The following is a 72,089-nucleotide window of genomic DNA, read 5'->3' as shown; positions in this document are numbered from 1 at the left end:
CTGCGTGGAGTTCTCCCCGTGTTTGCGTGGGTTTCCTCTGGGTGCTCCGGTTTCCTCCCACAGTCCAAAGACATGTAAGTTAGGTGCATTGGCGATTCTAAATTGTCCCTAGTGTGTGCTTCGTGTGTGCCCTGCCTGGGGTTTCTATCTGCCTTGCACCCTGTGCTGGCTGGGATTGGCTCCAGCAGACCCCCGTGACCCTGTAGTTAGGATATAGCGGGTTGGATAATGGACGGATGAATGTTGCTCTGTTAGTTGTGCAAATAGAAATAACCACTAAACAATTATATTGCTGTAAGGCAATTTTTTTTAGCTGTATTAAGATTATAGATTAGATATTTGACACACTCAAACTCACGTAACAGGGAATGGGCAAAATTAAGAAAGCTGGCAATGAAATTATTAGTTAAAGGGTGCTGCCACTCATTGACAATTCTAAATGTAAGAAACATGCCGATCATAGACCTTGTCTTACTGCTACCTGCAAGTCTGTTATCGACAGCAGAAGCTCTCTCTGTTATCTGAGCCAGAAGATTTTATGTGGGTTGTGGGGAGTGGGGTTGTTGTTTATTTTTTATTTTTATTTATTTTTGGGAGCGTATGTAAAATTTTAATTTCCATTTAGGGACAATATAGTACAATCTATCTATCTATCTATCTATCTATCTATCTATCTATCTATCTATCTATCTATCATACCAATGGACACCTTTCAATTGTTAATTACTTTTAAAATAAAATTTACTATGTTAAAGTGGGGCGGCATGGTGGCGCAGTGGGTAGTGCTGCTGCCTTGCAGTTAGGAGATCTGGATTCGCTTCCCGGGTTCTCCCGGCGTGGAGTTTGCATGTTCTCCCTGTCTGCGTGGGTTTCCTCCGGGTGCTACAGTTTCCTCTCACAGTCCAAAGACATTCTAAATTGTCCCTAGTGTGTTCTTGGTGTGTGGGTGTGTGTATGTGTGTGCCCCCTGTGGGTGGCTGGCGTCCTGCCCGGGGTTTGTTTCCTGCCTTCCACCCTGTGTTGGCTGGGATTGGCTCCAGCAGACCCCCGTGACCCTGTAGTTAGGATATAGCGGGTTGGATAATGGATGGATGGATTTTAAACTCTCTGTGAAGATCTAATTTTCAGTCTTTATTACAATATTAAGTAATTCTGTAGTTTTGGTGTCTTTTCCCCATGTTAGTTAAGATATTCAACTATTTGACTTAATTGGACCTTTATTACTTCTAGGATTTGTAATGCCTCATTAAACCCATTAAATAAATGTCTATTATAATACATACTATTATCTATGAAAAAATTACACTTAGTGATTAAAACTAGACAGATGTTTCTTTGTAGTTCATGTCTCATTTAGCCTCCATTTGAGTCCATCAGATCCTAATAGTATGCTTAACACATAGACCTCTCTATAATGTCTCCATGATTGTGTGAATCCTTCCTGCCAGGAGTCTGATCAGATACTAGGGACTAATGTGCACCAACATCATTACTGGTAACAAGATGAGATGTAGGATATTTGACATAAGGACATATGACAACACAACAAACAGTATATTAAGAGCCCACCAAGTGTGTGTTCTCTAGTGTAACTGACCCGAAGGCTCACATGACAGGATTCTCTTCTACACAAGCATCTAAACCAACTGTAAATGACTCTGCTGCACTGGACATTTTTATTATATATAATATTATATTATATAATATTTGTGGGCGGAGTGGTGGCTCTAAAGCTAAGGATCTGTACTGGTATCCAGAAGGTTGCCGGTTCGAATCCCCATCACTGCCAAAAGAGATCCTACTCTGCTGGGCCCTTGAGCAAGACCCTTAACCTGTAATTGCTCCAGGAGCGCTGTACAATGGCTGACCCTGCACTCTGACCCCAAGGGGTATGCGAAAACTAACAAATTCCTAATACAAGAAATTGTATAAGGCAAAATAAAGAACAAAAAAAAAAAAATAGTAGTTCCTGTCTACTGTTAACCTTTAAGTACTTCAATTTGAACAGCTGGAAATTTATTCTGGTAATATTTCTGGTGAGTTTTTTTATTATTATTATTATTCTTGTTTGTCCTATGTTTATACAATAAGCATTAATCCTTTCTTTCTTTAATTTTGTTCCCATGCTTTTAAACTGTATTTATAGTATATACTTTACATTTACATATAGTTAGTTTATATTCTGATCTAAATTCTCTATAATTAAAGGGTGTTCTGATTAACATAATTATGCTGAAACATACGTGACATACGGTGTATACTGGACCATCCTTAAACATGTCCTTTGAGGAATCCTCTCAACGTTTTCCAGAGCCTTAATAAGAGCCTGTCACAAACACAGAAAAAGAGAGGACTTTGTTCATACGGGCAATTTATATACTCATTAAAAGATTTACTATAGAAAAATGAACCCCTGGCATGCTACAGACTCTGTCCAACCTTTCAAAAGTGCCTACAGCTCTTGAAAGCTATCCATCCAGGTAGGTGTGGAGGACATCTATTAGTTCTTCATCCTCTGTGTAGGACATTACCCGCTGACCTTTAGGATCTTCGTATTTGTCATACCATTTTGATGAAACATTTCTACATACAACAGCCTGAAGAAAATACAACATGTTGGTACTCTAAAGCCATCATAGCTCTCTGCTACTAGATGAATTGAAATAACAAAGTTTAATAGTTGTTACCAGCAAGTGATCATGTGCCCCAGGGTCCTTCATTATGAAGTCTATCAGTTTTTTATGTTGAACTCTCCTCGAAGCCCTGCTTGTCTCCACAGCTCCAAAAACCTGAGCCATTTGCTGTGCAGTCAAGTCAGCAGCCCTACTGCATGCACACAGTCATTACTCTCTGCCATACTGTGAACACACACACACACATATGATACATTCAGTTATCACATGTAGTGTTGGTCTTGTGCAAGCTATCAAGTTCAGAACCAAACTATTCTGTTTCCTGTAGAAAAGTGAACACATTGCAATACAATTAAAAATGGGAGAACTGACTCTGTGGCTCACCACAAAAACACCACTTGGAGGTTATCTCTGTACTTTACTGGTACACATCGATTATTTCAATTGAGGATTAAGATTACACCAATCTGGATAAAAACACTAGCTAATGAAATATGTAAGCTTCAGAAAAGCTTCTATTCTAATCAACAAAATAACCAATGTGACACTTCCCCTGGTGGCAATTGTTCCTTGACAAAGCTTAGCTTATGATAACCCTTCCGACCATGCTGAATTTTTAAAAGTCAAACCAAGTATCAAATTATAATGTGTGACCACTAGAGGGCGCCAGAGAGCCTGGAACCACAGGCCCAGTGTAAGACTTGCATTTGAACCCTGGTCCAGTGTGCGTCTAGCATGTGTCCGAGTCTCATATCCTTCTGAGCTTATGACTAAAAGCTGACGCTGTTATTTTATTATTCAATATGCTAAATGTATTTTTATTATTTTATATAACCCCTTAAGAGAAAATGGTATATTTTATGGCGTAATTATTTTTCTATATTTTTACTTAGTACTAAGTTTCTTTTTTGTATCCAGCTGGATCATAAACAATTAGGTCTTTTGTCTTATTGTTCCAAACTGAATAAACCTGTAGGGGAATTCACACATCTCCTAAAATAAGAATAAAAGTAATACATTTAAAAAGTCACGCACACCCTAAGCTAACAGGACTATCGATCAACCTAGTGGACAGGGTTACATTGTGGTCATTTAAGGTATCAACGTTTGTCATGTCCTTTTACCAACTGGGTGTAACCAATCAGTTTAAAAGTGTTCTGATTATTAAATGAATTCCTTTTTGAGTAGTGGCCTAATCAATGAATTGTGTAAATAATAGCGTAGAGGATGCTCTTTCCTTGGCAAACACTTACTAATATGTTGTTTGCCTCTTGCAAGATTTAGAGAGAGAGGTTAGGACCATGCACTGATACCGCGCATTCCTGCACCCACCACACGACAAACCAACTCAGGATCCCAGATTAGGACCCGAGTGCAGCCGTGCAACGGGTGACACCCCAGCACCACACTAGTTCAGATGGAGTGGAACCAGTGTGAGGTTTTTCCCCAAGTTTTTCCCTGCAGGTCATACCTAGGATGGAGTAATTGCAGGTTAAGGTCCCTGCTCAAGGGCCCAACAAACCAGAGTCCCTTTTGGCGTTTACGGGATTCGAACTGACAACCTTCTGATTGCCAGTTCAGATCCCTATCCTCAGAACCACCACTCCGCCCATGCAAGATTTAGATAAAGAATAATGATTAATGCTTTCTCCTGCCTGTGTTGTAGCAGTAGGGGGCGCTAGAGCTCCCTTGAACCCTCAGGTACCACTCCAAACACCGGGTAAAATTATAATTATTGTTTATTTTATAATAACCATGTGCACAAAGCACCCTCCACTCCACACTACACATACAAGTACTCTACAATAATCAATAATCACCAATCCTCCTCTCCCAGACACTTCGCCACCCTACCTCCCAGCTCAGCTCAGCATCTGGGCTTTCCCACAGTCCTTTTATATTCCCTGACCCGGAAGTGTTTCCCATCCTACAGTCCATGTGATTTCTTATCACTTCCGGGTCAGATAAAAAGTCCTTTTTTTCAACCTGGAAACACGTCGTTCCTTCTGGTCATATGATCATGACGTGTTTCCAGGTTATAGGGCACGTACAAGTCCTTGAGACTCCCTGCAGCGTCCTCTGGTGGGCCCCACGGTGTCCAGCAGGGTTGGGAATAAAAACTCCATTGTCCATAATTCCCTGCTGGTCTTCGGGGCACTTCCATGCTACAGGGAGGGCTCCAACTAGCGGCTTGGGGGTATTGGCCGGGATGAACAGCCGGCCATCTCCAACAGTGTTTTATTGCTTAAATCTAGGCATTCCAGTGGGGGGTGTCTGTTTCAAATAAATTATCTTCCACACCAGTAATATACCACACATTATTAAAATAAAATAAAGGATTCTTCTTCTTCTCCTAGGAACCTTTCAACAGTCCTTTCCCAATAAGCCAAAAATTACACAGTAAATTATCAATAATCAATAATCCTATTCTTCCTCCTTCTTCACCTCCGCTGAGTTTTGCCCGCTGCTTCCCAACTCTGACTCTCCCATACGTGACAGCAGGATTCGTTTTATGCCAGACCCTGCAATGCTTACGGTGCCATTCTGCCTCCTCTCGGAAGCACTTGTGGGTTATAGACAAAGTAGAGTGTCTCTCTATTGATGCCTACAGCGCTGACTCCATTTCCCTAGGACCCCTGCAGGTGTCCCAACCGGATTCTCATATGAGGACCACTGCCACCTAGTGCATGGAGGATGAACCCACTCCCAAGTTCCAGCTTCTGCTGGTCTCCCCATTATTTTATACCGGCTGGGCACAGAGTTCTCTTTCTACACAGCTGGCCAATCCATACAACGTTCCTCTCGGGCCTCCCATCAAAGGTAATAACCTGTGACCCTGCCTGAACGGGATGTACATTCTTATCCCACGATTGATTAGACTAGGTTTACAATAACCTTGGTGTGGTTGTATCAGTATATTCCTAAAGGATTTCACTGCTGTCTTGTGCCTCCTGGTCCTGATGTTTAGACCTTAAAATATTGGTTATGTCATTCATTTAACCAAAAAAAAACAAAAAAAGCAAATTAGAGCACATAGTGAAACGGTGCCTGTACATAGCAAAATACATGCTAGTGTATTTAAAGTTACATTATTTGGCCTCATTCAAACACCTGAGTATTTACAATTCCAAGTTTATTTGAACTGGCTGTTTTCCCTGTTTGGATGTGAGGAATCATCTTAGATTGTCCAAACGTCCCAAAAGGAGCAGCTCCAAAAGTAGGGTACTTGCACCAGCAGTCAGCAATGGTACACATGGAATAGGTGTGTTCAGATAGGCCAAACTAGCAACAGTTGTATTCTGAAAAGGCACATGTCATATGGCTTACCTAGCGGATGCCAAAAGAGCTAGGCATATACAAATACATGAACAACTGTGTATATAAAAAAAAGGAAATATGAATGTTTACCATGCATTAGTGCAGTCCTCCCATCACTTTCTAATGATTGATATGTCATGCTAAGATAAAATGGATACATAAATGAATTTCATAGTCAAAGTATGCCACATATAGAGAAAATAATATATATATATATATATATATATTCACAGCATTCGAAGTCTGTGTCACAATCTGATTATATGGGTGGTTACCTACCAGGTAACGCTTGTGGTTGGCCAGCAATCTGCTAACATCTGCCACGGTGCCCTCAGTTTGTGAGGAGCAGATCATAGAATGGTTGAAATAGTTTACTGTCAAATAAATGCAAAGAGTACACGACACGTGTTTCGCCCTCATTCTGGGCTCATCAGGCGTACACACTCCACTGCACTCCCTCTCGGGAATCGAACCTCGGATGTCAGCGGCGATGCCCCTAACGTTGCGCCACGGCGTGTATATAATATACAGTATATATATATATATGTACAGTGGTGTGAAAAACTATTTGCCCCCCTTCCTGATTTCTTATTCTTTTGCATGTTTGTCACACAAAATGTTTCTGATCATCAAACACATTTAACCATTAGTCAAATATAACACAAGTAAACACAAAATGCAGTTTGTAAATGGTGGTTTTTATTATTTAGGGAGAAAAAAAAAATCCAAACCTACATGGCCCTGTGTGAAAAAGTAATTGCCCCCTGTACCTAATAACTGGTTGGGCCACCCTTAGCAGCAATAACTGCAATCAAGCGTTTGCGATAACTTGCAATGAGTCTTTTACAGCGCTCTGGAGGAATTTTGGCCCACTCATCTTTGCAAAATTGTTGTAATTCAGCTTTATTTGAGGGTTTTCTAGCATGAACCGCCTTTTTAAGGTCATGCCATAGCATCTCAATTGGATTCAGGTCAGGACTTTGACTAGGCCACTCCAAAAGTCTTCATTTTGTTTTTCTTCAGCCATTCAGAGGTGGATTTGCTGGTGTGTTTTGGGTCATTGTCCTATTGCAGCACCCAAGATCGCTTCAGCTTGAGTTGACGAACAGATGGCCGGACATTCCTCCTTCAGGATTTTTTGGAGACAGTAGAATTCATGGTTCCATCTATCACAGCAAGCCTTCCAGGTCCTGAAGCAGCAAAACAACCTCAGACCATCACACTACCACCACCATATTTTACTGTTGGTATGATGTTCTTTTTCTGAAATGCTGTGTTCCTTTTACGCCAGATGTAACGGGACATTTGCCTTCCAAAAAGTTCAACTTTTGACTCATCAGTCCACAAGGTATTTTCCCAAAAGTCTTGGCAATCATTGAGATGGGAAGGTTCACCACTGTTCCATGTTTTTGCCATTTGTGGATAATGGCTCTCACCGTGGTTCGCTGGAGTCCCAAAGCTTTAGAAATGGCTTTATAACCTTTACCAGACTGATAGATCTCAATTACTTCTGTTCTCATTTGTTCCTGAATTTCTTTGGATCTTGGCATGATGTCTAGCTTTTGAGGTGGTTTTGGTCTACTTCTCTGTGTCAGGCAGCTCCTATTTAAGTGATTTCTTGATTGAAACAGGTGTGGCAGTAATCAGGCCTGGGGGTGGCTACGGAAATTGAACTCAGGTGTGATACACCACAGTTAGGTTATTTTTTAACAAGGGGGCAATTACTTTTTCACACAGGGCCATGTAGGTTTGGATTTTTTTTCTCCCTAAATAATAAAAAGCACCATTTACAAACTGCATTTTGTTTTTACTTGTGTTATATTTGACTAATGGTTAAATGTGTTTGATGATCAGAAACATTTTGTGTGACAAACATGCAAAAGAATAAGAAATCAGGAAGGGGGCAAATAGTTTTTCACACCACTGTATATATATATATATATAAATGTATGTACAACAGTAAAATCAAAGGGCTCCTCCATTGTTAGATATAGCATACACCGAAATAACAATTAACATAAACTACTCAAAAAAATTAAAGGGACAGTTTAAAATCACATCAGATCGCAATGGGAAAAAAAATCCTGCTGGCTATCTCTACTGCTATGGACTGATATGGTAATGTGTTAGGAACGAAAGGATGCCACATCATTTGATGGAAATGAAAATCAACAACCTACAGAGGGCTGAATTTAAAGACTCCCCGAAAATCAAAGAGGAAAAAATGATGCAGCAGGCAGGCAGGCGAGTCCATTTGGCCGAAATTTCATTGCAGCAACTCCAAATCGTACTCAGTAGTTTGTATGGCCCCCACGTGCTTGTATGCATGCCTGACAGCATCAGGGCAGATATGCTCCTCATGAGACGACAGATGGTGTCCTGGGGGATCTCCTCCCAGATCTGGAATAGGGTGTCACTGAGCTCCTGGACAGTCTGAGGTGCAACCTGGCGGAATTGGATGGACTAAAACATAATGTCCCACCCAGAGCTGTTCTATTGGATTTAGGTCAGGTGACATGGGGGTCAGTCAATGGTATCAATTCCTTCATCCTCCAGGGACTGCCTGCATACTCTCACCACATGAGGCCGGGCATTGTCGTGCACCAGGAGGAACCCAGGAGCCACTGCACCAGCATAGGGTCTGACAATGGGTCCAAGGATTTCATCCCAATGCCTAATGGCAGTCAAGGTGCCATTGTCTAGCCTGTAGAGGTCTGTGGGTCCCTCCATGGATATGCCTCTCCTGATTGACCATCACTGACCCCCCCCCCCCCCCCCCCCCCCCCCCACCAAACCGGTCATGCTAAACGATGTTACAGGCAGCATAACATTCTCCACGGCTTCACTAGACCCTTTCACATCTGTCACATGTGCTCTTGGTGAACCTGCTCTCTTCTGTGAAAAGGACAGGGTGCCAGTGGTGGACCTGCCAATTATGGTATTCTACACCAAATGCCAATCGAGCTCCATGGTGCCGGGCAGGAAGTGAGCACAGTGCCCACTAGAGGATGTCAGGCCCTCAGGCCACCCTCATGAAGTCTGATTCTGATTGTTTTGTCAGAGACATTCACACCAGTGGCCTGCCTGCTGGAGGTAATTTTGTAGGCTCTTGCAGTGCTCATCCTGTTCCTCCTTGTCCAAAGGAGCACATACTCCTGTCCTGTCTAGCTCTCCTAGAGTAACTGTTTGTCTCCTGGAATCTCCTTCATGCCCTTGAGACTGTGCTGGGAGGCACAGCAAACCTTCTGGCAATGGCACATGCCATCCTGGAAAAGTTGGACTACCTGTGCAGCCTCTGTAGGGTCCATGGTAAATGTTCCTTTCATTTTGTTTAAGCAGTATATTGTATAACCACATTTGAGGTAATTAACAAACCTATGTTTAAAAGCACTTTATTACTATTTTAACAGTCTACTGAAAATAGAACGAAAATCTTCAACTTTTGTCCCCTCTAAGCTGCCTTCAAAAAGTTAAAAGGTTTTTGCAAACTGTCCTATTGGTAAAGCTAACTTGGTTCATGCCCAGACATAAATACTGTAATAACTTTTACATTTTTACCAGCAATCTTATATATTAAAATTAAAATACAAGTGTATATGGTGGAGTGGTGGCTCTGAGGCTAAGGATCTGCGCTGGTATCCTGAAGGTTGCCGGTTTGAATCCCCGTCAGTGCCAAAAGAGATCCTACTCTGCTGGGCCCTTGAGCAAGGCCCTTAACCTGTAATTACTCCAGGGGGCGCTGTACAATGGCTGACCCTGCGCTCTGACCCCAAGGGGTATGCGAAAAAAACTAACAAACACTGTTGTAAGTCGCTCTGGATAAGAGCGTCTACTAAATGATGTAAATGTAAATATGGAACTGATGTTAGGTTTCAGGTTTACTAGCCTGATCTTGCCTGTTGTCAATAATAACAAAGCAAACTACATCAAACACTGCAGTATTTTACATAAGTAGAAAAATATGACCAGTGCACTGGTATATGAAAAATATATAAAACTCAGTTTTTCGGTGATCTTGGAAATTTTCATTGGCTCGTAATGACAAGCATGAGGAATAGTCAGGGATGACGGAAAGGGCAGAAGATGACATGTTAAGTTTGTACTGCAGATGTAGTGTCTGTAATATTTTTGACCATGATATGATCCTTTTTAAAAATAAGAATGTAAAATAGCATTACAGTTTATCTAATTAAACATCGCGCCAATGAAAATATGCTTCAATTATTACTGTGAAAATGATGATAAAAAAACAAATGTTTGCAACAAAAAAATTCATATACAAAATCAAACCAAAGTACAAACAAAATCCTGCAATGCAAAATTATAAAAACCCACTGAAAACTTCAATGGAAGATTTTAGTACTTTTACTTTTGAAGCAAACATTAGCTGAATTTTGTAAAGAGACGAAACAAACCTCTAAAAGAACAAAACAAACCTCTAGGTAGGTGGAATATGTGAAGCAATTAGGAATGCAAAGGGAGACACACAAAGACATTGGCTGAAGTTAACTTTGATAGACATCCGCAGGTCGTTAATAACTGGACAAATTAACGCTTGATTGATGTGTACTGGCAGCAATTTGATTCACTGAAGTACCACTCTAGTAACACTAGTAAGTCGAATTTGATTGACATTTATCTCGTCCCCTCAGGAATGGGTCTAACTGCAGCCTACAATACATATGACGTAGATCAGGTAATGCCCATAAATGTCAGTCACTAAACGCCCTCCCACAAGTCTAATCTTTATGATACATTGAGGGTGTTTCGTGATGTTGAGGCGTTATGTGACTGACCACATAGGTGCCACAGTCTGCAATTAAATTCTATTGGGCTGCGACAATCCCTGTGATGCAGGCAGCCACTAAATATGGGCACACCCACCTCTATAGATACTGTAGATACCTCCAAGTAGATATTGCATCAAATGGGCGTGACAAATCATTTTCGACTTCAGCCAATCATATATTAAATTTGTGTATGTCAGGCACTTCTCAGCCAATCGCAAATTTAACATTGCGGTCAATCACCTTTTTCTTTAGCAAATCGTCCATCAGTGTTATTTGTCATTCACGTTCCACTTTAGCCAATTGCCTTATGGATATGTAAAAAGAAAGGTGGGAGTATATTCATAAAGTACATCTGCGACGGTAGTCTACTAGTGCCAATATCTTACACTATAGCACTCTGTTGAGTGAATTATTAAGACTGCAGTGTATTTTTACCACCATCAATTATGATTAGCAGTTTTGAAAAATAATGATCATAAAAGTTTGGATATGAGATATTTATCGTTACTAAACAACATCTAAAGAAAATTTCAATGAACATATGAATACAAATTTGTGTCCGCCTAATTTTAATGGATTGATGTTGACTTCAGTGTGGGCTCTACTTGATTAAGTCAGTCAGATTAAAACAAATGTTTAACTGTTGTTGTTTACTCGATTGTCCAAATGAAATAGCCGCCTACATTTAACAAGTCACACTAAAGACAGGCTATGAACGTATTACAATTTTAAACTTTGAATAAATTGTTAAAGTTATATCTTTACCTCTATAATACACAGCCCTAAAAATGTGTTTTATTACTTTCATTACTGTTTATCAACATTTATTTATTTATGTATTCCTAATATTCCATTGTACCCCCTTCTGCCCACAGATCAGCCTCTGTTCTTTGTTTGCTGATGTCTGTTAAATATTCTGTGTTCTTCATGTCTGTTCTCAACATACCAGCAGCTCTAGTGAGTTTGTGGCCTGTGGATCTCGTATTCAAGTTTGTTTTTTATCTGTATTATGATTATAGAATATTACAAATCACATACTTGACACTCTCACGTTCATGTATCAGGAAACAGACAACATTAAGAAAGCTGGCAATAACATTTTGAACTGAAACATTCTTTGGCTGTCTCTGCATGTTATCAATGTTAAATGTAAGAAACACAATAATCACAGAGCTAATAGTCACCTTTCAATCATTATTTTTATAATGAAATTTATAAAAATTTCATTATAATAATTTCATCATTGTTAAACGATCTGTGATGAGCAAATATTATGCCTTAAAAAGAGAAATAATTTTACAGTTTTTGTGACTGTGCACCTGTTAATCAGGCTATTCAGTTATTTGACTTAATTATATCTTTATTCCTTTTGAGATTTTAAATACCTCTTTAAGACCATCAAATATATGTTTCTTATAATACATATAACTTATGCAAAAGTTACATTTAGAGATTGAAACTTGACAGGTATGTTTGTTTGTAGTTCATATCTCATTTAGCCTCCATTTGACTCCATCAGGTCCTAGTGATGTGCTAAATATGTCAGCCTGTCTTTAGGGTCTCTGAGATTGGAGGAGGCCAGGAGTCCAGCTGTACAGCAGACACTGGTGTGCTTCAGCATCACGACTATTAACAAGATAGAGATGGCAGATAGTTCAGCTGGGCATAATCCTATATGACTACACAAGCAAACAGCACCAGCATGCTGCCCTAACTGCAGAGCAAATGTCATTATTTTTTATACTGTGGATGGTGGTCCAGTCTGCAAAGCTTTGCCAAAGTGTGTGGTAGGTATAAGTTGGGCCAAAGACTCTGAATGGCTGAGACAGTGAGATGTAAATCCACACTGGTAATGAAAGTGCATATCAATAAACAGATGAGCCAAGAACAGCTCTGTTCTCAGTGCTGGGTCATTTATTTTAAAATAGCAAAGAGACAGCAAGACAAAAAGCTTTCTCTTCCATACAGAGCAGAGCATATGGTAGCTTAGGAAAGCTGGGAGCCATGCTGTTCTTCTATGACTAAGGTTAGGGCAGAAAGTCAGGAGGCAAGAACACTTCACCCACCCATCTTGTGGCAGAACTTTGAGGGCAGTCAGATTAGTACTTAGTACTTTAATCATTCTGGAAAAAGCAGAGTAAACCAGAACTGGTTCAGGCTTGCTTGCTAATTTCCCCAAGTAAGGAGTTTCAAGCTGCAAGAGGTGAGACTGAAAATCAGTATGGAGTCAAGAGGAGAGCTAAGCAAAAAGGTCAGCGTTGGGAGGAATAAAGAGCAGAGCTGAAAGAGACTGTGGTACTTCTGAAGTGATGGAACCATCAAATTGTGCAGACAGACCAACTACCTGTGAAAGCAGCTCCTACAGGTTCTTGTTCCAATCCACTTGCTTCATTAAAAGACGATTCTTTCCAGTAACAGAATCTGTTAAAAAATGATTGACTTTTCAGAGTTTTCATTCTGCTTCATCATTTCATTCATTTATCGGTGAATTTTACTCTTTGAGGATATTGCAACATTTGTTTAGAACAATCTCGACACAAGCAGACCATTCAGCCCAACAAAGCTTATTTTTCTAAAATAATATCAATTTGAGTTCTGAAAGTCCCTGAATTCCTCCTGTCTACCACATTACTTGGTCATCAAGCGTCTGTGCTTCTCTGTGTTAAGAAAAACTCCCTAAGTTTGTGTTACCCTTAACAAGTTTCCAACTGTGTCGATGAACTCATTTTAAAGTAACAGACCTGTCCTTGTGCTACGGTCGGAATCACTCCAGCTCATTGAGCTTACTGTACCATGGGAGAATGCAGTGGAGGAGGCCTAGAAGCGCAAGAAGCTGAGATACACCGATCTTGCAACCGATGTGCAACAACGGAAAGCTAAAGTCCGACCAGTTGAGGTAAGCTGTAGAGGGTTTATTGCCACCTCTACATCAAGGCTACTCTGAGAGTTGGGAGTGAAGGGACAGACTCACCGGCAGGCATTGAAGGACCTCTCTAGAGCTGCTGAAAAGGGCAGTCAGTGGCTCTGGATCACATGGAAGAATTCCAGCTGGGCCTCAACTGGGTAGAAGGCATCTTGGATTTGAGCCTGGGACACAGGGATTCACTGTTGAACCCTCTGGAGATATCGTGGACCTATCAGTGAAACATAGAGGAATGGGGGTGCATACTTGATAACCCAGAAAGGCGCCGTCACTCATTTGACAATTCCACTGTCTCATGTATGCAATTAGGGATGTAAACACCTAGTCCTATGAAACAGAACTTTAAAGTAACAATATTATCCAAATGGTTCATGGCCTGGACCTGATTACTAATTTCACTGCACAACAAAGTTTTTGCTTCTTGAACACTGTTGGGTGTTTCTTATAGATTTTTGGGTGCTGATCACGAATATCACATCAACATTTACCCATCACGTACCGTTTCAGTTTTGTCATGATTTTTTCTTATATTTGTATCCAAACATTTTCGCTCCCGTAAGTGACTTATCAACAACGGTTTGTGTAGCCTGGGCATATCCAGGTATGGAATCAGGCCAGGTTGGAAGCTGTTCTGTGGAAGTTGATATCCTGGGCATGCCTGGGTAGGTCTGAACGAGCTTGACGCTGTCTCAGCATGCTATAAAGGTGGCTTGTACACACCGATCCTGCTCAATATAACAGTAAATAAGCTTAATGCTATAGACGTTTTGGTGTCAGGCAATATGTCTCGTCAATGTCGTAACAGCCGCAATACATTCTGCTATATCTGTGGTGAATATTCACTAGCGCCTCAGAGATGTTGGATGACTGCTCTTGTGAAGAAAGCTTATCATCTGTATTTCGGCTGCAAAATTGGTGATCAAGACCAGGAATGGGTGCCTCACATTTGCTGTGTGACATGTGCTGTCAGTCTGAGAGCCTGGCTCAGAGGCACTCAAAAGACGATGCTGTTTGGTTTTCCGATGATATGGCGAGAACAGAAAGACCATGTGATGGACTGTTACTTCTGTTTGATTAATGTGTCTGGTTTTTCTGCCAAAAACAAGAAGTCAATTGAATATCCTAATCTGCCTTCAGCAATGAGACCTGTGCCACATGACGACAGTCTTCCAATTCCGAAACCACAAGAGGACTGGACCTTAGACGAACCAGATGAGGAAACTGCAATGCAGGGTACTGACAGTGACATTGACCCGGATTTTGAACCGTGCTCATCAGGCAATCCACATCTGATAACACAGTCGGAATTGAACGATTTGGTCAGAGATTTGGGTCTGCCAAAAGCAAAAGCTGAGCTGCTGGGTTCGAGACTGCAGGAATGGTGTTTGCTGTCACCAGGTACGAAAATGTCTATGTTTCGAGGCTGACATCATGATATAACCAAATTTTTTGCACAAGTTGACAGTCTCTGTTTCTGTTGTGACACTGAAGGATTGTTCTCGGCCTTGGGTCTTCACAACCCAGAAGAGTGGCGTCTCTTCATTGATTCGTCAACGTTAAGCCTGAAAGCTGTTCTGCTACACAATATTTATCCTTCAGTACCTGTTGGCTATGCAGCACACATAAAAGAAACATATGAGAATATGGAACTGTTGCTGAAGCACATCCAGTATAGCAGGTACAACTGGAATATCTGTGGAGATCTTAAAGTCGTTGCTCTGTTACTAGGACTGCAGCTCAGCTATACAAAGTACTGTGGTTTCATCTGTGAATGGGACAGCCATGCCAAAGAGTCGCACTATTCTCAACAGAACTGGCCACTTCGTAAAAAGTTAGTTCCAGGACAGAAAAATGTGGCACATGAATCTCTTGTTGACCCGGCAAAAATATTTTTGCCTCCTCTTCACACAAAACTGGGACTCATGAATAATTTCATGAAAGCACTGAACAAGGAACATGAAGGTTTTCGTAATTTAAGACAGATGTTCCCAAGAATAACTGATGCCAAGATCAAAGAGGGCATTTTTGTTGGCCCCCAGATCAGACATGTTATGAGTGACAAGCGTTTTGAAGATCTGTTAGTTGGGTCGGAAAAAACTGCCTGGAAAGCCTTCAAAGATGTTGACAATTTTCTGGGCAATTACAAAGCCCCAAACTACATTCAGCTGGTAGACAAACTTCTCAAAGCATACAAGACAATGAAGTACAACATGTCACTCAAGATTCATTTCCTCCACTCACACTTGGACTTCTTCCCCGCAAATCTCGGTGCTGTCAGTAACGAACACGGTGAAAGGTTTCACCAGGACATTGCTACGATGGAGAAACGATACCAGGGCAATTGGAATCCGTCAATGCTTGCTGACTACTGTTGGACACTGCAACATGATGCACCAGACATTGAATACAAAAGAAAATCAGGAGCAAAACACTTTTAATTCTGTTGAATTCAATAGCTTATGTGAAACATATACGTGACTAAATATGTTATTGTCAGTAAACATATAAATGTCTATATCTCAGAGTTCCTACGTGATGCAGTAAAACCAAAACTATATTTGTGCATACCCAGTAGGTACCTGTCACAATCAGCAAAACCTTTTCAGGAAGCAAGACTTTTCAAAAAAAATGTTGTGCAGTGTTTCAGTCATCCTCTTTTTTTCTGTTACACTTCTTTCCAGTTTTTTTATTAAAACTGATAACTCATGAGAAACACAAACAACTGTACCAAAGGACCAAGTTAGATTGCAACCTGCTGGTTCCTTAGTCAATTGAATCCCATTGTTAACTGGGAACTGATTGCAGCTCTGTGAGATTTAATGAAGTGATTAAGAACTGGGAGCCCTGAACAATCAAGTCACCTTGAAATAAAGTATAGAACCACGGCTTCATCCATAAACTGCTTTATCATCAGTAAAAAAACAAAGCAGGCTGCTAATGCTAATCATTTAGTTGATACAATTTATTGTAAAGCTCTTTTAAAAATAGCTTCTTCTTTTATTCCCATATGTTAATGTTGCATATAATTTACAACAATGCTAATATTTAAAAACTCTTGGGACACAAACAGACAGATATTTCAGAAAGAAATTTTTATTTAAGTTAACAGTTGCATTTATTTTGCTAACATGAAGAATGAGTATTGGGAAATTATATCAGCTCAAATTTCTGACTTGTTAAGGATTAATTACTACAATATTCTTGTAAAACTGGCTGGTCTACTCAACTGACACAGAACTACAAAATAATCCCTACACACAAATTTCATTTCATCTCTAATTAGCCATCATTATACTTGACATTCTGTCTAGTCCTCCATGACAATGTGTGTGTTTAGCAGCCTGTTTTCACTTTTTCCTCCCATTATTGCTGGTCACATTCCACCACATCCCACACTTGAGATTTCTCATTCAACAAAACTCCAATGATCAGAGTCTGGCTTATGACTGCACTCGAATCAGTGTAACACAAAGGTAGCCAGCTGGGGGTTTCAAACAAAAGGGACAGCACCATACTGGCTGATTCCACAGGCGTTGTTCTTGTCCTTGGCCAGCATCAGGTAACCATTGACACCCCATAGGGTTCCCCAGCTGAAACAAACAATGAAAGATAAAGTTAGAAAGAAAGTCTTGAGTAGGCTGAGTGTTTAGTTTAGCACTTATTACTGGAAATTATAAAAAGAAAATATATTTTGTTAAGAAAATACAAATTCTAATCTAATAATATTAAGCAGTACTTTGTCTGGGACATGGACGGCCTTTTATCCCAGCCAATACCCCCAGGCCGCCAGGTGGAGCCCTGCCTGCAACATAGAGGTGCCCCGAGTTCCAGCAGGGCATCATGGACAGTGGAGTTTTTCATCACAGCCCTGCTGGATACCATGGGTACCTCCAGAGGACGCTGCAGGAAGGCCCAGAGACTATTATGTGCCCTATAACCCGGAAGTACGTCGTAGTCATAGCGACAGGAATGACGTGCTTCCAGGGTGAAGAAGAGTTTTTATCTGACCCGGAAGTGTTCCAGGTCACGTGGACAGAGAGGGTGAAACACTTCCAGGTCAAGGACTATAAAAGGACTATGGGAAATCCCAGACGGCAAGCTGAGCTGGGTGGTAGGGTGGCTAAGTGTCTGGGAGTGTGGAGGATTGTTTATTGATTGGATTATTGTGTTTATGAGTATTGTGGAGAGGAGGGTGCTTTGTGCACGTTATTGTTCAAATAAATATAATATTTGGACTTTTACCTGGTGTCTGGAGTCAAGTCAGAGGGTTCAAGAGGACGACAGCGCCCTCTATCTGTCACATTTGTAGAATTCATTTGTAATCTGCATGCAGGGCTTGATGTGTTATGTTGTGCCAAAGAGGAACTGGAGGAGATGCAAGGTGCTATAAAGTGTCTAGTAGACTGATACATTTCAGTGTGGGCAACTTTCTATACCTCAACTTATTAGAACATGTCAAGCGATTTTCTGCTTCTCTTTAAATTGATTGATTTTATAAATCACTTAACAATGAATGAGACGGAGATCAACTCAGAATATGTCTAATAGACCAGCGTTTCTCAACCTCTAAGTATTTGCAACACGAGTTTTCATAACAGTTTTAATCGAGCCCCCCTAAGGTTTTTTTTAATACCAATTTGTTCTTTTTTAATTAATTATATATCATAGATGCATATTTTATTATACCTACTTAACTTTTATCAACATTTATCTAACTATTTTATTTATTATTCTAGTATCAGAATGTAGTTTAAGTTAATTTGTTTTGGTTTCAATAGATGTATTTTTCATATTTTCGATTCTTGTTTTCTTTTTTTCACATCTTCGCGCCCACCTTTTTGTTACTTCGTGCCCCCCTAGGGGGGCCAACCCACAGATTGAGAACCACTGTAATAGACAATCCCACATATTTATAGTTTCTATTAATCTCAATAACACCATTTAGGAGCACTATGTAGTCACAAGATCCAACTCATGGTATTCCCCCATATGCAGCATATGTTGTATATATTAATAATAATAATAATAATAATAATTCATTACAATATTAAGAGCATCAAAAACATCTGAGACCTTCATGATCAGTTTGTGGAGAAATGTTTCAGCTGTACAAGGTTGAAGGTTTAAAGTCATATTCAACATGACTGCTTTGTGTCCTTAGAAGTTACATCTCTTTGAAGCTGTGGACTACATATCAGATATTTATATTATCGACAACAAATGCATAGGCTCTACTTGTGTGATACACTACAGATCTAGATGGGACTCTTGTGAAAAGCCTGATTTGTGCCTCCAGCTAAACAATGATCCCATTTTCTAGGGGCCTTTACCTGTTTTTGATAATCCAGTAATTGTTACTTCCTTGGAATCCATAGCCAACTGCCAACATGGCATGACTTAGGTTAAGTACAGAGCATTTTGGATCATTGTAGATTCCTGAGAGAAACAATGAGAAAGAAACACACATGATGAATAGAGAATTTCAAGTGGAGGTTTAGGTTATCCTAAATTTTGTTCTTCCTTGGGAGCAACTCAAGTCTTCCCTGTTGTAAACTGGAAGGAGGTAATTCCAGGTTGCAAGAATAACGTAAGGATATATGGAGAGTCCATGTTTTATATTAAGCTGTAGTCATTACACAACAACAAGTACACAAAGTACACCACTAGGTAAATCCCACTTGAAGAACACTGTTCTTCTTGAAAGGGCTCCTTCATCCTCAAGTTCTACAGTATAGGGTACAAGTACTGATGCCTAACTCTTGGTAAATACCCCTTGTTGGACCCTCATCTTTACCAGCTCCAAAAAACTCATACAGCTCCCTTTCTCATATTCCATTTTTGACTAGATGTCTGCCCTGCCTGGCACTTCAGTATTAGCACAAAGATCACAATATGGCCACAAGTAGTCCATTGCACATTCTGTTTCTTTGAAACTGGAAAATTCAAGGTCAACCTTAAATGTAACGAGTCCATCCAGCTCTGTTTTGAGATGGTTGCTCCATTACTTTATTCTTTTTGAAAGCTGAAAATGAAAAGTGTGACTCACCAGACAGGTAGAACTGGAAGCTGATCTGACTGGCATCAATGACCACTGAGATTGGCCCAATGGTTGCCAGGGCATCTGCCAAAGCCTGCTCATCGCCAATTGGGAGGTACTTGTAATTTGCCACGGTGGCGGCAACCTTGCTGCTGTTGAAACGACAGGTCCTCACCTGAGAAGATAAAAATGGGCCGGAGAGTGGTAGGAAGAGAGGAGCTTAGGATTTTAACATCACTCAGTAAGATTTGAATAAGGAACTGATGGGGTGTTTAATGCAATAGCAAAAAGCTACAGAGCTGCCACTATCCAGTGCAACATTTTAAGGCTGAAGAACATCCATCCATCCAGTATCCAGCCCCGCTATATCCTAACTACATGGTCACGGGGGTCTGCTGGAGCCAATCCAAGCCAAAACAAGGCGCAAGGCATGAAACAAACCCCGGGCAGGGCACCAGCCCACCGCAAGGCTGAAGATCATAATTTAGAAAAATATTATTGTTGAGAAATGAGGAACATTTTGTACTCCAAGATTATGTACAGCATATTAAAGTAAGGTGCATCTTGTTCATCTGCTTTAGTACACTTTTGCTTCACAAGAATTTACAGTTACGTTAAGAGATGGCTCCACAACAGTGATGTCAATAGCTTTTGTCTTTTCAAGTTTAAAACTGCAATCCATGACAACACACAAAATGAACTACTACTACTACTATTAATAATAATAATAATAATAGCACATTTTATTTAATAGGTGCCTTTCTTAACATTCAATGTCACCTTACAAAGAATTAAACAAGAGTAATAAAGATAAAAGCAAACAGGGCAATAAAATCCAATAGCAATAAGGGTACAGAAGTAGTAATAAACATCAAAGATAACTGGCTGTAACAGTGGCAAAATCATAGTTGGTATACCAGTTTAAAAAGTTATGTTTTGAAGGCAGTTCTAAATTGTGTTATTGAATCGAGCTGACAGATTTGAGAGGGAAGAGAATTCCAGAGTTGAGGGGTACAATGATAGAATGCTCGAGCGCCCATAGAACAGAGTTTGATGTGTGGTACATACAGTAAAGCTACAGATGAGGATCTGAGTAAGCAAGAGGGAAGTCTGCAGGAGATTGGTGAGGTTAAACACATTACCTTAACATGGCTTTCTAATAACTTCATTTAGTTTAATCCTGATATTCTGTATTTGTATTTAATTATCATTATTATCCATGGTAGCTCCAAAATTTGTACTAACCCCTACTTTCTCTTCTGTTCTTTTTCTGGTTTTCTGTGGTGTCGATCTGCACCACCACCACCTGATCAAAGCCCAGTGATGTCCCTACATTGATGGATTAAAGGCCAGAAGTCCACATGACCATCATCATCAAGTTCTTCCATGTGAACCCTGAATACAATGAGGACTAATTGTGAGGTCATTTATGTTAGGTAGAATACCTAGATGGGGCTGGGTGGTCTTGCGGCCATCTGGAGTTTTTTTTTTTTGTTTGTTTTCTGTCCTCCCTGGCCATCGGACTTTACTTTTATTCTATATTAATTAGTGTTCCCTAATTTTATTTTCTTATTTATTTTGTCTTTTTTCTCCTTCTTCATCATGTAAAGCACTTTGAGCTACATCATTTGTATGAAAATGTGCTATAGAAATAAATGCTGTCGCTGTTGTTGATGTAAGGTGAAGTAAGATTGTGGAGAGCTTTAAATGTTAAGAGCAGTATTTTGTATTGTATACAGTAGTAAACAGGGAGCCAGTGAAGTTGGGAGAGAATAGGTGTAATATGTTCAGTGGATTTAGAACAGGTCCTAGCAGCAGAATTTAATATAAAATGTAAGTGATGGATCAGTTTTTTAGGGGTGCCAAATAGATTAGCATTACAGTAATCTATACATGAAGTGACTAAGGTATTAACCAATACTTCAGTACGGTGCTGCGTAAGGAAACAGGACGAAGTCTAGAAATGTTGTGGAGATGGAAGAAGGCAGTCATTACTTATATGGGAAGAAAAAGAGAGGGTACTGTCCAGAATGACGCCCAGGCTCTTAACCTGGGAAGAGATGTTTGTGATAGTGTCGTTAATTAAAATGGAAGAACGGTTAACCTTGGCGAGTGCAGATTTAGAACCAATGAGGAGCACCTCAGTTTTTGTGCTATTTCATTGTGACTTTATGTCTTGGAGACATGCCATAAGAGTACTTGGAGGGAAAACAGAAGTGGACATAGTGGATAGATAAAGCTGTGTGTCATCAGCATAACAATGCAATTCAATGCCATGGTGTCGAAAGATATTACCTATTGGGAGATGTAGATGAGGAAAAAAAGTGGCTCCAAAACAGAGCCCTGCAGAACTCCTTGCATACTCTGCCTCCTGTCAGTGAGATATGAAGAAAACCAATGATGGACAAGGCCACAGACTCCAAAAATAGCTAGATGGTTCAAACGTATCTGATGTGATATGGTGTCAAATGCGGAACTGAGATCAAAAAGTACAAGAATGGATAAGAGTCCCATGTCATCTGCCTGGAGAAGATCATTTGTGATTTTCACCAGGGCCATGTCTGTACTGTGTTTAGGACAAAACCTAGATTGCAACTGTTCAGAAAGGTTATATTTTGAAAGATGGGACTGAAGTTGGGAGGCAACTATTTTTTTGAGAATTTTGATATGAATGGAACATTTGAAATAGGCCGATAATTATTAAGGATTTTAGGGTCCAAGCCAGGTTCTTGCATAATTGGTGTAATTGAGGCCATTTGTAATTAGAGGGGGACCGTGCCAGTAGTAAGGGAAGAGTTAATTATGGTAGTTATCATGGGGGAGCATGGGGGGAGATATGTGATAAACAGAACTTAACAAAGCTTGTAGGTGATGGATTCAATTGCAAGTGGAAGAATTACATTTTGTTATAAGCTCTGAGATATCATCTGAACTAAGAATAAGGTGGTTGGTAAGGAAATATGAGTGACAGTGGAAAGTATGTCATCTTCTACAGAGATAGAAGAAGCAAGTTGCTGGTGGATTTTTTCAATTTTTGAGTTGAAGAAATACAAAAAAGTATAGCAGTGCACAACAGTGAAGTTATGGTGAATAACATTTTCTGTTGGTGTAATTAGCCTATTCGTTGTGAGAAAAAAGAGCTCTAGTGTTTTTCCCTCATGTATTGATAATATTAGAGTAGAATTCAGTTTTGCCAGCAGAGAGAACATTTTTGTATTTTAATATTTGATCTGAATACATGTACAACAAGATCCTTCTTCTTAGTTAGACGCTCCAACCGTCAGCCCATGGCATTGAGCTGGCAGAGTTCAGGTATGAACCAGGGAGCAGTGCGAATAAATGAAATAGTCAGTGTTTTTAATGGAGCCAGTGGATCGAAGGCAGCAGACAGAGCAATAGTGTAATGGTCTACTATTTCTGATGGTGTGGTAGCAGAAGAAATAAGCATAATAATAATAATTTATATAGCACCTTTCCCATGCTCAACAGGCTTCACAGAGTCCATGAGCCAGACCCTTCCTAACATCATTAATAGGGTTACACAAGTTGATCACACTGAACATTTTTCCATTAACAGTAGTTTTCATGTTGAAGCCAGTGTGGTCATTGTTTATGCAGGTACCCTCACAAACCTGACCTACCAGAAACCGTTATTTACAACAGAGGTCACATTTTGACATCCTTAAGAACAGGTCAATGAGAATGAGCCCTTCAGCTCATCTTTGTCATTTCCTGTGACCCTAGAATTTCCAAGAATCACTGAAATCAGATTCAATAACATTTCTAACAGCCTTACATAATTATGAAGTGTCATTACAGTTCTCTGTGAGAAGACATCAGACGTGCCACTTCAGTACTTACTGCCATTGTGTAGGGATAGGTCGCCTCAGCCTGAATTCCTCCATTGTCGATCACGTACTGGAAGGCCAGAGAGGGCCTACCGCCTGTGCAGCCCTGGTTCCCCAGATACTCTGAACAATCGAGCAGATTTTGCTTGCTCAATGCTCTCAGCTTGCCCGTTTTATTGAAGGTTTGCCCCTCTATTGCTCCAGCAGCACTGAATGCCCAACAGCAGCCACAAAATCCCTATGGAAAAAACAGAAGTAAGCTCAGCTGAGTCTGTCTTGGGAAAAAGTACATATTAGTAAATTGCGCTAAATGAATCTAACTTCTATGAATTCATCTCCTACATATCTGATGATGGGAGCACAGCCTGCATTCATTTTCCATTAGGGTATCTCCAGTGACATAGCTAGCTTGCTGAAGGCCCCTGTGCAGTGCCCTGAGGTGAGCCCCTCCTGTCTAGCATAACTGTTAGTAACTGATCTGCAACTAGATCCTAGGGGCCAGCTGGGCAGTGGTGTCCATGACTGGGTCACTATCAGATCACACGCTGGTGGTGATCAGATCACAAAACGGCTCTACCTAAATGGAATTTGTAATAACTTTTTTTAATCACTTTATTACAGCAGCTGTAAGTTAGCAAAAATAAAATAAATTGTGGGAATGGAATGTGGGAGGTGTGGGTATTAGCAGTAGTACATAAATATTTGTAAGTTATGGACCCACTTGCTTTTTCAAGACAACTTTGTGAAGGAAGATGATTAAAATGTAATGTAAGGTAGAAAGTAGAAACAGTTCTGTGCTATAAAATGAAGCAATTTCAATTTGTGACAACTTAAAACACCAGCTGACAGGATACTACTACACAATCGACCTGTTTTACACAAGTTCTGAGAAAAAGGATATCATAAAGTGATGTGTCAATGCTTCTACAAAAAGGGTAGAAATCTCAGTAAACTTATCGTTTTTCAATTCCTGTTGCAGGCTTGCTTTACGTTTAGCAGCCCCACTCTTATCATTTTTGCTGGATCCACTGCTACTGGCCGACATGGTGTTGCATGGCGAAAGTATAAAAAGCGTCAAATTGTTTTAATATCCGCTGTTTGCCGACTAATGGGACCCATAACTTAACAACTGAATTGCTATGATTACAGTTTACGAGTTTGAATTTTGAAAACGGTTGACATCAAATTAAAGTACAAAAGTAACAATTATTTATGATAATAATGCATTTTTACATTATTCATGTGACGTCCTTCAAAACTTCTTCCCTTCGCTATGGCATGTCAAAGGTCGCCAAATTTTGGAATGTGCACTTCTCTGTAAGGCGGACTAGGATGTGTTGTGCCTCTGATTAGGCTCTGAGCTTCTGAACTCCATCCATTATCCAACCCGCTGAATCCGAACACAGGGTCACGGGGGTCTGCTGGAGCCAATCCCAGCCAACACAGGGCACAAGGCAGGAACCAATCCTGGGCAGGGTGCCAACCCACCGCAGGACACACACAAACACCAAGCACACACTAGGGCCAATTTAGAATCGCCAATCCACCTAACCTGCATGTCTTTGGACTTTGGGAGGAAACCGGAGCGCCCGGAGGAAACCCACGCGGACACAGGGAGAACATGCAAACTCCACGCAGGGAGGACCCGGGAAGTGAACCCAGGTCCCCAGGTCTCCCAACTGCAAGGCAGCAGCGCTACCCACTGCGCCACTCGCTTCTGAACTCCCAAAGTCTAAATTCGTGTAAACTGTAGGCCTGCTAAATACGTAATATCATCATGGATTGAATTGGACTTGCCTGACGATGGTGTAAACATGGCACTGAAACTGTGAATCCAACTCACTAATACTTTACGATGAACTTTACAGGCGGATTCATTTACTGAAGCTCACTGACAGTAGAAGCACCGAAGGATTATTTTTCATTTTCAGCCATCAGGCAAAGTCTACAGATACAGCCATAAAAAAGAGTTGAATAGAGTAAAAGAAAAGCCTGTCGGTCTCTTTATGCTTCTACTACAGAATCACTGGAACCTCTGTAACCTGCTGATATTTGAAACATTTACAGCCTTCCTGTGAAGATGAAGTTTTAAGAACTGATTGATATTCATTATTACTTTCAGTTTATTTATGCTTGCATTTATTTTATGAAATGTTAAACAGAACGAGAATTCAGAGTAAATGGAGCTGAAAGTGTACTAATGCTATCCTTGTTATTTCTTTCTGCTCGACTGAATGCAGACATTTATCTTTTTGTTGCATCACTGGCTCGCTGTCCATGTTCTTTGCACCATTCTGCTCTTAATACTCCTTTCCTCTGCCGCATGCTACCATTACTGCTATTCACGAAACCAGTGTTTTTTTCTTCAAAATAATACCTAATGTTGAATTTTGGCATTAGATATCAAGAAGCAATTGAGGTTAGGTCAACATTAAGAAAAGCAAGACAAAATAAAAAAAAGAACATTTCTTTTATAGTCTTCTCAAAAGAGTCCAGGCACTATATGTTATTCTCACTTGAGATCCTGTTTTTATCCATCCAGCCATCAACCAATTTTCCTCTCCCACTTATAGGGGGCATTTTACCACTGATTCTTTTTCCCCCAATTTCCACAATTTCCATCACTAGTACCAAAAATAACATGTAATAACAACACCAAATAAATAATCATGCAATATTTCTAAAAACAGTATTTGATCCCGAGGTTGTTTCTTGCAGTAATACAAGGGCTGTGTCTTTATCCTCTCCTTAGTGCCCCTTATCTGAAGGCTTTCTTACCTCAGCCCTGAAAAGCCCACAGGTGACACTAGAGAAGAGAACTGCCATAGATGAGAAAGACACCACACACTGTGACACTTTAGGAAGAGACATTCATGAACTCAGATACTTCTGTGCTCACCTGGTCTTGGACGGGTGTGACGTACCCCAGTTTCCTATAATCAATACTGGTGAGGTTCAGCTGACTGGCAGCACTTCGCAGGTCAGTGGCAGACAGTGTGATATCTCTTACATGCTTCACAGAATAGGAACTCAGCATACTGGCAAACTCTGAAGAGGTCTTTCAGAAAATTAAAAAAGGATTTTGAAATATGATTAAAGAAATTAGTCTGGTGTCTGGCTTTGAATGCTAACTTGTAATACCAAATCTCCTTACTAGATCTCCAAACTGGTTCATTCCTAACTTAAAGGTCGTTTTTCCTCTCTTGTACTGCAAGTTGTGGGCATTAATTTTCCTCAAGTTCTCTTCCCATATTGTTCTTTTTTGCAGCTCACTTGCCTAAAACACAGAAATCTCTTCAGAAAAGACAAGCTGAACGTCACGGAAATCAGAACAGAACAAGCATCTCAGGGTCATTCAGACACCTCTAGTTTTGCCCCTCGTCTCTCCCTTACCTTCTTGTACTGTTTGCCGTGGGTCTTCTTCCAAACTTGCCACTTGAAGTCCAGACGACTGTCAATACACACGATGAGGTAAAGGCAAAGAGCCTGACACACCATAAAAAAGATGGCCTTCATGGTCAACTGTCGAAAGCCAGCATCAGAAATTAAATTAACAGGTTAGAATCACTTTGTGTAGCATTCAGTTTCTCATGATATAATCAATCATTCATTTATTCATCCATTTTCAGAATCTTTAATTCCAATGCAGGATAGTTGGGCAATATACAGTATGCCAAGATCTAACGTTTCTGACAAGTGAAACATTCCCTTCTACACTGAGATATTTGAGAATAAACCGATCAACTCAAGTTGCACAGCTTCAGTAAGGGTGAAGAAGTCAGAGCACCAGAGAATTTCTGAGTGGACATGTTGGAAATGTAGAAACTCGACACAGACAGTAAGTGGGCAGTGCAATAAAATGTCCATTGGTAAATAAAGAGTTGAAGAGTGTTGTATAAAAGAACATAATGTGTACAAAGAGATACACGTTCACGTTAAGGGCTAATTTAATTCTGTTAAGATTTGAACCCGGCAGTCTGATGATGTGAGACAGCAGGATAAATCATTCAAGGATTTTATGTCAGTGACCATTAAAACAAATGTGTCTCAGACACTATACACGAATAAGGCTTCAACAATAAATAAACCAAAGAATTCAAATGAAGAAAATGCATCAAACCACAGAAACAGTTGAGAATAAGTCCTTCATGTAATAGTGTAGAACATAATAAACAAATTAAGAAAAAGATGTAAATATCATTTAAAAATTTTGGAAAAATTATAAAGATGCTATAATAAATAAGTAAATCTTTAATTGAGATTTCAATAAGTCAAATGGTCATGGTATCGTGCTGTATCATTTCTTTGAATTTAAAAAAAAAATACTGTTATGAAGCAGTTAGAATCATGTAGAATGAAAAAACAAAGAAAATGACCTTTGTGTTTAAATTAGGTTCTTACCTTACAAGTTATTAAAGTAAAATAAAGTGTGACATGAGAAGCATTACCTGTTAGTGTGACGCCGAGCTGTGCAGAGGTGGCACAAACGCAGAAGAGGCCTGACTGTGACTTGTGACTCTCGACACGTCCACAGCGACTTCTTTATACTCACGAGAAGGCGGGGGGCCCACTGTGAGCAAATAACATCAGAGGAAGAGTAAATGAGGAGCTCAGGGTGGGACGTGCACTCTGGGCTATTAAGGTAAGGCCTGCTGGTGGATGAAGGGACTTTACTGGGCTTTGAGTTTGTGTTTCAACCGCACAATGAAAACAAACCACCTGTCCTGTCAACATGAGGGTCTGCTTAGGACTCACTTAAGAGTCTGCAAGGGCTGGGAGGTGTGGAAGTCACTAATTCAGATGAGAATCAGAACATGGCTATCAAAAAATGAAATGGTAAGGTGACAAACCCAAGGGGTTATCCATAAGGCATGGATAAAGAGGATTTTTATTTTAATTAATCTGTGTACAGCAATGTTGATACATATGCTTTTCTTTTGGCTAAATTTATACTTTAACTTTGATTACAAAGATGATCTGACATTAGAAATTTTTTCATTTTACTTGCAATTGCACTACAGCTTTACTATAGTTGTTTAGTGGTTATTTCTATTTGCACAATTAACAATCAATTATAAAAAGCAACGTACAGTTTTTTGTTTCTTTCCAACCTGAAATCGAAAAGGACATTTTGTGCTATTCTACCTTCTATCAAAGATCTGCTCCTCACCACCACTGGTTCTGTTTAATCATAAGGAGACATTGTGGATGTGATCGTGGTGGTGACTTTTTATTAAGGGGGTTTGAGTTTCTGCTGCCAACTCACTGCATTGTAGCACATTGTGTTTTAATTCATTTTCTTCTTGTAAAATAATAAATACTATTGATTTTACAGAGCAGTATGTAAAAGGAACAGTTAATCACTTATTTTTAAAAGTTAACGCTAAAAAATAGCGCAAATGGGTAACACTTGTCATCCACATTTTTAACTCCAAAAGGTAGGAAGATACTGATGCGGGATGTGCCACCTGACATCTCCATACATTTAGAATAATACCAAAGATTTCAAAAGTAATATCAACAATGCTTCATTAAAATCAAAAAGCTATGCAGAATAATGATGAGGAACAAAAGTAAAGTAACAAACACGGGAAGAACTCTGGTGTGCAGCCAGTCCGTCAGCGTGTGCACTCAAGTGGACGATTAGCCTAACAGGAGAGGAACCTGAGATATTTGGGAAAGTCCACATGAATCAAATATCCTCGCTGACTGAGCCACAGTGCCGCACAAGAAGGGCATCATCAGCTTGTTCTGTTTGAATAAAACTTTGCTTGAGGATCTAAAAACACTTAAAATGGAAAACAATGAAATGTAATTGGAGACTTTGCTAACTTTATGTCATTCAATGGTGGGAAGTAACAATTATGAACTTTTAGAAAGAAAAACCCAAGGTGCTTTTTTGATTTAGGCATCCTAAAATAACGTGGAAGATTAAATTCATTTTATTTTTTTTCATTGGACATGAAGTATCTGCTGAAGTGAATGATCTTTTATGTCACTGCATGACTCATATTTAGCACTGTATGAAGTCCTCAAAAGACATATTTGAGTAAAAGTAAAGATTCCATTTTCTGAAAAATGACTCAAGTAAAAGTAAAATTAGTCCATGAGCAAAATACTCAAATTGATGGTTTAAAATATCTGATATCAAAAGTACTTCAACACAAAGAAATGTAGGATCTTTCCCCATTTTTACATCCATCCATTTGTGAACACCTGCTGATCTGGAGCAGAAGCCTATCCCAGAACAATCTCTATATAGGGGACCAGTCCATCCCAGGGTCAAGACACACACACACATAGATCAGAGGCCAATTTAGCATCACCTGTCCATCTTGCCCTCATGTCCTTGGAAAAAACTCACGTGGACACAGGGAGAGCCGTCGATTTAGGATTGAATCATTAAGATGTCTGCTCACCCTAAATGTCATTGCCTTAAGTTTCAGTTACTTGGCTCATACCTTAGTAGTTGTAATACAAAGCACACACAAAAAGTAGGCAGTCTGAATTACGTTTAAGTTTATAAGAACATTTTATATATTTAAAAAAATGGGAGCAGGCACAGAGGCACAGTGAGAACAATCCAGACAAGAACAGGCCATTCAGCCCAACTAAGCCTACCAGTCCTATCCACTTAATTCAGGGGTCCTCAAACACAGTCCTGGAGGGCCGCAGTGGCTGCAGGTTTTTTGTTCTAACCCGGTTGCTTAATTAGAAAGAAATTATTGCCAATAATTTAATTTAATGGCTTATTAGTGCTTTAACTGTGCTATGTTAGGTTATTTCTCATATCTGAGATTTTCTTCCCCTTTCTAAGGAATGGAGGAGTAATTCTCAGTCCTTCACTTTTTTCTCTTCACTTTCCTTCCAAGTATTTAATTAAAGCCAATAGTGCATGATACATACACACAGAGGTGTAAACGGAAGCAAGCTAAATGGAGAAATGCTGGTCTCTTTTGTCATTTGCATGTTATTGTTCATTAGGAGCCATTAAAAACAAAGAATACAGCTGTTTAATACTAAACTCATCAATAAGGGTTCAAAATCTTAATGAGCAAGACAACTAAAGTGAAGCAGAAGTGTTACTTGAGCACTTCTTATTAAGCCACTGTGGCCCTGTAGAACCGTGATTGAGGACCCTTGACTTAATTCTTCTAAAATAACATCATGTCAAATTTTGAAAGTCCGTAAAGTCTTACTGTCCGCCCCACTACTTGGTCACGTACTCCATGTGTCTGTGGTTCTCTATGTAAAGAAAAACTTCCTAATGTCTGTGTGAAATTTCCCCTTAACAAGTTTCCAACTGTGTCCCCGTGTTCTTGATAAACTCATTTTAAAATAACAGTCTTGATCCAATATTCTAATTCCCTTCATAATTTTAAACACTTCACTCAGATCACCTCTTAATCTTCTTTCAAGGCTCAGCTCTTGTAATCTTTCCTCATAATTCATCCCCTGTAGCCCTGGAATCAGCCTAGTCACTCTTCTCTGGACTTTTTCTAGTGCTGCTATGTCCTATTTGTAGACTGGAGACCAAAACTGCACACAGTACTCCAGATGAGGCCTCACCAGTGTGTTATAAAGCTTGAGCAGAACCTCCTGTGACTTGTACTCCACATATCAAGGCGCTATATAACTGGACATTCTGTTAGCTGTCTTAATGGCCTCTGAACACTGTCAGTTGATAGCACAGAGTCCACTATGACTCCTAAATCCTTCTTGTTTCTGTATTGCAACAAGGAGACTGGCCTTTACATCCAAGGTGCTTTCTGCATTTATTATGTTCTCCCTGTGGGTGTTTCTTTTGCTGCTTCACTATCTTCCCACCGTATAAAAAAATGTGGTGATGCTGACTTGGCCTCTGATGTGTGTGTTTGTTCGCTCCGTGGTGAGCTGCTGCCCTGCCCAGTGTTTGATCCTGCCTTGTGCGCAATACGTCTTAAGAGGCTCCAGCTTCCCATTTCAAAAATGGCTGAATAGATGAAAAATGGGGAAATCTTACATTTACGTTTACTTAAGTAAACTTAATATCAGAAACTTTAAAACTTCTGCTTTGGTGGTTTCGTCATGGAGAAATTTTATTTTAACATGGATAACTTTTCAAAAAAGGAATCTTTACTTTCACTCATGCGTTGTTTTTGAATACTTCATAAAACATTGACAAAGAATCATGCCGCTAAATAAAATATGATAAAATTTAACAGTTACTGGTCAGGATTACAAATAGAAAACAAGAAAGCGAAGCTGCTGGGTCAAGGTTGAAACTTCACAAGTGCACAGGGAGAGCAGTAGAGTCAACACAAAGAAAATGAGTGCCAAAGGGTGGAGAATGATTGACCTTCCCTTGTAAAATGTGTTTCATCATACATATAAGATTAAGATGACTAAATCAAATAAGCACTTTGTTTTTCCTTTCTCATAATTCATAATTGATACTTCTTGCTGTTGCCTGATATAAAGTTTGAAATGTCTCCTGTTGCATTTCATTGTTTTCCATTTTAAATATTTTTAGATCTGCGGTGGGTTGGCACCCTGCCTGGGATTGGTTCCTGCCTTGTGCCCTGTGTTGGCTGGGATTGGCTCCAGCAGACCCCCGTGACCCTGTGTTCGGATTCAGCGGGTTGGAAAATGGATGGATGGATGGATGTTTTTAGATACTCAGGCAAAATTTTATTCAAACTAAACCAGCTGATGATTCTTTTCTTCTCCGTCACTGTGGCTCAGTCAGCGAGAATATTTGATTCGTGCGGACTTTCTCTGATATCTCAGGGTCCTCTCATGTTTGGCTAACTGGCCACTCGAGTGCCCACGCTGATGGACTGGCAGCACACCAGGGCTGCTCCAAGTTTTGTTCCTGTACATTTGCCTCTGGTTGTTCTAATTTGTAGCATTTTTGGTATTCATTTAGAAGTCTTAGAGCGGCACGGTGGCGCAGTGGACAGCGCTGTTGCCTCACAGTTAGGAGAGCCGGGTTCTCTTCCCAGGTCCTCCCTGTGTGGAGTTTGCATGTTCTCCCCGTGTCTGCGTGGGTTTCCTCCAGGTGGTCCGGTTTCCTCCCACAGTCCAAAGACATGCAAGTTAGGTGCATTGGCAATTCTAAATTGTCCCTAGTGTGTGCTTGGTGTGTGTGTGCGCCCTGCCCAGGGTTTGTTTCCTGCCTTGCGCCCTGCATTGGCTGGGATTGTCTCCAGCACACCCCCGTGACCCTGTAGTTAAGATATAGCGGGTTGGATAATGGATGGATGGATTTAGAAATCTTTGGTATTAATTAACATGTAGGCAGATGTCAGGTGGCACATCCCATCAACATTTGTCTACATGTCTGAGGTAAAAATGGGACTGACAAGCAGTTTCTTTTTATAAAACTAACTCTAACAAAAAAACGGAAAAATGTGTGGAGTAAATATTCAACTACTCCTTTTGTCTGCTGTTCTGGAATCTCTAAACTAAGATGAGAATTAATAAAGACACCGTACGCCCCACTGCAGCAGCTTGGCAGCAGAAACTCAAACCCCTGGATAAAAAGTCACCACCAATGACCACGGCCACAATTTCAGAATAGTACCATCCTGGTGTGTCTTCTTCATCATTAAACATAAACTAAGGTGGTGAGGATCTGATATTTTATAGAAAGTAAAATAGCACACAGATTTACTTTTCCAATTTTGAAAAAAAAATTAAATTGCAGTTTTCTTATTTTAGTTTATTCTTAGTTGGGCAAAAAGTCACCATAACAATCATGTCATTTTAGGAATTATTATTATTATTATTATTATTATTACTACCAGTAACGGCGCACTGCATGATAACGTGCACTGAATACTTTTGACGTGATCATTCCTAGTTGTCATCCTCTTTCTCTGTACGTTTATCATTTGTTTGCTCAGAGGTTGATGTGTTTGCTGTTTCCTGAGCAGCTCTTCTTTTTTCCACCCTAGCAGCCCGCTGCTTCTCTTCTTTCGTTGGCATCTTTTAGCGTTAAAACTGATTAAGTCCGTGTTTGTGTTGCAATTACTTTGTACATTTTTCACTAAAGCTGGCACTTAAGTCTCTAATCTATCTCAAGAATGATTAAAGATATGAAGAGGTAGGGGAAGTGATGGTGAAGGTGGTAGGGATGAGAATGGTGCCTGAATGCATGTGGCACATGGTCACCATTCTGGCCGCCGCCGAGAGTTGATTGTACAATAAAATAAAATAAAAATTAAAAGAGGAAAGTCCTTGGAGGTCAATCATCACCACAAAAGCAGATAGTAGACGTCACGTAGTATATGTGTACCAAACTTCAGGTCAATTAGCCCAACGGTTTGCGAGCTACAGGTGATTTAAAATCCTGGACAGACAAATGGACAGCCACAGTAGCGCATTATATTTAAAGATTATTAAACATCTGCAGTGGGTTGGCGCCCTCCCCCGGGGTTTGTTTCCTGCCTTGCTCCCTGTGTTGGCTGGCATTGGCTCCAGCAGACCCCCGTGACCCTGTAGTTAGGATGTGGTGGGTTGGATGATGGATGGGTGGATGGATTATTAAACATAAACTATGATTGTAAGGATCTGATGTTTGATGAAAGCTAGAATAAAAAAAAAAAAACTTTTTAATTTCAATTTGGAAAAAAGAATTAAAAACTGTCACTTCCTCCTTTTAATTGACTGGTAATTGTGCTATAAGGTAATGTCCACTAAATAATTATACTAAAGCTGTAATGCAATTGAAAGTAAAGTTAAGCGATTTCTTATGTGAGATCAACTTTGTAATCAATGATAACATATATATTTAGCCAAAAAAGAAAGCAGATTTATCAATATGGCTGTTTAAAGACTGAATTAAAAAATAAAACTCTTTCCTGCCTTGTGCCTAATTTAAGGCCTTGCTTCATGGATAAGCTCTTAGGTTTGTCACCTTAGTATTTCATTTTTTGTTAGCACTGCTCTTATTCTCATCTGAATTAGTGACATCCACACCTCCCAGCCCTTTCAGTCTCCTGACTTAACCCTAAGCAGACCCTCATGTTGACAGGACAGGTGGTTTGTTTTCATTGTGCCATTGAAACACAAACTCAAAGCCCAGTAAAGCCCCTTCATCCAGCAGCAGGGCTTACCTTAATAGCCCAAGTGCACGTCCTACCCTGAGCTCCTCATTTACTCTTCCTCTGCTCACAGTGGGTCCCCTGCCTTCTCGTGAGTATAAAGAAGTCGCTGTGGACGTGTCGAGAACCACAAGTCACAGTCAGGCCTCTTCAGCATCTGTGTCACCCCAAATTGTTTGGCGTCACCCAAGATGAAGTCATACTAACAGATAATGCTTCTCATGTCACAAATACTTTTCACTTTTCACAACCTCTGATAAAGTGTGGAACAACACTTCATAAATAAATACACCATGTAGTTCTATAATATTTATATCAAAACAAATGTGCAAAAAGCACTGAACCACAAAAAGTAGTTGTCAGTGGAATCCCCAGTGCATAATAGATTATGTTTTCAATTACATCTGTGAGTCTGAAATCTACAGAGCCGAGTCACTGTCAGTGTCTGGATGGTAACGCTGAATACTCTTCCACAAAGTTTGAAGTGTTGGTCAAAAAAGACCACTTTGAATTTCTTCAATAGACAAAAGACTCAAAAAACGTCTCAGTGCCACAGAATTCTGTTAAGCTCTTTTTAAAGAATGCACTTAGTAAGCAAAAAACTATGAAACATTTCGTGTAGCATCTTCAGTCACTCCGTCATCGTAGCGCACTTTAAAAATATTAAAATAAAGGAAAAACAAGACACGTTCATAAACAAACTTATCACAAAATAAAGATCAACAGGTACACTTAAAAACACAAATCATTCCACTCACATACATGTTTCATTAATAAAAAAATAAAACATTTTGTGTAGCCTATTCAGTCACTCTGAGAGAAAAAGGAAAAAAAAAAAGGTTAAAATTGTGATTGTACGCTACACTTCATTAAAATTTGAAACAAAAATAAAACAAAACAAATACACAGTAACAAACACCAAAACCCATACAACATCCAAATATAGTTCAAAGTATATTATAAACTTTCAAACAACTTTTTAAACGTATTGTTATGAACGGCCGGTTGCTCAGCCTGGCCGGGACGCTCAAAGAATGGAAGGATGGGGGAAGGCAACTACTTTGGGACACTGCCTCCCACCAGGACACTAGATGGCAGTTTCCCTGCATACAGCATACCGGTGCCCCGGATTCCTGCAGGGCACCTTGGGACCTGGAGTTTAGCTTCACAGCCCTGCTGGGTACCGTGGGTGCCGCCAGGAAACACTGCAGGGAGACCGGGGGATTTTAATTTTCCGTATAGGTCAGAAGTACTCCCAAGTCACAGGGAGGGAAGCCCCAAAGTCCTCGTGGGCTGAAGAAACTCAAGCTCTCCATCTGACCTGGAAGTGCTGGCAAGTCACGTGGGAGGAAGAACAGAAGCATTTCTGGGTCAAGGACTATATAAAGGACTGCTGGGAACCCAGCAAGCGAGCCAGAGTTGGGAGGTAGATGACAGAGCTTGCTGGGAGGTGTGGAGGAGAGAATTGAGAATAATTATTGTATTTATTAATATTCTTGTTTGCCTGTGTATGGTGGTTGGGGTTCTTAGAGGCACTATTACAGGAAAAGGAAGAATTAAAGTCAGGGCCAGATTAAGAGCTTTGGGGGCCTATAGCACATTTCAAATTTGGGGACCCTTTTGGTCTGCATCATCTGAAGTTTAGATTCTGAACAGTTCAAACCGGACTAAATAATTATTTTACTCTCGATTATAATAAGAATCTTATAATATTTATGTGAATTTTATGTGTTGGGCCCCTAAAGTTTTGCTGTGTAAGAAATTTACAGTTTAAAAACGTAAAGATAATATTTTTAAAGACCAGTTTTTCAATGCTACACTTTTTCATTAAATATTGGGTCCACCATTTGGGGGCCCCCGAAATTGCGGGGCCCGTAGCATATGCTACATGTGCTTATTAGTTAATCCGGCACTGATTAAAGTATCTTTTTGTTCTTTTACCTGGTGTCCTGGACGTTTGTCTGTCGGGTTAGAGGAGCAACAGCGTCCTCTAGTGTCACAGTATATAACTTTCATCACAGAAACAACAGACATGCGCCCCTCTCATCACAGCGCTCCTGTTTAATTGTCAGGGCACGAGACGCACGTGAAGTCAAAACTTGACTTGAACAAAAACAAGAAACGAGAAAAGAAACCCTCCAACATTAAACCAAAAGGATTTGTGCCCACTACAGAGCAATAATGCCTGTTCGTTTTCCAGTATAATAACATTATATAATTTCTCCATTAGTTTATTTCACTGGTTGCTCTGAATGCCAGGCCGGGCACTCAGGCCACCTTGAAAGCTCCAACTGATTGTAAACGTCAGTCCGGCTCTGGGGCCAAAAGTAGGAGAAAGGGGCTTTCCTTTATTAGAAAGAACTGGAAATTAAGTTGCGCAATGGGGAAAAATATATTTTGTCTCTATGGGCAAGCAGAAAGGAGGATTTTGGGGAGAGCAAACTGAGCTCCAGACTGGCCTTAGAGTAAAGGTAAGGTGGTACAGCGCGAAATCAGGGAGGGAGACACCACCGTCTTACCTGTCGCAGATCAAATTGGAGTGTTTAATAGATGGCCATTTGTGATTCCAAAGAAATGAAGATGCCAGAGACTTAACAGATTGCCAGAACTTAAGGTTGGGGAGGGAGAGGGGCCATAGAACAAACAAAATTAAATCTGTGGAGCAAATTCATTTTAATAATTGCCAGTCTGGACTGGAATGAGTGAGAAAGATGGAAGACCAAGAAGAAATGGATTCTCTGACACCCTTCAGAACACAGCGATAGTTGGTAGCTGCAAGCTCCTGGACCCTGGCAAAGATATCCGATTCCAGGAGTCTAAAAGACACTGTCTGTGGAATGAATGAGGGAAGTGTAGAGAAATGACAGGAAGAATTTAGTGGGAAAAGATCAGATTTATTCCAGATAATCTTATAAGCAGACCAGGCTTCAAAGACATTAAAGAGATCAAGGACATGGGGAAGATCAGCAGGGCCATTACCAAGGTAGAGAAGAATATCATCTATATAAAATGAAACTCTTTGGTGTATATCTTTAATCAATTTGGGACTGATATTGTCTGAGTTGTGATGAGCTACTGCCAGAGGCACTAATAAAAGAATAAAGAGAAGCAGGGAAAGGGGACAGCCCTGTCTTCAAACACATGAAAACGGTATGTGTTTGGGGTGATGAATAAAGGGTCTGAACTGTGTTTATAAAGGCTGAGCCAAAGCCCATTCTACCTAAGAACTTCAATAATAAAGGCCCAGTTCATCCTGTCAAATGCCTTCTGTGCCTCTAGGGAAGAAAATAGTTGCAATTACCAGTGATAGTGGATGTTAACTACAGCAATCAGTGGGATCCTTACCCTGTTTAAGCAACAGGTAGCAGAAGCAAGTAAAGGGTTGAAGTGAGATGACAAAAGAGCAGAGTTAAGCATCTGCAAGAGTAGGACAAAGAGGTGCTTCCAAAAAGCGAACAAGATCTCATGGATCAACCAGTCAGGCCCTGGAGATTTCCCAGTACTCATAGGGTCCAGTGCTTCTTTTAGTTCATTAAGTGACAGGGGACTATCCAGAGCAGATGCCTCTGGTTCTGAAAGCTCAGAGAGGGGTAGGGATTTTAGAAATCTGTCCATATAAGCAGGGCCATAGGAAGAGGATAAAGATTACAGATCAGAAAAGAACAGGAAAAGAAAATTCTTATTAATTTCACCAGAAATTGTAGTGAAACCTCCCTCCTTTGTTTTTATGGCTGGCCACCATAGATGGATAGATGGATGGAATAATTAAACATGCACTATGAAGATGTTTGAATGTTCCTTAAACGTTTTGAAGAATCGGCATTCTAACCTTATAGATGGCTTGATATTTATTACAGAGCTGATCGTGTGGAGATTGGTTACTTGGAGAAAGAAAAGGAAGGACAGGAATTGGGGGTTAGTATGTTTAGAGCTGCAATAAACTATCTCATTGAAAGTCACACACAGTGCAGCAAGCATCTTGCGTGAGGCAGGAACAATCTCTGGACGTGGTGCCAGCTCGTCACTACCGCTGACCCCATGTTTAATACATGCTTTAATTGAAATCATCATGAAAATGATGTCAACTTAGTATTTAAATTTTGTTCAGGGAGCTGTAATATCACGAATGTAATGGATTCTGTGTCCTGGTGGCGTAAGAGAAAGCCCTTTTAAGAAGGCCGTAGAGATTCACACACATACAACAGAACACAAAGAACAACACATACGATACAAAGTATTTAATGTGCTACTTTAGTTACGATGGTATCTGAGAAACTAGTAAATTAAACAATTTTACGATTAAGCTAATGACATTCTACTTTAATGACAAAATAAACTACATGATTAAAGTGGAAATTTCAAGAGTAAAGATATTTTGACCTTTTTTCCCCACTGTGTCCTTATTTATTTATTTTTCTCTGTACACTAATACTCTTCCATATGATACTCAGACGTTGGGTTATGACTTGCCTTTTCACGGCGACTTTGTTTTTTTTATTATTTTGGGCACTTTGCGACTTTCTGAACTTGAATTTTCAAGTTTCTCCGCCACTCTGTCACTCGATCAATTTCCTTTTGTTGTTTTTACCACTGTTTAAACCAACAAATAGTATGTTTTTCCTTGCCTCCACTTGGTATTCGCTGAAATTCTTCTGTTTTCCCCGTGCTTTTGCCATTGCCTTTTCACAAAAGCTGAACTTAAGGGGCTATTTATATTAATTTGCATATTCAAAGAAGTGCAATTCTGGGAGGAGTTTGGGAGGCAGGTGCGTGCTCATACGTTACTTTTCACGCTGACCAGGATTTATGGAACGGAAAAACGTGGTAGTTGGCATACGCATAGATTTATGCATCTAAATTTTTTTGTGCATACGCACATTTCCGTTTTTGTCTGTGCGTCATGTTTTGGTGTGAATTCTATGCACAGTGTTACACATAATGCCCTTGGTGCAGTGAACCAGAAATGCTGCACAATGCAACAGCAAAGCATCCAGTTCTGCCCTAGCAATGAGTGTTCTTGGTTTCTGTCCACCTCCTGGGGGCTTGAATTCTCTAAAAGCAAGAGACAGAGGAGGGGATTTATCCAGGACAGGAGTAAGCAGGCATCCCACCTTCGGGTCAGGGTATCTTTTTATCTGGACTTCTAAGGAGGGAACGGGATCTTTTTGTTGAAGTAGCCATGATCAGATGCAACAAGGTAAACAAAATCATATAACTTTTTGAAAAAGTTTAGATGGCGAGGGCAATCATCGGTGAACAAAGGTGGAAAGGGTGTTGGCAGATGCAGAACTAAACAGCCAGTGCCAGAATTCGTCATGTGATCCCCTCTTCTGAGGAAAATTTAATTTTTGGATAGAAAATTGATTCTCCAAGTGTGTCCATTCATATTAGATTTTTTTTTTTTTTGCTTTTCAAGTATGTATGATTTTTGCTTTTTTATTTTGTTTGGCTACTGATGCTTGGATGTTGGTATAAATGCCACACCATGTGAGGACTTTCCTTTTCTATTCATTCCAAGTTTTTGCTTGTTCTACGCTCATTGATTTTTGGTCCTGACTTTTTCCTTTTACTGTTATTGGGAGGTTGTAATAAGTGTATAACTTTAATATGTCACTGTGCTCTGTACAAATATATTTTATAAATCTGTCTTTTTCTACTCATATGCACAGTTGACACAGAGCCAGATTTAGCACAGGGGTTCACCATATAAGAACTGCTTTTAAAGCATTATAAGACAAGAAAGTTAGGGACAACTGGGAAATGGGCAGACTGAGAACTGCTGAATACAATTTTTTATCTGTCAAAGTCAGCATGAAACTGTATCCTCTTTGCCTTGTTTGGAAAGGCATGATTCACCTAAGTTGGGGCCTGCACTTGAAGAAAGAGTATAAAGCCTTGGAACATTGCCCAGCACACATTTGAAGCCAACAGATGGATGGGAGATAATGTCATCCGATCCGGAAAATCCTTCCACTGCAAGCGGCAAAAATGGCAGACTCTACACATCAGGCCCCCACTCCCAAACTGGGTTATTGCCATTGGCTTCCTTCATCTGTTATGCAGCATCATTAAACAAACCTAAGTTATGATTTCTTACTGCCGTATCACTAAGGGAGGGGTATCGCCTTTTTATATTATATCTATATAGTTTCGGGTTATGTAACATGCTGCAATTACAAAAGAACTTATTCCAACAAGGGAGTTAATGCCCCCTGCTGAATACAGAGGTATTCTAAGTTTTCTTTCTTTTTTTTCTTTAATTATTCCAATTAAAACTCTTATATTTGCATCAGTGTGAGCCCTACTGGTATATCCTTTATTTGGAAATTCTGGATTTGTTGTATAAAAGGAAACAGTACTTGATCTCCTCTTTACCTTCTGTTGACCCCCTGACTGGGTCCAGTTCTCTTCCTTTCTTACTCAAGTTACACTTTTCTTGTTCTGATCATATCCACTGTGGTGGGGCAAGCAACGGTGTCCCTGTGGACCCTAGCATCAAGGCCAAGGGTGGGAACCTTTTTATCCATGAGAGATAAGAGTAGCATCACCTGGATGAGATTTGGAATGGATCTTGCACAACAACGCTCCTCACATGATGGTACTTGTGAAGATTTCATTATTTCCTAGCTTACTTTTCACTCTTTTCTCCATTTCTTCCATCTTCACCTGCCAACTTAATCCATCAGGGTTTCCTTATTCTCTCCTGTATGGATTATAAAGTGTCTCTCAAGACTGCTCATATGCATAAATCGCCTGCCACATTCAGAGCAGCAAAATGACTACTGTCCCAAGTGACTTATTTTCTGGCAATGAAGAGTACTCCTGCCATGGAATTGTTTGCCACATTCATTACAGCATTATGACTCTTGTACTGTGTGACATCTTTTGTAGCAATGAAGACTACTCCTGCCATGGAATTGTTTGCCACATTCATTTCAGCATTATGACTTCTGTCCTGTTTTGCTTCTTTTGTCAATCTCAGGATGACTCTTGTGACAGAATTGTTTGCCACACTCAGAACAGCAGTGATGTTTGACTCTTGTATGAACTTAACTTGTCTTTCAATAATTGTTTGTTTGTTTATTTAGGGTGTTTCTGGGAGTAAAGGGAATCAGGCTGAATATAAAAATGTGGATTTTTTGAATAGGCCGACAAGGCAGCCATTTATAAGACTTGGAAGGAGAAGATCAAATCAGACAGGGAGAATGATTTGCTCATGATGTTTGTAGGTCTAGCGCAGGCCAGGATATATATGATACAATGACTTATAATTTAGAGGCTTTTATAAAAGGATGGTGGGTTAATAAAGCAATTTGTAAACTTTAGGATCAGGAACTTATTTTTCTTATTGAAATTTTGATGAGATTAGTTCATTCATTTTTGTGTTTGTGTCAAGTTGGATTGTTCTTTTGTTACCTTTGTTATATTGATAAAAAGAATTTAACTTGTGATTAATAAAGTTGATTTCAAAACTCAAACTTTCCTTCTTTCTTAATAACCAAAATGTTGTAAAAAGAGATTATAACATACTTTATTAGAGATCCCACTTTTATGCTACACAGATTATACCCAAAACTTCAAAAAGTATGTTCTGCACCATTTTTGAATATGGTTCCTGCTCGTATTACTTTACTGATAACTGCAGAGTAAATATTTTTTACACTGTTGAGGGATGTCCAGTCTGAAAGGCTTTTCCAGGGTGTGTGGAAGGCAGATTTTGGACCAAAGACTCTGAGTGGCTGAAACAGTGAGATATAAATCCACACTGGGAATGGAGGTGCACATCAACAAAGAGATGAGGCAAGGAACGCTCTGTTCTCAGTTCTGGGTCATTTATTTTAGAACAGCAAAGGGATAACAAGACAAAAAACCTTTTCCATAGGATGCAGAGCATATGGTAGCTTTGGAAAGCTGGGGGCCTCGTTGTCCTTTTATGACTAAGGTTAAAGCAGAAAGTCAGGAGGCATGACCTTTCCACCCACCCATCTTGTGGCAGAACTTTGTTCTGGAGTGGGAGAAATGGAGGCTTTCATACCCTTTGAGGGCAGTCAGATTAGATCATGTCAATGTGACAGAGTGGGTCTGGCTCCATGCTCCATTCTCTCTTCCGGGAGCCTTTCGAACCCAACACTGTCCGCAATGTATCCAGATGAACTGGTCTGTTGGGGAAAAATCAAACTGTGCAAGGGGATGGTGAAAAAAGGTGCAAGTGCCTTTATTAAAAATACTCAAACTACAGTGCCCAACTAAAGTGCAGTGCTCAAGAAATCCATAAATAATCCCTTAAAATTTAAAAATATCCAAATGTTTTAAACAAGGCTAAAACATGAAAATAAAAACTTGCAGCAGTCATTGGGGGCAAACCAGCCAAACACAGCTCCTTCCCTGTCTCTTCAACTCACCCAAGGCTTGCTCAGCTGGTGAGACTTCAGCTGCCGTGGTCCTCAAGCTACCGATCCATGTCTTGGCTGCCTCCGTTGGCATCTGCCAGACCGCTCGGGGTCGGTTGTCCTCCCGTTTTCATTCTCGCACACCCATTCGTCCCTCGGTTCCCTAGAGATGGCACCTCGATTGAATCCACTCCTCTGAATAATCAGTTGGCACGATCTGTCCACCGAGTGGCGATCCTTCACTCAGACCGGGGACCCGTGACCTCTCTCTTTCACTACCCAAATGCTGTACTCACTAAGCCTTTTTTCCTCTTTCTTTTCCATCTATTTTCTCTCTCTGTGCTGACCCGTGGGCACTCCAGCACAATCTCGCACCTCAGGAAGCCGATTTATCAATTGAGAATGATCACACCCTAATGTGCAGTTGCATCTCGCCCCAGTGACCTCATCAACTCCCTGCAGCTGCACAATCTCACCCACGGAGACTAACATGGCCAAATGGATTATTTAAAAAAAAGGCTATTTCTTCAGAGCTGAGGACCCACTATACCACAGTCCAATATATTTAACACCTTAATCATTCCAGAAGAAACAGAGAAAACCAGAACTGGCTGTTCCCTTAACCCAGAAGTGTTTCTGCAGACTTGCTTGCTAATTGCCGCAGTAAGGAGTTTCAAACTCAAATAGGAGAGACTGCAAATCAGTATGGAGTCAAGAGGCGAGAGAAGCAAAAGGCTAAGCATTGGGAGGAGAAAAAGAGCAGAGCTGAAAGAGACAGAATGTGGTACTTCTGAAGTGTGCGTCGAGTGGCCAACTCCTTGCGAAAGCAGCGCCTACAGCTTCTTGTTCAATTCCACTTGCTTCATTTGGAGACAATCCTTGCCCATAACAGAATCTGTTTAAATTAATGACTTTTCAGAGTTTTCATTCTGAATCGTCAGGTCATTCTTTTATCATCGATTTTTACTTTCCGAGGATATTACAACATATTTTAGAACAACCTGGAGATAAGCAGGCCATTCAGTCCAACATAGCTCACCAGTTCTATCCACGTAATTCTTCTAAAATAACATCAAATTGAGTTTTGAAAGTCTCTAAAGTCCTACTGTCTACCACATTACTTAGTCATTTATTCCATATGTCTGTGGTTCTCTGTGTAAAGAAAAACTTCCTAAAGTTTGTGCAAAATTTACCCTGAACAAGTTGCCAACTGTGTCCCATGGAGCCATCAAACAGTGCAGAGAGGCCAACTACCTGTGAAAGCAGCTCCTACAGTTTCTTGTTCCAATCCACTTGCTTCATTAGAAGACGATTCTTTCCAGTAACAGAATCTGTTAAAATGAATGACTTTTCAGAGTTTTCATTCTGCTTCATCAGTTCATTCATTTTTCAGTGAATTTTACTCTTTGAGGATATTGCAACATTTGTTTAGAACAATCTAGACACAAGCAGACCATTCAGTCCAACAAAGCTTTCTAAAATAATATCAAGTTGAGTTCTGAAAGTCCCTGAAATCCTCCAGTCTACCACATTACTTGGTCATCAAGTGTCTGTGGTTCTCTGTGTTAAGAAAAATGATCTAATGTTACCCTTAACAAGTTTCCAACTGTGTTGATGAACTCATTTTAAAGTAACAGGCCTGTCCTTGTGCTATGGTTGGAATCACTCCAGCTCATTGAGCTTACTGTACCATGGGAGGATGCAGTGGAGGAGGCCTATAAGCGCAAGAAGCTGAGATACACCAATCTTTCAACCAATGTGCAACAACATGGCTGGAAAGCTAAAGTCCAACCAGTCGAGGTAAGCTGTAGAGGGTTTGTTGCCACCTCAACATCAAGGCTACTCTGAGAGTTGGGAGTGAAGGGACAGGATGACCGGCAGGCATTGAAAGACCTCTCCAGAGCTGCGGCAAAGGGCAGTCAGTGGCTCTGGATCAGGGGTGGGCAAAGCCATTCCTGGAGGGCCACAGTGGCCGCGGGTTTTTGTTCCAACCCAGTTGCTTAATTAGAAAACAATCTTTGCCAATAATTACATTTCATGGCTTGTTAGTGCTTTAACTCTGCTATGTCAGGTCATTCTCATATCCTAGATATTTTTTTCCATTCTAAGGATATCATCCAAATACTTTGAAGTGTAAAATGGATGGGTAATTCTCAATCCTTCACTTTTTCTCCACTCTTTCCTTCCAAGTATTTAATTAAACCAAATAGTGCACGATAAATACACACAGGTGTAAAGGGTAACAAGCAAAATTGATAACAGCTGCTTTCTTTTGTTATTTGCATCTTATTGCTAATAAGGAGCAATTAAAAACTGAGAATGCAGCTGTTTAAGACTTAAATAAGCAATAAGGGTTCAAAATCCTAACGAGGGAGATAACTAAAATGAAGCAGAAGTGTTACTAGAGCAATAAGTGCTTCTTATTAAGCAATTGGGTTGGAACAAAAACCTGCAGCCACTGCGGCCCTCCAGGAATGACTTTGCCCACCCCTGCTCTGAATCATGAGGAAGAATTCCAGCTGGGCCTCAACTGGGTAGATGGCATCTTGGAGGTGAGCCTGGGACACCGGGATTCACTGCTGAACCCTCTGAAGGTGTCGTTGGCCTGTCAGCGAAACGTTGAGGAACAGGGGTGCCCACTTCATAACCCAGAAAGGTGTCATCACTCATTTGACATTTCCACTGAATCTAAGATGAAGGTCTCATGTAAGCAATTAGGGATATAAACACCTAGTCCTATGAAACAGAACTTTAAAGTGACAATATTATCCAAATGGTTCATGGCCTGGGTCTGATTACTAATTTTCAGTCATCCTCTTGTTTTCTGTTACACTTCTTTCCATGTTTTTTTTTTAAACTGATAACTCATGACAAATATACTCAACTGTAAAAAGGACCAAGTTAGATGTTGACCTGCTGCTGCCTTAGTCATTTGTATTCCATTGCTAATTGGGAGCTGATTCAGAAAACAAGAAGCCATTGCAATAAGTGACTGCAGCTGTCTGAGACTTAATGAAGAGATTAAGAACTGGGAGTCCTGAACAAGCAAGTCACCTAAAATGAAGCCGAAAACTGCTGCTTGACCCATAACTGCTTCAGCATCAGTGACAGCTTCAAAGTAAGAAATTGGGTTTGAAATTCAGACTTGCAGCACTGAGCCTGAGCACCACTGCCATAGAGACCACCAAAGCAGGCTGCTAATGCTCACCATTTAGTTGGTAAGCTATTTTAAAAATGGCTTCTTCTTTAATTTCCAGATGTAAACATTACAATGAATAATTTATCACAATGCTAATATTTAAAAACTCTTAGGACACAATCAGACAGATATTTAGAAAGAAAACTTTATTTAAAATAACAGTGACATTCATTTTGCTATCATGAATGAGTATTGGGAAAGCATATCAGCTCAGATTTAGGACTTGTTTAGGGATTAATTACTACAAAATGCTTATAAAACTGGCTGGTCTACTAAACTGACTCAGAACTACAAAATAAGCACTCGGCTCCCTCCACACAAATGTCCTTCCAACTGTAATTAATCGTCATTATGATTGACTTTCTATTTAGCCATCCATGACAGTGTGTGTGTGTTTATCAGCCTGTTTTCATTTGTTTGTCCCATTAGTGCCGCTCACATTCCACCTCATCCCACACCCCAGATTTCTAATTCTACACAACTCCAATGACTCCGGCTTACGACTGCACTCAAATCAGAGGAACACAAAGGGAGCCAGTCATGTGTCTCAGACAAAAGGGACAGCGCCATACTGGCTAATTCCACAGGCGTTGTTCTTGTCCTTGGCCAGCATCAGGTAGCCATTCTCACCCCACAGGGTTCCCCAACTGAAAGAAAAAAATTAAAGATAAAGTTAGAAAGAAAGTCTGGAACAGGCTGAGTGTTTTGTTTAGCACTTATTACTCGATATTAAAAAAGAGGAAGATATTTTCATCAATTGTTTTGGAAAATATAACTTGTAATCAAATAATAAGAAGTTGTACTTTGCAGAATGAATTTGTAATCTGCATGCAAGACTTGATGTGTTGTGTTGTGCTGGAGGAGATGCAAGGTGCTATAAAGTGATCAAGACTGGAATTCCCATCACTAGTAGACTGATGTTTTTCAGTGTGCAGAACTTTTAATACCTCAAATTATTAGAACACTGCAAGCAATTTTCAAATTTAATTTAAACTTGTTGATTTTATAAATCACATAATAATGAATAAGAACAGAGATCAACGAAGAATACATTTAATAGTACATCTCATATATTTAAATTTAGAGTCAATCTCAATAATCTTACCTAGCTGGGATCACTATGTGATCAGAAGATCTAACATACAGTATTCCCCATATGCAGTGTATGCTGTATGTATGAAGACATCAAAAACATCTAACAAGTTCATGAAGCTCCGTTTGTGTTTCAGCTGTACAAGGCTGAAGGCTATAAAAACTCATTCAACAAAAGTACTTTTTGTCTTTAGAAGTTACATCTCTTTGAAGCTGTGGACTTGACTATTTCAATTATTTAAAATGCACCACCTGTACTTGTGTGACACAGTGCAGATCTCTATGGGACTCTTCTGATTTGAGTCTCCAGGTAAAGAATGACCCCATTTTCCTTTACCTGTTTTTGATAATCCAGTAATTGTTACTTCCTTGGAATCCATAACCAACTGCCAACATGGCATGATTTAGGTTAAGTACGGAGCAGTTTGGATCATCGTAGATTCCTGAGAGAAACAGAGAGAAAGAGAAAAACACACATGAAGGATAGAAATTGTGTCATGTCCCCATTGCACTTACTGGACACTTTATTTCCCAACAATCTTAACACAAAAATTAAGAAGAGAGAATTTCAAGTGGAGGTTAGGTTGTCCTAAATTTTGTTCATCCTTGGGAGAAACTCAAGTCTTCAATTCTGAAAACTTGAAAGAGTTAATGCCAGATCACAAGAATAATGTAAGGATATATGGAGAGTCCATGTTTTATTTTAAGCTGTAGTCATTGCACAACAACAAATACACAAAGTACACACCAAAGTGTATCCGACTTGAAGCACACTGTTCTTCTTGAAAAGCTCCTTCATCTTCAAGTTCTCCACAGATGGTGTAGTGCATGTTTACTGATGCCTAACTCTCAGTAAATGTACCTTGTTGGACCCTCATCTTCACCAGCTCCAAACAGCTCATACAGCTCCCTTTCTCACATTCTTTTTTTTGACCAGATGTGTGCCCTGCTTGGCACACCAGTTTTAGCACAATACGGCTACAAGGCGTCCATTGCACATTTACAACTGGGACACTTAACGTCATCCTTAACTGTAAGGAGTGTGTCCAGCTCTGTCTTGAGACTGCTGCTCCAAAGCTGAAACTGAAGCGTGTGACTTACCAGAGAGGTAGAACTGGAAGCTGATCTGGCTGGCATCTATGACCACTGAGATTGGCCCGATGGTTGCCAGGGCATCTGCCAAAGCCTGCTCATTGCCAATTGGGAGGTACTTGTAATCTGCCACGGTGGCAACAACCTTGCTGCTATTGAAATGACATGTCCCCACCTGTGAAGATAAAAATGGGCCAAGGAGAGTGGTAGGTAGAGAGGAACTTAGGTTTTTTAACGTCACTCAATAAGGTTTGAATTAGGAATTGATGGGGTGTTTAACACAATAGTAGAAAGCTACAGTGCAGCATTTTATGGCTGAAGAACACATTTGACTGAAATTTTGGGCACATTTTCTGCTCCAAGATTATCTACAGCATATTAAAGTCAGGTTATCTTTTTCGAGAGTACAAGCACAAAGATGCAATGGGAACGCGTATCTTACATCTGTTCTGTATGTCCCCTGAAGTGTCTTAGGCAGGAGCAACAGCAAGAATGTAAGAGGGAGAGAGGGAGATAACCAGAGGGGCAGCATGCTATGCTCCCCAGAATGCCAGCCAGATGACCCAGCAGTAGCGAACTATTGGACTTGAAATCAAAACATTTCTGCCTCTTTCCCCGGTATTGACTTACAGTACTATGGGACCCTCATCAATTCTTTTGTCCTGTCAGTTCTCAAGCATCAACAATGCTGGTATAAAATGAAATAATATTGACTGTAAGTACAAAACCCCCCAAATATGGTATCTTTCCAACTCAGTTGTATATATATGTCAAACCGGAGATGATATGCAGAATTGTTCATATTTGTGATGACATTACTGACATAATACACTTCCCTTTTGTCATTATGGGCCAGACCTATCTGCAAGCAGTTTTATTTGACCCCTTTAAGGCCTCGGATCTCAGAAAAAAAAAATAATAATACTAATACATTTCATTTATATAGTGCCTCTCCTATGCTCAAGGAGCTCCACAGAGTCCATGTGCCCAGCCTTTCCAAACATAATTATTCAGCTTATATAAGTGGATCACACTGAACATTTTTCCATTAACAGTAGTTTTTTTGTTGAAGTCAGTAAGGCCACTGTGTATGCAGGTACCCTCACAAACCTGACCTACCAGACACCTTTATTTACAGTAAAGGTCACATTTTGACATGTAATTCTAACTACAAAAATACATTGCAACATGTTTGATGAGAACGAACCCTTCAACTCATCGTTGTCGTTTCCTGTGACCCAAACATTTCCAAGAATCACTGAAATCAGATTAAATAATTTTCCAGGTGCCACTTCCAACAGCCTTACATAACTGAAAAAGGTTGTTACTGTTCTCTGTGAGAAGAAATCAGACTTGCCACTTCAGTACTTACTGCCATAGTGTAGGGATAGGTCGCCTCAGCCTGAATTCCTCCACTATTGATCACGTACTGGAAGGCCAGAGAGGGCCTACCGCCTGTGCAGCCCTGGTTCCCCAGATACTCTGAACAGTCGAGCAGATTCTGCTTGCTCAGTGGTATCAGCTTGCCCGTTTTATTGAAGGTTTGCCCCTCTATTGCTCCAGCAGCACTGAATGCCCAACAGCAGCCACAATATCCCTGTGGAAAAAAAGGAAATAAACTGAGCTGGGTCTGTCTTTGGATGATGTTTTTAAACATTTTAGTAAATGAATTTCACTAAATGAATCTGATTTCTATGAATTCATCTCCTACCAATCTGATGGTGGGAGGACAGCCTGCATTCATTTTCCATTAAGGTCTCTCATCATTCGCTAATGTTTAGCTAATCACACATCAAAAGTCATATTGTTATCTAGTCCTTATGCTTAAACTCAGCTGAATCCGACTCACTAATTCTTTACAATTAACTTTACAGTCAGATTCATTCACTGTTGGTGGAAGCACCAAAGGATTATTTTTCATTTTCAGCCATCAGGCAAAGACAACATTACAGCCATAGAAAAGAGTGGAATAGAGTAAAAGAAATAATGCTTGTCGGTTTCTTTATGCTTCTGCTACAGAATCACTGGAATTTATAGAAACTGTTGATGCTTGAAAAATTTACAGAGTCCCTGAGAAGATGAAGTTTTAAGAATTTGATTGGTATTCATTATTACTTTCATTTTACTTATGTTTGGATTTATTTTGTTAATCAGTTAACAGAACAAGAGTTACTACTAAATGGAGCTGAAAGTGTGCTAATGTTGCCCTTGTTATTTCTTTCTGCTCGACTGAATGCAGATGTTTGTCTTTTTGTTGCATCACCGGTTTGCTGTCCATGTTTCTTGCACCATTCTGTTCTTACTACTCCTTTCCTCTGTCGCATTCAGTGGCTGCTACTATTACTGCTATTCACTAAATCATTGTTTTCTCATTAAACATTAAATTTCGGCATTAGATATCAAGAATTAATTGGTGTTAGCTTGACATTAAGAAAAGCAAGACAAAATAAAAAAGATCATCTCTTCTTACTCCTCTCGGATAATCCAGTCATTGTTTGTCATTCTCACTGAAGTTGCGATCCTGTTTTTATCCATCCAGCCATTAACCCATTTTTCTTAACCCATCTATATAGGGCAGAGTATTGGGGAAGCTACATTTTACCACTGATTTGGTTGACTTATTTTCTTCCACCAATTTCCAAAATATCCATCACTAGTACCAAAAATAATATTTAATAACACCACCAAATAAATAATTATGCAATCTCTCTATTATAATAAAAAATATCTTGGGACGAGACGAGACTAATCCTGCGACGAGAAGTGACTTTTTGAAGAGACTTTTTGGAAGGAAGTTCAACAAGACAGAGACTTGAACCATGAGATTCTTTCAAGTTACACCGTACTTATAATGTTTGGAATCAAGTCACGCGAGATGGAGATTTTTGCCATGAGATTCTTTCAAGTTACGTCGTACTTACACAACTACAGTAATCCCTCGCTACTTCGCGGTTCACTTTTCGCGGATTCACAACTTCGCGGATTTTATATGTAAGCATATCTAAATATATAACGCGGATTTTTCGGTGCTTCGCGGGTTTCTGCGGACAATGGGTCTTTTTACTTTTGGTATTTGCTTTCTCGGTTGGTTTGCCCAGTTGATTTCATACAAGAGATGCTATTGGCGGATGGCTGAGAAGCTACCCAATCAGAGCACGCAGTTAAGTTCCTGTGTGCTGCTGATTGGCTCAGTGACGGAGTGCTGCATTAACCAGGAAGTCTCATCTCACTCATTCAGCATTAACGTGCTCTTGCTACTGCATTCAGGGGATTATCACCTTCATCATCATCATTTTTACTGTGCAGCATATTCATCACCATCATCACGTCATATATAGCTACGTGTACTTCGCTATACAGTAAGTGTAAACTTATCTACCGATTTCATATTGCTTAGCAGTTGTCCCTGTTATTAATAGAGTAAAGGGTGGGTTGTAAACAATACAGGGAGGGTTTAAAAACGTCCAAATACACGTTAAATAATTAAATAAATATGGTGTCCCTACTTCGCGGAAATTCAGTTATCGCGGGCAGCCTTGGAACCTATCTCCCACGATAAGTGAGGGATTACTGTATTTTCAAACAAGACCACGGTCATCAGGTGCATTCTGGCAATTAACCTGGACAGACACCAATCCATTAAAGGGCTTACTTATGAACACACACACACACATACACTTATGAAGATCCAGTTTAGATTCACCCATTCATTTAAATATGGCAGCGAGAAATGATGAAGTCAAACGAATTAACGTGAAAATTGACGATCGGTTACATGGCAAATTGATTAAATGCATATTAATAGACTATGCAGAAGCAGTTGGTGGTGATTGTGCAGAAGATTAAAACATCAATTTACAATATCCCATAGAATATCTACAACCGTTAACACCGTCTGCTCTTCCACCGGTTGAATTACTGTTGAAAGAAAGAAGAAATAAGGCTGTATCGTAATGTTATTGCATAATTTATGTATGTCTGATGGACTATGCAATGGAACAAGATTAGTTGTATTAAAAATTGGTTGAAAAATTCTAATATGTAAAATTTTAACAGGTGTCAAGAAAGGTAATGTAATACACATTCCGGGAATAACATTTGACACAAAAGGAGATTGTGATATGCCATTCGTTTTAAAATGTTAACAATTTCCTGTGAGAATAGCTTTTGCTATGACAATAAATCACAGGGACAAACATTCAAAAACATCGGTTAATTTATTAGAGAGAAAGAAACAAAATTCACTCACGGGCAGTTATACATTGTGTTGTCACAATGTAAATCCAAACACGGAATCAAAATTCAATGCAATCTTGAAGAAAAGTTCATTCCAAATATTGTTTTAACTGAAGTTTTAAAGTAAAAGTGAATATAATGCATATGTAACAATTCCCATGAAAATAACAATCTCTTTAAATTGTACATCCGGTTAACCAAACCTGGGGGTTGGCGAGCAAAGCGAGCAGGGGGCAGAGCCCCCCTAGTATTTCTAGAAACAGTTGTTCCCGAGAACAACTAGAAATAGTTGTTCCTGAGATTGTTTCTTACAGTAATACATGAACTGTGTCTTTGTCCTCTCCTTAGTTCCCCTTGTTGTTTATCTGAAGGTGTTCTTGCCTTATTGTTATTCCACACACAGCCCTGATAAGCCCACAGGTGACGCTAGAGAAGAGAGCTGCCATAAATGAGAAAGACACCACACACTATGACATGAACTCACCTGGTCTTCCACAGGTGTGACATATCCCAGTGTCCTGTAATCGATACTGGTGAGGTTCAGCTTACTGGCAGCACTCCGCAGGTCGGTAGCAGACAGTGTGACATCCCTCACGTGCTTCGCAGAATAGGAACTCAGCATACTAGCAAACTCTGAAGATGTCTGTTAGAAATGTAAAGAAGAAATTGAAACATGATTGAAGATGTTAGTCTGGTGTCTGGCTTGGAATGCCAACTTGTAATACCAAATCTCCTTACTAGATCTCCAAACTGGTTCATTCCCAACTTAAAGGTTGTTTTTCCTCTCTTGTACCGCAGGTTGTGGGCATTAATTTTCCTCAAGTTCTCTTCCCATATTGTTCTTTTTTGCAGCTCACTTGCCTGAAACACAGAAATCTCTTCAGAAAAGACAAGCTGAAAGTGATGGAAATCAGAAGAGAACAAGCATCTCAGGGTCATTCAGACACCTCTAGTTCTGCCCCTCGTCTCTCCCTTACCTTCTTGTATTGTTTGCCGTGGGTCTTCTTCCAAACCTGCCACTTGAAGTCCAGACGATTGTCAATACACACGATGAAGTAAAGGCAAAGAGCCTGACACACCATAAAAAAGATGGCCTTCATGGTCAACTGTAGAAAGTCAGCATCAGAAATTAAATTAACAGGTTATGTAGAATCACTTTGTGTAGCATTCAGTTTCTCATGATATAATCAATCATTCATTTATTCATCCATTTTCAGAATCTTTAATTCCAATGCAGGATAGTTGGGCAATACATGCCAAGATCTAACGTTTCTAACAAGTGAAACATTCCCTTCTACACTGAGATATTTGAGAATAAACCGATCAACTCAAGTTGCACAGCTTCAGTAAGGGTGAAGAAGTCAGAGCACCAGAGAATATCTGAGTGGACATGTTGGAAATGTAGAAACTCGACACAGACAGGAAGTGGGCAGTGCAATAAAATGTCCATTGGTAAATAAAGAGTTGAAGAGTGTTGTATAAAAGAACATAATATGTACAAAGAGATACATGTTCATGTTAAGGGCTAATTTAATTCTGTTAAGATTTGAACCCAGCTGTCTGATGATGTGAGACAGCAGTGGGAATCACTCAAGGATTTAGGGACTTTATATCAGTGCTACTTTACATTAAAGTGTCTAATAAGACATAAACACAAAATAAACCAAATAATGCATCAAAACACAGAAATATCCATCCATCCATTTTCCAACCCGCTGAATCCGAACACAGGGTCACGGGGGTCTGCTGGAGCCAATCCCAGCCAACACAGGGCACAAGGCAGGAACCAATCAGGCAGGGTGCCAACCCACCACAGAAACACAGAAATAGCAAAGAATAAATGGTACATATAATAGCGTAAAACAAGCGCATAATGAACATATTAAAAAAACATGTAGGTATCCTTTAAAAAGTCTGGGAGAAACTATGAAGATTATTTATCTGATAAGTAAGTCTTTAATTTAGATTTCAATAAGTGAAGTGATCATTGCATTGTGCTCTCTAAGTTTTTAAATTAATTTTATAAAGCTGGCAGTGTCTACTAGAATGAAAACAAAGAAAAGGATCTTTGTGTTTAAATTAGGTTCTTACCTTGCAAGTTATTAAAGTAAAATAAAGTGTGACATGAGAAGCTTTACCTGTTAGAGTGACTCTGTCTTGGATGACACCGAGCAGTGTGGAGGTGACACAGACGCAGAAGATACCTGACTGTGACTTGTGGTTCTCGACACGTCCACAGCGACTTCTTTATACTCACGAGAAGGCGGGGGGCCCACTGTGAGCAAATAACATCAGAGGAAGACTAAATGAGGAGCTCAGGGTGGGACGTGCACTCAGGGTTATTAAGGTAAGCCCTACTGGTGGATGAAGGGACTTTACTGGGCTTTGAGTTTGTGTTTCAACTGCACAATGAAAACAAACCACCTGTCCTGTCAACAAGAGGGGCTTCTTAGGACTCACTTAAGAGTCTATTAAGTGCTGGGAGGTGTGGAAGTCACTAATTCAGATGAGAAACAGAAAATGGCTACTAAAAAAATGAAACAGTAAGGTGACAAACCCAAGGGCTTATCCAGGAGGCAAAGCCTTAAATTATGCACAAGGCAGGAAGGATTTTTACTTTTAATTTAATGTCTATACAGCAATATGAATATATCTACTTTACTTTTGGCTAAATTTATAGTTTATCTTTGACTACAAAATTGATCTGACATAAGAAATGCTTTAATTTTACTTGCAACTGCCTTGCAGGTTTAATTAGTGGACTTTTCTATTTGCACAATTAACAATCAATTAAAAAAGGAGCACCATACAGTTTTTAACCTTTTTCCATCCTGAAACCGAAAAGTAGAGATGGGTGATAGTACTATTTTTGAAATCAATACTGATACAAGTATTTCATCTGTCAGTATTTCTGTTACTGACACTAAGTAAGAGTTTTCAAATGATGATATTGTTTTAAAATGGCTAATATTAATGGGTCTGCCTATATTTAAGTTATATCATGACACAATGTCTAGGTCACCTTAACAAATTTATTGTAAAATATATGTTAAGAGAATGAACATATCATGTAATTTTCTAACCTGCTTACTGTACTCCAGACCAGGGCTAAGGGAGGGTGCCAGAGCCTACACCGGCTGCCACAGGGCACAAGGCAGGAGCGAACCCTGGACAGGGCACCCATCCTTTGCAGGGTGAACACACTAAACATACAGTACGGCCAATTTAGCTTTGTCAATTCACACAACCTGCATATCTTTGGACTGTGGAAGGAAATGCACACATACACAGTAAAACCATGCAGACTCCACACAGGGAGGATCCAGGATGAAAACTTGTGTCCCCTCACTGTGAGGCCGCAGCTTTACCATTGCACCACCATGCCGCCCAGAATGAACATACAAATGTAATAAAGATAAAATGAACTTTCATAAAGATTTAGTTATTTGATTAATACTTGTAAAACAGGCAATCACTTCAAAAAACAGCACTTAAACTGATCACCTTAGAACACAAACATTTACAAAGCAACAATATTCCCACATTTACATTTTCTATTATAGTCTGCCTTTCTGTTTTATCAAGAAAGATTTTCTCATATTACATTTACATTTAGTTAAGTTGAGGTTGGGATCCTTCAGAGAGCTCATCAAATTGGACCATCCGTGGAAGCTGAGACTCATCCACGTGAGTAACGTGCCCAGTACAGTGGGGAGGACACAGATGAGCAGCATGGCCTCAATGTTAGTTGAAGAGCAGCATACTAAAATTTTAGTGCATGGAACCCTGTATTCCCAAGTGATGCCTAGATCTTCTGGAGGCAGCAGATGTGGAACGCTCCTAGTGTGCGAATTTGCTAGTGGTAGGGAGTCCAGGACTTGCATCCATAAAGGAGTGTTGATATACATACTGCATGATATACCACAACCTTGGTTGCCATGTGGAGAATTCGGTTATAGAAGACAAGCTGGCTTTGGCAGCTGAATGCAGAGGAGGCTAGTCAGAGGCAGTTCGCCATATCCTTAGTCACTACATATTATACTTCCAAGACAGGGGAAGGACTTTGTGTTCTCCAGTGCCTTGCTGCCAATCTTAATGTCCACTGGAGGATTTGTGTGCTGGAAGGTAGTCTGAAAGGTCAGTGTCTTGGAGGTGTTTCTTGGCCCATCCAAGAATAGGCTGAGTGTAAAGACTCAATGGTCCTCTGAAGGCTTTCCGGGTGAGAAGCCGTGCCGACAACACTGACAGCATACTGGAACTTACAAATCATCATTGAGGAGGTTGACAATCTTTGAAGATTAAACATACCGCCATCCAGTCATTACCGGATCTGCACTCCATCAGTGGCATCCAACATGTTTCTGGATAGAAGGATGATGGTGACAAGGTAAATATTAAAAACCACCAGAGCCAAGACACAGCCCTGCTTGACACCAACAGTGATTTTGAAGGGAGCAGATGTTTCTCCACTAACAAGGACCTTCGTCCTCATTCTGTCGTGGAAGAGACGGAGCACAGTGAATAATGTTTGGGGACATCCAGACTTATGGATTACTCCCCAAGGCATCTCACAGCTGATGACGTCAATGCTTTCTGCCGGTCGATGAAAGCAAAGCTGATATCTTGCTGATGTTCCCGTGCCTTGTCTAGGAGTTGGCAGATGATGAAGGACATGTAAATTGTGTTGCGTTTGGGACAAAAGCCAGCTTGTGATTTCAGAAGTACGCTGTCTGAAATGTGACGAAATAGCCAGAGAAGCATGTCATGGCCGAGGATTTTCCCAGCAACATCTAGCAGTGAAATACCACAGCTACTGCCACAGTCTGATCGGTCCCCTTTCTTCTTGTAGATGGTGACAATGGCAGCATGTTTCCATGAGTCAGGAATTTTGCCAAGCTTCCAGCACAGAGCGAGGAAATCGGTCAATTTGACAAGAACATTAAGTCCCCCATATTTATATAGTTTAACAGGTATAGTGTCTTCACCAGCAGGCTTCTTGTTCTTAAGGGCTTGGATGGCAGTTTGGACTTCGTGGAGAGTTGGAAACTTATCTAGTTCAGGGACCTGGGGGAGTGTGGGGATCTTCAAGAGGACTGATGGATTCACTGGACACATTTGGTTCAACTATTCTCGAAAAGTGCCCTACACAGTGATCCAAGATCTGTTGCTTGTCTTTGAGCAGTGTCACATCATCTGCAGTCCAGACTGGAGCTACTTTACATTGATAAGGACCATAAACTACTTTGATGGCATTGTAGAACTCATGGGTCTTGTTTTTATCTGCATAGCTCTGGATTTCATTGGCCTTCCCTCTGGAGGAGGGAAACTGATGACGGGTTTGCAAGATGAGCTTGGAATGCTGCATTCTTGGCCTCCAGGAGGGAGAAAATCTTGTATGTGGCCTCCTTGAACCAGTCTGGACTCCTCCTCTTGCAGAATCCAAGGGCTTGGAGGAGGACTGCAGGGCTGTGAGCAGCGAGGTCCACAGTTCATCAACATCAGGATTTGTAATCATGATGTAACCATCCAGGTTGGGATCTGGATGTGTTCAAACTGGGTGTGAAGATGACTTTACAATGCATTTTTGGTGTCAGTGCTTGCAAGGGATGCAATACTGAGGTGTGACTTGTGGGATTGTCTTCTAGTAGCTGGTCTAAGTACAATGTGAAGAATGGACCAGACAAGTCTACATTCTATGCAGCATTCTGCTCCTCTCATTGTTTGTGTGATCCAGACAACCTGGAGATCACACCGACAGACAAACATAGTCCAGGATGAGCCAATTCTTTGATCAAGGATGCATCTGTGTTGTCTTGTGTTTGTTGGGGAGCTGAAATATTGTGCTGGTAATAGATAGATGGTATTCCACACAGAAGGATAAGAGACAGAGCCCATTAGTGTTCATGTTTCCAGTTCAATGTCAGAACTCCTTCCAACTTGTTCACTGAAGTCTCCAAGTAAGGTGATCTTGTCTGAAGCAGGAACATTCTGGACTGCTTTGTCAAGGGAAACATAGAAGTTGTCCTTTTCTTCCTCTGTTGAATCCAGCATAGGAGCGTCTGTGCTAATGATTGTCATATGGGAACCTTTCGCCAGTGGAACGTGCAGGGTCACTAAGAGCAAGATGATGCCAACAGGGAGGTATGGGATTTTTGGGAGGACATCAAGCATTCTTGACATCAAGGCCAATTTTGTGGACCCAGGTCTCTGGTTTCGGTGGGCCTTTCCAGAAGAATGTATTTCTGGCTGTGGTTTCAGTGAGATGAGTCTCACTGAGGGCAAGATGCCCACCTTGTAGCATTGGAGCTTTGAGGCTATGAGGGCTATAGTCTCTGTGGTGTTTGGTCAGTAGTGGATGAGTTCATGAGTGTGCAGACATTCCAAGAAGCTAGATTTAAAGATTTTGTAGTTTTTCCACCACATGTAGAGAGGTGACTTACCAGGTGCGGTTTTCTGGCCGAGTACAGATAGAATAAACTCTGTTTAGGACACCTTTTACTGTCCTCTCCCCATCAGGGGTAGTCAGTGCTGTCCTTGAAAAAGGTTGCCTAGTCACGCCGGCAGGACACAGACGAGGCACTTGTCCCGGGTGTGCCTTTGAACAGCCATCACACCAACGCTGACATACGTGTAGGTTCCAACCTAAGAACATACACCATCACCCAATGGTAGTTCTCTTTGCTTGTTGCCCATCGCCATAGGACTTTGATGCAGAAGAAAGGATGAGGAAGAGAGTTGGAAGGAAGACCCTGCACAAAGGAGTTGTTGATATTGGTGGTAATGAGGGTGTGCAATCCTCAATCACACTGCTTCACTTCCTGTCAGGAAACCACATAGCAAACCAAGTGCAAGGTATGGCAGGAAGTTGCACCACTTTGGATGGACCCATTGTGGGATGGGATGGGGGTGGTTGAGTCAGTCTTAGTCAGGATCTCACCTCTGACCTCACCCCCATGGGTGGCTCTAGCAGGAGTACATGACTCCTGATGGTATTGCTCAGGGAATTATTGATCACACAAACTCTCCACCACATTAAGGCACTGTGGCTCATTCATAGAGAATATTTGATTCGTGTGGACTTTCCCAGATATCTCAGGTTCCTCTCATATTAGGCTAACTGGCCACTTGAGTGCACACGCTGATGGACTGGCAACAAACCAAGGCTGCTCCAAATTTTGTTCCTGTACATTTGCATCTGTTTGTTCTACTTTGTAGCATTTTTGGTATTAATTTGGAAATCTTTGCTTTTAATCCACATGTATGGAGATGACAGGCAGCACATCCCATCAGCATTTGTCTGCATGTCTGAGGTGAAATGGGGATGACCAACAGTTTTTCTTAATAAAACTAACCCTAATAACAAAGAGGAAACTGTGTAGAGAAAATACTCAACTACTCCCTTGATGTGCTGTTCTTGAATATCTACAGTATATGTGAGTTTACAAGATGAATATTAATAAAGACACTATGTGCCAAACTGCAGTGAGTTGGCAGCAGAAACTCAGATCCCTGGATAAAAAGTCACCACCAACGATCACGGACACAGTTTCAGGAAAGTACCATACTAGTTTGTCTCCTAAATTATTAAACATAAACTACAGTGGTGAGGATCTGATATGTTATAGAAGCTAAAGTAGCACACAGATTTATTTTTCCAACTTTCTTCACTCTAAAGTCATCTTTACCATCACAATTTTAGGAATGTCTCCTTATTATTAAAATTAAACTATGGTGGTAAGGATCTGATATTTGATGAAAGATACAAAACCAAAAAAATAAAATTACTTTTCAATTTCACGTTGGAAAAAAAATTAAAAACTGTTGCTTCCTCATTTTATTTGATTGTTAATTAGGCAAAAAGATGATTCCCTCAAATAATTCCTCCTAATTAAAGTAATACTAAAAGGCAATTGTATATAAAGTTTAAATAATAATAATAATAATTCATTACATTTATATAGCGCTTTTCTCAGTACTCAAAGCGCTATCCACACAGGGAGGAACCGGGAAGCGAACCCACAATCTTCCACAGTCTCCTTACTGCAAAGCAGCAGCACTACCACTTAAACATTTCTGATGTGAGGTTAACTCTGTAATCAAAGATAAACTATAAAGTTACCCAAAAGAGAAAGCAGGTGTATCAATATGGCTGTATAAAGATTGAATTAAAAATAAAAATCCTTCCTGCCTTATGTCTAATTTAAGGCTTTGCCTCCTGAAAGTCCCTTGGGTTTGTCACCTTACTATTTCATTTTTGGTAGCCATGTTCTGATTCTCATTTGACTTAGTGACTTCCACACCTCCCAGCCCTTTCAGTCTCCTGACTTAACCCTAAGCAGACCCTCATGTTGACAGGACAGGTGGTTTGTTTTCATTGTGCGGTTGAAACACAAACTCAAAGCCCAGTAAAGCCCCTTCATCCACCAGCAGGGCTTACCTTAATAGCCCCGAGTGCAAGTCCCACCCTGAGCTCCTCATTTAGTCTTCCTCTGATGTTATTTACTCACAGTGAGCCCCCCACCTTCTCGTGAGTATAAAGAAGTCAGTGTGGACGTGTCAAGAGCCACAAGTTACAGTCAGGCCTCTTCTGTGTCACCTCTGAACTGCTCAGTGTCACCCAACACTGTATCACACTAACAGGAAAGTTTCTGTTCACTTGGGCAACAAGGTAATCACATTCCTAAAGTTCAGTTCTGGGTTCAAAATGAAACGTGTCAACCTAGGTAGGCTATGCCATGTGACAGATTGCCGAGAAACTGAATTTAATACAAAGGTGACTATTGTTGTCTTGAGATAAGATGACGAGCTGCACAGATGGAGAACTGCCATGAGAGGATAAAAACATCGGAGTGTATAGTTTGAGAAACAAACACCTCCATTGGCTTCTTCCTTGAATACAAATACAAGTGCTGTCTGCAACAGTGAAACGATGACTCTAGAATAGTGGTCTTAGAGGAAGAGTTTCAAAGAAAAATCCACATCTGGAACTATTAGTAAAAAGAAACAGATGATGACTGGAAAAGCGTGTTATCCTCAGCATCCTGGAGTCTTGTTTTCACTCTTGCCGAAGACACTGGTGTTTGGCTTGTATTTACAGAAGAAGCCAACTGAAGACCAGTAAGGCAAACATAACATTTTTAAGTGACTGCAAACTACTTAGCAGTAGTATAAGTATTCAGATTTTTTGCTGTGGCACTTCACATTCTGGTCCTGTTTGATTCAGTTCTCTTTGAGATGTGTCTGGACATTGTTTGGAGTCCACATTTGGCAAATTGAATTGATTGGCCATCACTTAGAAAGGCATGTGTGTACAGAAGGCCTGCAATTTCCACTGCATATTAGGAAAAAAACCAAGCCACGAAATCCAAGAAACTCTCCGATCAAATTGTGGTGAGATATAGTTCAGGAAATGGGGGGATAAAACAATTTCTAAAGCTTTGAGTGTTTCCAGGCACAGTGGCCTAAATAATTATGAAATGTTAGAAGTTTAGAACCACCAGAACTCTTTTCTTAGAGTTAACCATCTTGCCAAACACAGTAACTGGACAACAAAGGGGCTTTGGTCAGGGAGGTGAGCAACAACCCAATGATCAATCAAACATCACTTAAGAAGTCCTCTACTGAGATGGGAGAACTTGTCGAAAGGACATCTCATCAGCACTCTATCAATCAGGCATTCATGTTAGGGTGGCTAGATGGAAACCATGCAGTTTTGACTAAAAGCCATATGACAGATTGCTTAGACTCTGCCAGCCTGAGGAAAAAGATTCTCTGGACTGATAAGGCAAAACTTGAACTCTTTGTGCAGAACTCCAGCACTAAGTCTGGTGAAGTCCAGGCACTGCTCATCTCCTGCCTAATACCATCCCCACAGTGAAGTGTGGTGGTTGCAGCATAATACCATGAGGACAGGGAGACTAGTAGGAATGGAGGGAAGGATGAATATGGCCAAATATAGAGAGGTTCTTCCTGAGAACATGACCCTGAGTGCACACCACCTTAGACTGGGGCAACAGATCACCTTTCAGTGTGACAATGACCTGAAGAATGCAGCCAACAAGACTGGAGTGGCTTTGGAACAAGTCTCTGAGTGTCATTGGGTGGCAATGAAGCCCACACATTTCTGGAGAGACCCGAAGATGGCAGTTTACAGATGCTTTTCATCCAATCTAACAAAGATTGAGATGATTTGCCAGGCTGAATGAGATAAAATAATAATAATAAAAAAATCAGCTGTGCAAAGCGAGCCTTGAGCACCACCATATTTGCAATGATCATGTAGTATGATTACCAAATGCAGTTCTGAAATGAAAATGATATGTCACACTACAGAAAGCAAATATTTCATCTGGATCACTCCACAACAGATGGCGAGCTGTGCTGAGTACATACAGTGATATGACCACTTTAATTTCATAATGACAGTGATTGTAACAGAAGTATTGACTCTTCAGCAGCCTGCTCTATCAAGATTAAGATGTTATTCGCTGCACAAATTATTATTTTCTCACCACCTCTGATCATGAGAGATATAAAGAAATTCTGTGGCTGAATGAGGTGCCAGGACTGATCTGATTGACTGGTACTGGTATGTCACTTTTGTATTCATGTATGTATTTATTTCTTTGCTCAGATTGAGCATATTACCATCAGAAATGATGTAGTGTGACAACTACCGTTTACATACACTTTTCACATATGCACAATATTTCCTGTAGTTAGATCTATATAGATCTTTATATCTCACGAGAACTCCTCCAAAATTCACTTATTGGTAGGGCACTGAGACTGCTATTTCTAAAGTGTAAAATTAAAATTGTAATTTTTGTTTTTTCAAAGGGACATACACTGTAAAAAAATAATGTTAAATTTACGATAAAGTAATGGTTGCCAGAATTTTACCATAAAAAAGAAGGTAGTCTATGGTATAACTTTGTAGTAAATAACTGTTTTTTCTTTACCACGCATTCCAATAGAGGTGAACATTCAACCATAACCTAAAATCCATGCACTGTTACAAATATGCCAATCAATAAACCCTTAGAAAATATTGTCAGGATCAAACACTAGTACACGGTTTGCATCAATAACGTAATAACAACCAATAACAAACATACAGTTAGGTCCATAAATATTTGGACAGAGACAACTTTTTTCTGATTTTGGTTCTGTACATTACCACAATGAATTTTAAATGAAACAACTCAGATGCAGTTGAAGTGCAGACTTTCAGCTTTAATTCAGTGGGGTGAACAAAATGATTGCATAAACATGTGAGGCAACTAAAGCTTTTTTTTAACACAATCCCTTCATTTCAGGGGCTCAAAAGTAATTGGACAATTGACTCAAAGGCTATTTCATGGGCAGGTGTGGGCAAGTCCGTCGTTATGTCATTATTAATTAAGCAGATAAAAGGCCTGGAGTTGATTTGAGGTGTGGTGCTTGCATGTGGAAGATTTTGCTGTGAACAGACAACATGTGGTCAAAGGAGCTCTCCATGCAGGTGAAAGAAGCCATCCTTAAGCTGTGAAAACAGAAAAAACCCATCCGAGAAATTGCTACAATATTACGAGTGGCAAAATGTACAGTTTGGTACATCCTGAGAAAGAAAGCAAGCACTGGTGAACTCAGCAACGCAAAAAGACCTGGATGTCCACGGAAGACAACAGTGGTGGATGATCACAGAATCATTTCCATGGTGAAGAGAAACCCCTTCACAACAGCCAACCAAGTGAACAACACTCTCCAGGGGGTAGGCATATCGATATCCAAGTCTACCATAAAGAGAAGACTGCATGAAAGTAAATCCAGAGGGTGCACTGCTAGGTGCAAGCCACTCATATGCCTCAAGAATAGAAAGGCTAGATTGGACTTTGCTAAAGAACATCTAAAAAAGCCAGCACAGTTCTGGAAAAACATTCTTTGGACAGATGAAACCAAGATCAACCTCTACCAGAATGATGGCAAGAAAAAAGTATGGAGAAGGCATGGAACAGCTCATTATCCAAAGCATAGCACATCATCTGTAAAACACGGTGGAGGCAGTGTGATGGCTTGGGAGTGCATGGCTGCCAGTGGCACAGGGACACTAGTGTTTATTGATGATGTGACACAGGACAGAAGCAGCCGAATGAATTCTGAGGTGTTCAGAGACATACTGTCTGCTCAAATCCAGCTACATGCAGTCAAATTGATTGGGTGGCGTTTCATGATACAGATGGACAATGACACAAAACATACAGCCAAAGCAACCCAGGAGTTTATTAAAGCAAAGAAGTGGAAAATTCTTGAATGGCCAAGTCAGTCACCTGATCTTAACCCAACTGAGCATGCATTTCACTTGTTGAAGACTAAACTTCAGACAGAAAGGCCCACAAACAAACAACAACTGAAAGCCGCTGCAGTAATGGGCTGGCAGAGCATTAAAAGGAGGAAACCCAGCATCTGGTGACGTCCATGAGTTCAAGACTTCAGGCTGTCATTGCCAGCAAAGGGTTTTCAACCAAGCATTAGAAATGAACATTTTATTTCCAGTTATTTAATTTGTCCAATTACTTTTGAGCCCCTGAAATGAAGGGATTGTGTTAAAAAAATGATTTAGTTGCCTCACATTTTTATGCAATCGTTTTGTTCACCCCACTGAATTAAAGCTGAAAGTCTGCACTTCAACTGCATCTGAGTTGTTTCATTTAAAATTCATTGTGGTAATGTACAGAACCAAAATTAGAAAAAAGTTGTCTCTGTCCAAATATTCATGGACCTAACTGTATATACTGTATATTTATATATTATATATTTATATATATATATATATATATATATATATATATATATATATATATATATATATATATATTGTGAAGGATTGCCGGCTTTCTACTCCGGCCCTCACCCCCAGGCCGCCAGGAGGAGCTCTCCCAGCAGCGTAGACATGCCCCGAGTTCCAGCAGGGCCTCATGGACTATGTAGTTTTTATACACAGCCCTGCTGGATACTTTGGGGGCCACCGGGAGTCGCTGTAAGGGGGCTCGTGGACTCTTATGTGCCCTATAACCCGGGAGTACGTCACGGTCACGTGACAGGAAGGAACGACGTGCTCCCGAGGTGAAGAAAAGGACTGTTTACCCTGACCCGGAAGGGAAAAGGAACTGTGGACTGGTTGGCCAGGAACACCTCCAGGTCAGGGTGTATAAAAGGATTGTGGGAAAGCCCAGACATTGAGCTGAGCTGGGAGGTAGGGTGGCAAAGTGTCTGGGCGAGGAGGATTGGTTAGTGAGAGAGAGAATTATTGTGTTTATGAGTGTGGTGTGGAGAGTGCTTTGTGCACGATTTAATAGTAAAATAAATACTATTTATACTTTTACCTGGTGTTCAGAGTGGTACCTGAGGGTTCAAGAGGTGGACAAAGCCTCTATCTGCTACAATATATTGGAGTCGCTGTAGGGGGACTCGGAGGCTCGTTTGTGCCCTATAACCTGGGAGTACGTCATGATCACATGACAGGAAGAAACGACGTGCTCCCGGGGTGAAGAAAAGGACTGATTACCCTGACCCGGAAGGAATAAGGACTTGTGGGGTTTCAACAGGAACCACTTCCGGGTCAGGGGGTATAAAGGACTCCAGGGAAAGCCCAGACGTTGAGCTGAGCTGGGAGGTAGGGTGGCAAAGTGTCTGGGCGAGGAGGAGAGTATTGTATTGTGTGTGAGAGAATTATTATATGAGTAGTGTGGTGTGGAGGGTGCTTTGTGCACGTAAGTACAAAATAAAGAAGAGTTGTACTTTTACATCGTGTTTAAAGTGGTACCTGAGGGTCCGAGAGGTGGACATAGACAGCTACTGCTACAATATAAATATATATATATATATATATATATATATATATATATATATATATATATATATTGTTCTAATTCAATTTTATTTTATAACTCATCAAAAGCAGTTATGAAGTTAAAATTTCATCATTTTTACTCTTTCGGCTCCCTTTCCTTCCCCCGAGTACAGTCCCTTTGGAGAAAGAGACAAATTTAAAATAACAACTTTATAAGGCTTGTCTTACCTTTGGGGTCTTTTTTCATGAGATGTGATCTTTTCATAAAATGAGATGCTCTCTCTGATCATTCCGATCATTTTCTGTGGGAAAAAAACTTTTTGTTTATTTTTCAGTGCACACCAGGCCTTCCACAAGACCCCTTTTATCATATTTATTCGATCCCAATTCTTCCTCCCGACTCTTCTTTTTCCCAATCTTCCAAATACCGCCATAACCCTATCCAGATTAGTTTCCACTAAGGAGTTCTGCTTTACCTCTGTCCATATCCTCACAGCCGTGGGGCAGTCCAACATTACATGTCCCACCAAGTTATTTTTCATACATCCTTTCCTGGGGCATTTGGGCCCTTGGAGGATTTTTCTTTTGCTCAGTGCCAGATTTGTTTCTAGCGCTTCATGAGCAGAGAGCCAGGCTAGATCTGCTGATACCTTTCCCATATCAATTTAAATTCTTCCCAAGATTTCCCATTAATAGTTACTGGTTTCTGTTTCTTCCTTATTTTTGTCACCAGCTCTTTCCACTTCCTCCACAAGTCTTTTTCATCCTTTTTAAGCCCGTGATCCTTAATACATTCCATCATCCTCCTATAAATTTTGAGTAGTCTAAATTTGTATGGGTTTTTATTTAGGGTTGTAAAAAGGCCATCCATCCATCCATTATCGAACCTGCTATATCCCAACTACAGGGTCACGGGGGTCTGCTGGAGCCAATCCCAGCCAACACAGGGTACAAGGCAGGAAACAAACCCTGGGCAGGGTGCCAACCCACCGCAGGGCACACACACAACAAGCACACACTAGGGACAATTTAGAATCGCCAATGCACCTAACCTGCATGTCGTGGGAGGAAACTGGAGTACCAGGAGGAAACCCCCTCAGACACGGGGAGAACATGCAAACTCCACACAGGGAGAACCTGGGAAGCGAACCCAGGTCTCCTAACTGCGAGGCAGCAGTGCTACCACTGCAATAGTTCTCAGTCGTGGGTTTAACATCAGCACTCAAAACCGACTGAACCTTCAGATATTCACATACCTGTTATCTGTGGATGACTTGAAGCTCTGCAGCTGCAGCACCTAGAAGAGCAGGTCTGCTTTGTGAAATGATTTCTAAATGACATTTGAACCCGAGTCTTCTAACTGCGAGGCAGCAGCGCTACCCACTTTGCCACCGTGCCTCCCTGTAAAAAGGCCATACCTTCTTAAATGCCCAACTATCATATAACCAATAACAAACATATATCATTTAATTACATACATTGAAAAGAATTCGATGTTTAAGGATGTTATGGCACATTGTCTGGTGGAGAAGTAAAGTTTGCTTTTGTGGTGTATGGTGTGCTACAGGTGTGCCAGCTTATCGAATACAGCCCACCAAAAATCACCTTCCATAACCTCAAAAAACCTCCAGCACGCAAGGAAAATCAAGTCCGCTAACTCTGCTCAAGTCTTTTTCCCCTCCTGTTCAAAGGTATGCAGTTCACCAGAACAATATGGCAAAAGGGGGCGTGTCCTTATGCAAATATCGTAACTTTGGTGTTACTGAAATAGCGCTTTACCGTTTTACATTTTACAGTTGTTTACCTTTGCTATTTAACAGTTTTACATTGTAAAATTAACAGCGATTTTTTCAGTGTAACTGTAATGTATCAGTAAACGATATTTTGGATTAGAAAAGTATTGCTTTTACAGAACTTTGCTGTAATAATAATGAAATGTATTGTTTTAAGATATACAGGTAATTTTCAGTAGAACATACAGTAACTTTCCTTTTTCTCAGAAAAAGTGTTTTACTTTCACCATTTACAGTATTTTTACCGTTATATTTACTGACATTTTTAAGAAATTTGACAAACGAGACGAGACCGTTCATTCCATCAAGTCCGTTTGTTAGCCAATAGCTATGCTGCCCCAATAGCGCATCCAGATACGTCTTAAAGGTTGTGAAGGCTTCTGCTTCAACTCCTTCTCTCGGTAGTGTTCAGAGTCCCAGGACTGTTTGCATAAAGAAGTGCTTCCCGGGCCGGCTTCAGTTTTAACTGTAATGAATCAGTAAACGGGCATATTTTGAAGGTAGAAAAATATTGATTTTACAGAACTTGGCTGTAACAAATAATGGAATGTATTGTTTAAGGTAATTTTCATTAGAACATAAGGTAACTTTTCTTTTTTTCAGAAAATGTATTTTACTTTCACCAGTTAGGGTATTTTCACTGTTAAATTTACTGACATATTTTACAGTACACTTCCTTTTAATTCCCACTGTGATTCACGCTTAAGCTGAAAGAATGTTGCTGGAGAGCTGTTGCAGTGCCACACCCACTTTTCTCATTGGTCCATCCTTTTTAGTAGGTTAGCTTTTTATTTTTGTCCTCAAATAAAAATGATCCCATACTACGTACATGCATTTTAATACACACCTTCCTTGATTAAAATGTCAGATGATTATAAACTAACACAGCAAAATCAACTGTGTTAAATGTATCCATAAAAAGGTTAACTCTTAAAAATTATTTGCAAAGCGCATATATGGGTGGCGATGATATACAAGGTACATCTGCATAAGAAGGTTTAGATGTGCAAACACAAATTGCAAGGAATAGCAAAACGGTAATCGGACAGTTAGCTGTTATATATTGCTGGTCAAAATTATAACGGGTATTATTTGGAAGTTTCGCCTTGCGGTGGGCTGATATGCTTTACGTATTACCAAAGGCAGGCAGTCAATTTATGTTCACCATTTGTAAGTGGATTTAAAGTAGTATTAACAAAACACATTCAAACTAGAAGTGCAAAAAATACACACTTTTTATATTAGTATGACTGTATAAATGAACACATCGATGGATTTTTAAAAGAAGCATGAAAATTCAAGGTATGCAAATATTTAAAAATAAACAATTTTTTTTTTATATATTGAGAGTATGTCAAATAATACTCCATACGGGATTTGTGAATGTATAGACAGTGGAAAAAGAAGATCCCCGTTGCAGTAAAAGAACTCCTTTATAGGTTTTTCTTCTACATTGTAGCCTCTCTGCACAATTCATGTTTTTCACATCAGGTACATGGAGCGTAAAATCCTGGAGATAAAGAGCAAATATGGCGCAGACGAAAAACGTGAGACACAGGCATCAATGAGTGATCGAGGGTGAAGCTGGAAGCATGCAGTAGCGTGTAATGAAACATAAAAGGGCTGATTGTTAATGTAAATCACAGTATAAAAAGAGTTAGAATTCTATTCAAGACAGACGCTTGCAATAACACGTATTGGACAAAATAAAGCAAGGAAGTACCATCACCTATACAGATATGAAAAACGTCATCTATAGGTGTCTTGGTGCGGAAAATCTTCAATTTTTGAACTGGAGACTGTTTATATTAAATGTTAATTATTTTGCTCAAACAAACCAGAATGAGTTGGGTTTACAGGACTTTAATTACAGGCATTACAAGCATCCTTTGGTAATGTACTAGAAATGTATGCATTTCTTCCAGGCAGTTTCTTTTCCAATTAGTTTTATTATACAGGAATGGGAAATAAGTACAGATGCGCACCTAACCTGTTTAAATTAGTTTAACTCCTGGGAACGTGCGGACACTGTAGGCTAAGCATTACTGAATTACTTCTGTGTTCAAGAAATAAAAAAAAGAGGTAATCAAAAGATCAAACACTTTGATCAGTCATTCGTCATCAGGACAAGATAGCCAATCAACTGTGTGTAACGTCACATGTTCGGAAACTCCACTTGTGCATTTTAACATAAATTTGTCTCGCCTGATGGACCAAAAAGAAGAAGAGAAAAGATGACAGAAGGGTGACATGGGAAGCGACGGCAGACATCAAGTGATATGACGGCAAAAAAGCAACCGTTAAATAACACCGATCGATAAGCCTCCCAAGGCAAAAACCCCTCCTTTGACACATCTAATTTTTAAGTAAGCTTTCTAAAACCTCACATCCAGACTTTGCTATCTGGATTTTTTACTGTGTTATTTTCTTGTAGTTGTTATTGTTATACGTTAATAAATATCAGGTTGTTTGGTCCTGCAGCGCACCTTACATCACAAAAGCATCCTTTTCTTTCCCACCAGACAAACCTGAGATCATTCGAGTGGATATTGAAATTGTACCAGTGAGTAAAATTGGTAGACTGTATGTTTAAACGTAAAAAAGACTGATAGCTGAATTGGAAATCGTCATACAAAAATAAATTGTATTGGATTGTATTGTATTTAAGTGCCCGTGACCCTGTGTTTGGATTCAGCGGGTTGGAAAATGGATGGATGGATGGATGTATTTAAGTGTTAGGTCATAGAAAAGTAAATCCTCTACAAGTAAGGGGTTAAAAAAGAATAAACAAACAAGGCAGACCCGGGCTGCGCCGATTGAGTAGTGATACAGCCAATCAGTGGCGACGTTGTGTTTCTCCCGGAATCCCTTCCCGGAAATCCATGAAAGGAAGTAGGCTGGACGCTGTGATAGCTCGTTTGTCTTCATGCCAGAGAAACAAATCCCAGCAGGATAACGGTACGCACCTGTATGTGAATATGAGAGACTGAGCTCACTGTTGTCAGATATTCCAGTCTTAGTCCGTGAGCAGCACGCGAAGGTTCCCCGTAGTTTCTGTAGTCTTGGGAGATTTAATTGCATCATTCTTGATGGAGTATCTCTATGCACTGACGGCTACTCGCCGGTGGTTTCAATGTCTTACAGTAGCATAACTTAGTCAGATTTGCTTTAAAAAGCACAGGGACGTATCCGCAGTAAGTGGACGTTAATTTCTCAACTCAATTTCTCACGAATTCAGGAGTAACGGAGATACTGATTCCCTTTCGGTTCAGTGCAGACGCGTGATTGTTCCGCCGTGGTGGTGCTTCGCTCACTTCTGTGCGCCGCTTCCATGCCAGAATCGTCTTCTCCCGGCAGTAACGTGCACGCTCGCTGCTCCTTTTTCAAGCTTCTAAGTGTGGAGGCTGTCGATGAGATGCGGGGCAGATTTACAAGTGTTTTACGTATAATGAAGGACAAGGTAATCCCAGTATTTAGAAACGGTAAGAAATTAAAGGAAATTGAGGTAAGCTAAAATGAAAGTTACAAATGGAAAACCGCTGTGTAATGCGTATAATACTAGTAAATGCAGCGCGAACCGTAGGGTATACGAGAGTACGAAGCAACAGTTAAAAAATGATATGAGGAAAATGCAGCGCCAACCGTAGGTTATACTGGAGAATGAAAGCAACTGTTAAAAAGGATATTCTGAAGTGTAGTAAAGTGGAGCATGTGTAATAAGGAAATTACATCTGCATCGGCAATAAACTGCGGCTTGTCTGCAGTAATTTGGAATCGTTCGGCTTAAGGTAAAGATGGGCTTTTCCTAAAAGCGCAGCCG

At 40.2% G+C, this 72,089-nt stretch overlaps 1 protein-coding gene across 1 annotated transcript; it reads right to left on the bottom strand.

Moving 5' to 3' along the window:
- Positions 1-16,761: 16,761 nt before the first annotated feature.
- Positions 16,762-71,420, bottom strand: LOC114668564 (procathepsin L-like). The gene is made up of 9 exons (XM_028824400.2): positions 71,236-71,420; positions 66,705-66,778; positions 26,943-27,071; positions 26,704-26,826; positions 26,449-26,607; positions 23,563-23,787; positions 19,711-19,876; positions 18,995-19,100; positions 16,762-17,254 (listed from the first exon to the last, which is right to left on the bottom strand). The coding sequence occupies exons 3-9, from the start codon at positions 27,063-27,065 to the stop codon at positions 17,155-17,157; spliced, it is 1,002 nt and encodes a 333-aa protein (XP_028680233.2). The 5' UTR covers positions 27,066-27,071; positions 66,705-66,778; positions 71,236-71,420; the 3' UTR covers positions 16,762-17,154.
- Between the last annotated feature and the right edge of the window lie 669 nt (positions 71,421-72,089).

This window comes from Erpetoichthys calabaricus, chromosome 1, assembly GCF_900747795.2.
Source record: "Erpetoichthys calabaricus chromosome 1, fErpCal1.3, whole genome shotgun sequence".
In the NCBI taxonomy this organism is placed as follows: domain Eukaryota; kingdom Metazoa; phylum Chordata; class Cladistia; order Polypteriformes; family Polypteridae; genus Erpetoichthys; species Erpetoichthys calabaricus.
The sequence above is the reverse complement of the archived record's forward strand: the minus strand, read 5'-3'. Positions and strand labels throughout refer to the sequence as shown.

Coding starts and splice junctions, on each gene's coding strand:
- LOC114668564 (XM_028824400.2), bottom strand. CDS start 27,065: ATGAAGGCCATCTTTTTTATGGTGTGTCAGGCTCTTTGCCTTTACCTC. Junction 26,608..26,703: donor TGAACCAGTTTGGAGATCTA/GTAAGGAGATTT, acceptor ATTTTCTGAAAG/ACCTCTTCAGAGTTTGCCAG. Junction 23,788..26,448: donor TCACACCCGTCCAAGACCAG/GTGAGCACAGAA, acceptor TTTTTTCCATAG/GGATTTTGTGGCTGCTGTTG.